Genomic DNA, 71,664 nt, shown 5'->3' with positions numbered 1-71,664 from the left:
CATGCAAACTGCTGTTTGTCAGCGTTTCTGATTTGAATTGTTGCGGCCTTCAAACATGAGAAGCAAGCGAGGAAAGTAAAATAAGCCAAATTATTATTATTATTATATTATTGCCAGTCGTCACAAAAGCCATTGAAATAGTTTTTAAGAAAAAAGTTCTCGACGTTATTACAGACAATAGATCAACACACAAACGTCAGTGTAATGCTGCCGACATCTAAAACTATTAAAAGAAAATACCTTAATATCTTAAATTGTTAAAGAACGTTGGAGCAAAAACGGAGCCTAAATCAATGAAATCCCTCAACATCGATATTGGCCTCTGTGTTAATCCTCCCTCCTCTCCATTGTCCCTCCATCAGGAGCCACTGGAGTGTAGCGATGCTGCTCGCTGCTCTTTGCCCCCTCCAGAGTGGATGGGGGGGGGGGGGGGGGCAGCTGCTGCCTGCTGCAAGAAACACTACCGAGCCCTCCAGTTCCCAGCGCTGGAATAACTTCTCCGTGACAGCTTTATTTGGACGAGCTAAATCCCCTAAATTCAACAGCCATAGGGTGAGGTTAACCGAATAATACAGAGAGATATAGAAGAGAGATCTAGATGATAGATGCAGAAATTCACAGCGGGGCCCCGGCTTTGAACGGCTGAAGGAACAACAAACGGCAGCGGAACCATTACAATCAAAACGACTTCCGCTATCACGCTACCAATCTGCACCAGTGTCACTTTTTTAACACTGCGCCGACTCTTTGAAGGCAGAAGCTGTGGAAAAATGCACAAACATACTCTAATGTCATCAGACAGCTGCATAAAGAGGAGGGAGGATTTGTTTTGGAGTTTTGTTTTTTTTCCAGCAGCATTATTTGTTTGTTTAGGGTGTGATTTCTTCCTCAGTGTTTTCCTCTGAAGGAAACACGTAACCTCGATAAGGCGTGCTAAAGCAAGTGTGGTTCTGGTGTCCCTGTGCCGGATCCCAATCGTGGTCAATGAGGGAGACTCCACTTAAACCCTTAAAGGCTCACTGTGACAAATCACTTTGAGTCTTCATGTCACATGCGTGTGACAGAGGTCAGCGGGTCAGCCGGCAGCCTCCACAGCAGCGTAAACAGCAGAAGTGTGTCACTGGTCACGATCCACTGACACATTCAGCTGACTGGGTCCGTACTCACAGCCTGACTGTCAGAATTCTGATTATTTTCCAGTGCATCTGTACAAATATGTTGTAAAAGTCAACGACACATGAGTCCGGATTCTTACTATATGGCATTTGAGGTTTTGTTCGTTCATGACAAAAACAAAAATAATAATGCAGAATCCATACCGTTCTTAAAGCTTTAACAGTTAACCGCTGCCGAGACCTTCAAACCGTCATATCTACCCTTTCATCCTCCACTGTTGACACCTGCCCCTTCTACCCTGGTGGAGTCTTGACATGCTGCACCAGGGGTATCAAACACAACGTCCTGGAGCCAAAAACCGCCCGCAAAGGGCTCTTGTAAAATTGTAAGGATTGCAAAGAAACCATCGACTTTTCAAAAAATCAAATAGAAGAGTTCGTGGACACAACACAAGTCCGAGATTTCAATGATGCTGCCATCAAAATGAGCCTCGAAGCCACGTTGTCTGGGTGAGTTGGTAAAAACGTGCATCATGCATTAGTTGTAGGAAACATTTGACTGTATTTCGCACCAGAAGGTTTTATTGTCTTTATGTTGAGACGAGAGTCAGCCGCCGCCGTTGTGTCCAGCCAGGTTTTAAAGCTGTTCTTGAACTAAATTTGTGAGCATATAGCAAGCATCCGCCAAGTCATCGCCATCATCAGCCCAGCTTTGTGGCACCTTAAGTCCATAGCGTCACTAAAATGCTTCACTTTGGGTTTTTTTAATTATTATTATGTCTTCGGTCAGTGGCCAACAAAATAAAAGTAGAGCAATTTTTCATAGGTTGACAATTTTACAGAGAAAAAGGGTTTAGGCTGACCTCATCAACAAATCAAACACAAGATGTAGCGAGACCGCAAGACATCACACTCTTATATTGAATTTATACAAGTATACACACCGTATTACAAATACACATGTATTACAAATAAAAAGAGATCAAAACATTGAGACTAACTCACAGTATTCTGTGGCTGATTTTCAGAAATTGGTGCTCCAAAGGCGACAAACGGATCATTGTTTGACAACTATTTTCACCAGTGGACTAACGTACATTTTGCGCACGACTCGCCAGATGGAGATTTGCACAAAGTTAACTATTGTGCTAATGTTAATCATACTGATGTGTTTTTAGGCAACAAACCAAAAATATTCCTCGTGTGGACAGCAATTAACATCCTGACCATGATCAAAAAGGTTCATCCTGTGCGTCACATTTTTTGGAAATTCCGCGTCTAAATGGCGAGAAGGCCATTTGTGGCATCAATCGTTAATACAATGCGCCATTAATAGATTTATTTGAACAATGTACATTGGTTTTCTCTCACAATCCACAGATTAAACACCTCAACCACACAAGAGGGATGTGGCCTCATGCAACAAAACACAGCTGTAATCCACTGGGCCACTAGTGGGTGCTGTTTGTTCGGCCATTGTTGTTATTGTGCATCTTCTTCGCACACGTGCAGAAGAACTATTTACTGAGGAAGTGGTTTGCATGCGCAGTAGCAGTGTTTTCGCCCTCCAAACAGAAGTTGGGCCCGAGGGTTTCCAGAAAGTAGCGTCCCGTTTACGCGATAGCGAAGTGGCAGCATTTTCAAAAAGTTGTGTTTTCAATGACTTCCAGCACCACAAAACGCGACAACATTTTGCATTTTCACTTGAAAGAATTGTAGTGTAAGCGGTGGCTAAACCAGGTTGACCCGAGGACAAATATCTCACTAAAGGACAAACCATAGAGAAGCACTGCCATACATCGGGACAACAATGGAAACCCGACGACTTAACGCTCGTATGTTCTCAACTCCTCCCGTCTGCTTCACGACAAAAGCCAGTGCTATTTAAGACGCCTCACTTACACACACACCCTCCACCTCCACCGCCGTTGTGGACGCCTCTATAAATACCCCTGGTTAGAGATGTATATCGCCACACTGACACGGTATGTGAAGCCCTGACCTCATCCTGGTGTTGACTTACACCAGGCCTCGATTGTTGCGGCGGCAGGTTGGAAGGCGATCCGACATCAGATTTCCTAAAGAAATCACTTCATGTGGCCCAAACGAAGGTCATTGGACGTGTATTTTCAAATGACTTCCTCCGGGTTTACGGGAGACGGCCCTCAGCCCTCAATCTTACTGATGAGCTTATCTTCCATGATCGCGTACAGAAATCATGGCTGGAGCTCGTGAGCTCACGACGAAACACTGAGCAAAGTGATTGTACGCGACTTCAAACGAAACGGGGGCAGATCATACGTCCTCTCAGAGAAATGGGAAGTTCAGGGAAGCTGATTAAGCCCGGCTGCATTGAGGTGCCGGGAAAAGGTTGGGAACCAGATTTGGGAATGTCCGACACGGTCGTGGAGACGTCACCTCCAACAAAAAGCCTCTTTTCTTCAATAAGCCACAAGACCGATGACGTTCTGATTGAAAACCCCCGACTCATCAGCTGAAGCCGTCTCGTTTACATGAACGCTGAATAAAGGCATCAGATTGATTTACGGGTTTAAATGAACCATGAATATCTTCTAATTCAGTCAGCGCATTGATCCCATCACAATCATCACATGATCCCACATCCAGCTTTACCCAAAAACAGTGAAGAAGAGGGATTTGTTAGCTTCTCATCGACTTTGCTAAACCAGTCACTGTTGGAAACTTTATGTTTGTAAATCTTTTCAACTATTCTAAAACCGTTTTATGTGTTCCAGTGCTGCATTTTCTCCCGAGTCAACCAATCATGACTGTCACGTGACGGAAACCCCACAATGCATCTCACCTTCTCTGTGCTGGTGCCAAAAAAAAAAAAAAGCGAGTCGCTTTGATAAAAACCGGACAAAGACTTATGAGCAGAAGAATTCTTCCACGGTTTCAGGAGAATTTTATGATCTCGCAGTAATCCGATGTTTTACTTGTGTCTGGTTCCTCACTAGAAAAGTAATCACTATCAATTGTTGGGCAATAATCTCGTTGTGTCTGAAAGCGGGTGGGGGGGCATTTCTGGCTTGACCTGAAGACTTAAACTGAACTGCATCACTTTCATACCGTCAATAAGCCTTTAAAATCCATCCTGCCGCTGAATCACAGTGGATGAATGGATGAATGGATGAATGAGGGCCCCTGTTCTTCCACATTTGGGACATGAAGTAAGCTTCATGAATACTGAATGAACTGCTAACGGCGGACCCGTGGTGGAGCGTCGCGGGGGGAAATGGGCCCAAGTGGCTCATATGATCACGTCATGGTATTGAAAGAGCAGCGACATCAGAAGGGAAACCAGATCCATGAAGCATCGGAGGAGGCTTCAAACGGATTTCAGGCTTTCATTCTCTATGAATTATTCAAGTAAATATCTCTTTCACAGCACCGCTAGCTGGCGATTACTGTTGTGATACTTATATGGAGGAGGGGGAAGAAAAAAAAAAGCCACCCTTCGCTCTCTCTCTTAATGCCATGACGTCTTCATCTGTCATACGTCTGAACAGCGGGAGTTGCTTTGGAGCTGCCGCCCCGGCGCTCTCCACTGCATTTGCCGGGCAGCTGCAGCTGTCAGAGCGATGTTTTCAGCTCTGCTCACCGGCGCTTCGCCGCTTACGTAATCACCGGAATGAAATGTTAATGTCAGCAAAGTTGACACGGCAATAAGGGACCAGTGACGGGATGACAGGAAGTGAGGAAAGGAGGTCACACAACCCCACTGCCACCCCCCCCCCCCCCCCCCCCCCACCCCCCTGGTTCCAGTGGCACTTTTTAAAAATAATGTGTCCAGTCATGCCTTTATCTCTTCCCCTTGACAATGCCACTGCTCTGGTATTTAATGGAGATTGCGACGGGTCCACAGACAGGCGGGGGTGGGGCCGCGCTGCTGAGGGCTTCTGGGCTCACGGACGGAGACCTTGGGGGCACTGGTGGTCTGGTCTGGTCTGGTCTGGTCTGGTCTGGTCAGGCTCAGGCCAAGCAGGTTATGACATGTCGAGTTTGAAACAACCACATTTCGCCTTCATCTGAAGTTGTGAGAACACGCGTCGGTTCCTGCTGCTCTAAGCTGAAGGAAGCTCTGATATTTTGGTGGAAAAGTTCTCGAGATGGTGGTCAAGCTTCACTCCTACGAGGCAGATATGATGGTAACTCATAAAACTATGTTGTACATTGATTCTTCTCACAAAAACATTCTTCTATTGACTTGAAAGGTCTTAAAAGACGTTGAATCACTGCTGTCGAGGACAGTTTATGTTCAGGGTGTTGACAAACTATAAACCTTCCAGCTCATCAGTCTGTTCTGATCAACAGCAGGTTGAGACGTGTCTAAATCTGGATTCTTTTTTTATCATCATTATTGTTTTTTTTGAGGGGTCCTGGCAGGTCCACAGGCCTGTTTTCCAAGGAATGAATGGGTGCAGGCCCTGGTTTCCCCATGTGTTTCTACGTATGATTGCAGCTTCCCGGCACGGTAAACCTGCACCGACGAGGTCTTACTGCTTGTTTATTCCATCATACTGAAGTCCCACGAATCTGCTCTCATCTCAGCTATTTCAATTCAAAACATTTGAGCTTGCTAAGCCGAGTTAAGTCTGCCAGAGTATTGTTTGTTTGATTACCCTACATGCATGCCGTGATCCAAAACAACCCGCCTAGTTTATGAGATCTGGTGATTTTGCAGCTCAATAAGCCTCCATGTAGAAATTAACACGATGATGGCTTTGACTGACCAAAATGCTCCAAAAAAAAAACACACACACACACACGAGTGAGGAAACTGCTAAACAAAGCTGTGTTTTTGTTTGTCTGGGGTCGTTTTGTTGTGTATCAACGGAATGTGGAGCAAGTGTCCAAATCAGGCCTGGTCTCGTTGTCTTCACCAGCGGCTAAACATCCGTTTGTCCCGCTGTGGAGACGGAGACAAACACCGCTCAGCCATGCTGGGAGAGAGAGCAGGGAGCAGAACGCAGCAGCAGCAGGGTGGATGTAAGGCAAGCACACATGACGAAAAATGTCACAACCCTTCGTCACAGCCCTCACCGCCGGGGGGGGGGGGGGACAAAAACAAAGCCTTGTGCTCGTCCACGACGTTGACCCATGAGCAGCGGGACCTTCCGGCCCTGCTGCAGAGGCAGCAGCAGACTCTGCAGGGACCTCGTCTATTTCCACCAGTGCGTCACGTTTACTGCTGCTGCTGCTGTGTCAGACTCACACACACGCACGCACACACACACACACACCTCAGATGTATGTGGCGTCCCTGACACTCGCATCTGCACATTTACGCATTCTCGTAAGGAAGCAGAGTGACATTTATCCGAGGTGTTGGTGGCGAGGATGAGGAGGGCGGGGGGTGCCTGCAGCCCTGGGTGCGCACGGGCAGCTGCTGGAAGGACATTTGGAGCGTGTGGCCTTAATTCAAGAATGAAAAAAAAAAAAGAAAAAAAAAATTGGAACTACGTGTTCTGCGCCCTGACGCGCAGTTTGAATGGAGATCTGCAGCAGCTGCTGATGGGCTGGACGAGAGGAGACACGCCGATCAGCGGGACGGAGCTGTGACATTCCCCACACCGACACCACACACTGACATGAGAGAGAGAGAAAAAAGGAGAGCGTCCTCTTACCTCCTCCTCCTCCTTCTCCTCCTCCTCCTTCTCCTCCTCCTCTGCGCCTTCAGTCCGCTGCTCCGTAAACCCTCTCCGCTTTTTAACCCTCTCTTGACGAGGAGAAGCGGGCGCACAAAAAAAAAAAGAAAGAGAGCTGCTTTTACCGCAGGGTGGGTGCTTATAAACGCTAAGCTGTCGTGCGTAAAACCGTCCGCTCCGCGTATCCGATCCGCGTCCGACCTCCGCAAAACGCGCCGCGCGTATGATCCACTTTCTCTCCTCTCCGTGTGGGAGTCCCGGGAGCTTCTGCTGGGAGTCCTGCCGTCACGCCGCCCTCCTCTCTCAGCTCCTCTCTCCTTTTTTTTTGCCTCCTCCTCCTCCTCCTCCGATACAAACGCCGCAAGTCACGGAGCCGCTGCCGCGCGTGTACCCGCCGTGTGCGCGTCCACGCGGAGCAGGGTGGGCGCCTCGCTGCAGTGACAGAGCGAGGAGGGAGGGAGGGAGGGAGGGAGGGAGGAGGACTGGAGGGTGGTGCGAGTCCAGAGGATCCTCCTGAGGAATAACTCGAAATTGATTATTCATGTGAAGGAGAGCTGCTCGGATTGTGTGCGAGTTTTATTTGTTTGTTTGTTTTTTTTATTTGTTTTGTTTGGTTTTTTTGAGAATGAAACACGCCGGGTCTGATAAGTGGGGGTGTCACTCAGCGCGTGACTGGCAGGAGGCGGGGCGTGGCCAGGGCGCAACACACACACACACACACACACACACACACACACACACACACACACACACACACACACACACACACACACACACACACACACACACACTTCCCTGAACAAGTGATTTATACGACGCACTACTAGATGTTTATCAGACCATCTTTTATTCATAACACACTGCAAAAACACTCCTGCATCAACTTAACATCCTTTACCTCGCCGACTTATAATACAAGACTTAAGTTATGATGGTTAAATAAATCAATTAACCATTGTATGTAGACTGAGGTTAAATAGATAGATAGATAGATAGATAGATAGATAGATAGATAGATAGATAGATAGATAGATAGAGAGGTTCATTCTTACTACCAGTTTGCAAACTTTATGACCAAATAAGGTATTTTCCTGTTAGTTTCCACCAGATGAAATTTGTTGGAGCCATAAACGAATCATCAACAATGCAGAAGCAACAACACATCTACAACAACCTTGCATTCCTGTTGAAAAGCCACAATTTAACAATATTTAAGACATTAGTATACATTTTGTAGCCTATTTTAGCATTGTTTTCCTTTTTTTTGTGTGGAATTTTCTCACTTTGGCCATTTCCTAATTGTTAAAACAGTTTTATCTATATATTCTAACCCTTTTTTGACTGTGAATTTACCATTATAGCTGTTTTCTCTGGTTTTTTGTTTTGGTTGTTGTTTATATATATATATAAACATACATATTATCCGTTTTTAGCAGTTTTGGCTCTTTTATTTTCTCTGGAGAGTAGACCAATGTTGAAAAACAGTGTTGTATTCATATTCATATTCAAAATGAAAGCAAAATGTTTATTCAGAATTTTCTGAAGGCTTTTCTGATGTAGACCTTAAAGAATGTTCATGAAAAGCTCATTCTGAATCTTCTGTCGGAAAAACAAATGTTCCAGTACTTTAAATGTACAAAAGGAAAACATCTTATCAGGTCAGCGAGGTGTTTTGGGATCAACTGATGGGTTGTTTAATAGAAAATGGCTCATTTTCAGTTATAAAAAAGGACTAAAAACAGTTTGCGAGAAGGAAAACACCTTGTTTTTTTTGGACAAATCTGTAAGTTACACTTTAGCTTTTGTAATGAACACGTTCTATCATCCCGTGCAGAAGCAGCTCACTGCACAGCCTCACTGTGTACACCACGGCTTGAACACAGAGACATGATTTACCCAGGAGGATCTAAACAGCGTCTCCAATCTTAAATCAGTTGATGTGGGTGGGCCTCGTCGCTCGAGACGCTCACGTTGTTCGGTCACATTTGCTTCAGCTGTTTGTAAACTGGCATCAAACGTGTTGTTTGTTGTGTGTTGTGCTTTTCATCTTGTTGTGTGGGACGGAGCAAATGCTGCCTGCGAAGCAGAAAGGAAAGCTGCAACGTGACTCTCCCCGGCGGTTGGGCTGCTGTGTTTGCAAGGAGACGTGAAATTATGTTCAAACATTCATATGCAACGTCAAGACGGATCGGCGTCTCCGTGCGCTGCCGCGTGACATCATCCGACACAACCCCGGCGGTCGTCGACGGGGGCGCTTCATCTGAGTCATGGCGGCGGCGGCGGCACGGGGGCCTCCGAGGGCCGTCACGTCTGCGGCCGTGACTCAGGCGGACGAGCGTGAAATTCAGTTTGATCCTCAGAGAGCGACGCCTCATGAAGGGGCTCAATTAAACACCTAATAAATGGATGGCTGTGATGTTCAGCGGCTCCACTATCAATGTAAGCAAGCAAGCGGATCATTGAAGTCGGTGCCTGAAAAGATGTGGGGATTGTTTTATTTTATTTTTTTTTTTTTTTTACAGCAACCAGCCTAAATGTTAAAACCACCTGAGAGTGGTAAAAATAGTGCCACAATACATTTTAAATGTAAAGTTTAAATCACTGCTCAGCTCTTGGGTCTGCTCGTCTTGAGAAATGTGTTTTTTAAACAGGATTTCTTTCATTGAAATTTGTCTTCTTGGTGGTTTGAAGCTTTCTGTGGGCCTTATGTTTGACACCCCGACTCTGGATCATCGGTTAGACTGGGCCTCAGAAGTTAGTTGTTTTTTTTACTTGTCCTCATCAATCCTTTACTCAAACTCACTCAGTTCTTTATACTCGCCCATTTTTCTGCTTCTAATGCAGGCTTGAGGTCAAAAAATTCCAGTGTATCTCTCATTAACAGCTACCATTCATTTTACAATTCTGTTTTGTTTTGTATTTTTTAGAACATGCTCAGATTCAAATATCAAAATCAACAGTGCACACCAATCAACCAGAGTTATTTCACCAATCAAAGTGAATAAGTAACAACAGGAAACTATAATGAGGCTGCATGTCTGAAAAGAAGAGGGGAGAAGTACAAGTTGACAATTCATATCAGTTGTCAACGGTCCGATAGTCCCTCCAATGATGGTTCTCCATTTGTACTTCCACAGAAATGTGACTTCTCCTTTTTCATTTCACAGTATTTCATTCTGGCTGCATGGTTGTCTATTCTGCTAAATGACGTATTATTATTAATACATTTCTTTACACTTTGTTGAACATCCACTCATGTGTTATTGCCACTCACATATTTACAATATCAGCTCAGCCAGGGTTGAATGAAGTACTGCCAAGATATCGTCTCAAGCTGTTAATAAAAACTGTTCATTTCCACAGGTGTAAACATAAAGCCGATAGTTAAATCATAATAATAATAATCTAAAACAGCTTCTGTGCTCTTCTGATCTCCATCTCAGAGACAATCATTTCTTCTACAAGTGTTTAATGCCTCATCGAACCATGACCGTTGCCCCTGGACCACTTCCAGGTAATGTTTGTTGTTTCCATAGCGACTAATCCCTTAATTCAAACCACAATAACGAAACATAACCCGTAAGTGCAACATGAACTACAACTTGTGGAGCAAAGCTATTTCAATTCAGTTTTTAGAGTTCTCTATACAACACGGTCCTCTCAACGCTATGATGAGCTGTGTTTTCTTCTTCTTGAAGAAATGGACAATAGAGGAAAGATACAAATTACCTGTAAATTTCAAATTTATAGTTTTCCTTTGTTGTGGTACACATTATACTTGATGAAAATATGTATATATATATATATATATATATATATATATATATATATATGCAACAGGCAACATGGACACATGTATCATCAGGAAGGTGTTACTTTGATAGTGCCGCAGAGGATTCATGGATTATTCTAAAGTGGTTGAAAGTCGTCAATATCATGAACCTTATTGAACCCAAAAATTACACATTGAGTACGGTAATCTCCACTTTAAGAAACAATGCCTTCACATGTTGTGAATGAATAGAAATGCACTTGTCAAAGCTTAACCACTTGCCTGTGTTTGATTTAAACGATGACAGAGTGACCCTGTGTGTCATCGCTGTGACCTGTCGGACCAGTTCCACCAAGACAGACTGAACTTTTCTGAACTTCCAGAGAATCATTAGTTGATTTACAAAGAAGAAAAAATACCCCGCAGCAGCACGAGTTCAGAGTGTATTTTCACTTAAATTGTCGGTTAAGTATTTGTGTGGCTGGATTACGGGAGTGTGTAGCAGCGATTCGAGGCGTGTCGTCACAACAGGCTCGCTGTGAGTCAACGCTGCCTCCACGCAGCACGCCGCCCCGTCGCACTGTGGAAAGGTCAGTGTCAGACTATTTCCCATGATCACCGTGCGTTGGGGGCGTCCAGAGAAACCCAACTCATCTGGAGGTGAAGAAAAGAAACAAACCAGAGGACGTACAGCCGCCAATCTTCGCTTAAATCTAATTAGGGGGAGATTAAGCTGCAGGTCTCAGATGAGCTGCTCCAGGGCTGCTCACTCTCGACAGACAATGCCTCTGCTGGAAGGAAACTCTCTCTCTCTCTCTCTCTCTTTTCCCTCAGGAGGGCATCGGTGTGTGAGGGAAGAGCGAGATCACACACACACACACACACGAAAACATCCCACCTGTTTTTCGCGAGATCGGTTTCCATCCCGGTGACATATTTACCAGGCAGACACGTTGAAAAGGAAATCCTCCCCGCGGCTCCTGGACGCTGGAATCCAACTCCACGTCGTGGGGCCCCTGGGCTCCGGGGCCCCGGTGACGGCGGCCTCACGTAACATAACAGAGACAGTCGCTGAGGGCAGAGGGTGGGCTGCTGGAGAATATTCAATTGTTGCAATGAGGAGCCAGGAGGACAGAAAACTGAGATGATCTCAGACACACACACACACGCACACACGCACACACGCACACACGCACACACGCACACACGCACACACACACACACACACACACACACACACACACACACACACACTCAAACTTTTTTCTCATACGTTTCGAGAAGAAATCAAAATAAAGCTTCAAGCAAACTAATATGTATTTCATTCTGAATTCAAATGAATGTAATCTAATTGCAATTTGAAGACAAATCGGACCAATATAATGTTTATTTTCTCACTGGTTTTTATCGTTCAAGATCAAATAATTTACGTAAAAAACGCAGGTAAAAGCATAAAATTTAACAAACTATACAGGACAGAGAAAATGGTGGGATTTGTTGGTGATCTCATCTATTTCTTAAGATAAAAATTTGTGAATCAGCCATTTAATATGCAGTCATTAAAGTCCTTAAAGTATGTATTCCCTCCAGGAACAGTGTGAGGGTTGCGTATGTGATCCACTTCAGTAGAAGTCAATGACATGATGATCATCCCCTGCTCATGTATGACGCTGCCGCTGGATAAATCCTGATATTGATACCAGGTCATGACGTCAAAATACAGTTTCAACATGCAATTGTTATGATATATACATGATATGATACAGTTTTTCTTTCAATCATAGCCTTGATATAAAGTCATACAGTGAGATGTAGAATACTAAATAAGGGACATGTTTGTGTTGCAGGCAGTGGTTTTTTTTATTTCAGAATGAATATATTATCCTATCTTCTAATGTTTCTGCAGATTCCCAATAGTGCAGAAATACACCTACATGCGATACCTGCATATCCCTCCTCGCTGTGCAGCTCAATAACAACAATTTCATTTCATATTTGGACTTGCACCAGGCTTCAACTATGTGAATTATTTTTGTTTCCATCGGTGAAATGTCAGCCGTCTTGCCATGTTGTCTCAGTAAGCTGAACCTGATCCAGCTCTTTCGGGCCTGACGAGGATCGCACAAACACTCCTGGCCTGAGGCGGGGCTTTGTGGGACACGTTCAAATGACCACGGATCCTCCTCACTTGTCAGGAAACAAGACAGCGTGACACAATCTTTTAAAGTTTCCTTCCACCTGACGATGGAAACCTCGTCAGACGCCGCGATTCACCGAAAGGAGGAAAGAGCAGAGCTGAGAAGGCTGCAGTCGCTCGCCCCCCGGGGTGGATTCTGGGAAATGGAGAGAATAACACACGCAGACAGACTGATACTTTGTTGGATCCAAAACACACCAGATGGATCAAGTGATGCATTAAAGTGCAGCCACTTTGTACAGGAGAGTGGGAAAGGGAGGAAAAATGTCCTGATTCAGCCTCAAATTTCATTTGAAAGCTGAGAAATATTCACTGATCATATTCATACTGTCATATTTCATCTCCTCCTGATGTGTGGTGGCCAGGATCATCCTTATAGTACTAAAACATGTAATTAGACTATTAGAATAGAATATTTGACAGCATTAAATTGATGAATTAATTTAAAAAGTAATGGTATCACATGATATCATGACTTGTTTGAAACCGTTTTTACAGTGACACCAACCGGACTAATGGATTTAAAACCACATTACTGGATCCACCTCACCAGATTCATGTTGACACGAACCCATAATGCTTTTGCAGAGTTTGTACTAATCCGACCCGGTCAATAGCACTCATATTGAGAAGGTTGTGGGTTTGAGTCCGAGCCTTTCTGTGAGGAGTTTGCACTCGTGTGTGCAGAGATTTTCTCCAAAATTTGAGTATTTGGCGATCAAATCCAGGGCAGAAACCCCGGGCGAGGCAGAGGAGCGCCGTGCCTCGTATCTGACTGATCCAACACAAACTGGGTCACATGACGCCGCCCGTTTCTGTTCCTCAACATATCAACAATATGAACTTTACTGAAATGTTGGTTATACAGCAGGACTCTCTACAGTCTCTGTAATGTCTTTAATGTGAGAGAATTGTTGATGCTGAAGTGCAGAGGAAAGTCAGAAGGTGAGGCAGGCAGTACTCTGCCTCACCTCAAGGGGGCGACCATGAACTGACAGGTGCTTTCTGGCGACAATGCAGGCATCAACAGAAGTAGTTGAAAGTCTGCGCCAAGTTAAAATCAGTAGGTTAAAAACAGCAGGTTTTTGTAAGGCTCTGCCTATTAAAAATAAGATGGGAGTAAGAAGAAAAAAAATTAAAGTATGTGAGAACTAAACTATTTTTTCCTATCATTTTTGATAGACCCTTATAAAAATTGATTAAAGCACCAGAATTTAGAGTTTGAAAAATAACTGAAATAGTTACTGAAGGTCAAAATGATATTTGTGCTGCACACATCTCTAGACTTTAACTTGTTTACAGCAAATGTGAATTGCAAGAAGGCTGTTCTATCTGTTTCTATAAAAGAAACTTTCTTTGTAGGACAAACATGTTCCTGTGTCTACGTTTGTGTTTACGTTTGTGTTGGTGTCAGTGTGATTGAAAGAGGAATGCTGATGGGATATGAAGCATTAGCAGTTGATGCTGTTGGATGAAAAGTGAAATAAGATGCTCTTTTCAGTTCTTGCAATGTAAATCTGACTCCAGAGCAGGCCCGCCCCTCCCTACACGCAGAACACGCGCTGTGCGTAGGACCCCGCGATCCATGGGGGGCCCATTTTGCGCAAGTGAATTGAATTTCCCTCGGGATCAATAAAGTATCATCATACTCTGCAAATGCGCAAAGGATGCGCGTGCATTTTGCCGAGAGGCGCGTAGAGCACCGCCACCATGTCAGCCTGAGTGCAGGAGAGAGAGAAAAAAAAAAGAGACGAAAGCGCGAAGCATCACCATCTGACCAATCAGCGGTCAGATGGGCCGGCAGGCAGTTGTTTACAGGTAGAGAGTAGAGAGAGAGAGATGGCTTCCAAACGTCAATGCAATAATACTAGTAATAATAATAATAAGATTTATTATTATGTTATTGGACGGGGGCCCCAAAAATAAAATCCTGCTTAGGGCCCCCACTTGGCCAGGGGCGGCCCTGCTCCAGAGGAGTCGGTGCCTCACCAGCCGGGAACCTCACTGCACGTCACTGGTCTCTTCATTACTTTTGGATTTCAGCCAATGTTAACTTAATCAAAATACAGTGCTTTTATAAACCACCTTCCAACAATCTTGCTTTTTTTTTTTTTTAGATCGAAAGAAGCCCCCAGTGATGAAACAAGTTCCTCTCTATTGACCAGCCACTACTGCTGCGAGGTTTCCCCCTGGTGGTTCAAAAAGGTTGTTACACACATGACTGTGATTATGAGGTGCAGATCTTGACCAAATAGTTTTAATGTTTCAACAATTATACATTTATGGTGTTTATTACTTTTGACATTTTCACAGTGGCTAAAAATGTCATTTTAAGATATAAATATTGGCAAAATTGACATATTATTTAATATTTTCAACAAATATTACGACAACTTAGTACTCCACAGCTGGATGGGTTTTGTTTTTCACACAATAAATGTGTCTCCAGAATATTAATTGTTGATTATGATGTCATCTGCTCAGTATTTGGTAAATATCCTGATGTTTAATCATCCCAACATGACCTGAAATGGTATTATTTAATTAGCTGGATGACGTCGCCCTTATAGATCAGTGTGTGTGGAATGATGAGGCATACAGGTTGTTGTGGCCGAGAGGTTAAGGCGATGGACTTGAAATCCATTGGGGTTTCCCCTCGCAGGTTCGAATCCTGCCAACAACGTACAAAAGTTTTAAGAGACAAAATAGTTGTTGTGAACATGATGAATGATTCAAAATGTCCATTCACTTCATGTGGCGGCTTTATTCAAAACAATTAAAGTTTAACACACAGGAAGACTCACTTAATGTTCTAATGACTTAATGACTTGGTCTCTGGAGGTGTAGTGGTTTGCACTGCCATGTCTCTTTGACAATCTCCAAAAAAATCCTGCAAAGATTTTGCCATTCAAGAGAATCAAGTGAAAAACATATAAACAATGTTTGTTTGTTTGCCAGCGACACTTCACCAAAGACTGCTTCCAGAACTACGGTACTTTGAAACTGGACTTACTCAGAAGCTCATCTTGAAACCTGCTGCTATTCCCACAATAAAAGACGCTGACGAGGCGCCGAGATCTGTAAGTACATTACTACAACTACGAGCGTGAGCTGCTGGCTACGTCACCGAGGGGGTGGGAGGAGGCGGCTGTGGGCTGGTCCGCAGTCTCCGTGTGGGCGGGGGAGGCAGAGGAGCTGAGAACCACCCTTTCATGAGAGATGACGTCAGCTCAATCCAAGAAAAAGCTATAATTTCACAGGTTTTGAGTGTTGTATACTGTATCACCCAAATTATCATCCCACATGAGCATAGGATGGACTGTGAAACATGAAATATAGCGAAATATGCATCCTTTAACTAATGGTTGAAGGTTAAAATAATAATCTACACCTCAAGATGCTCAACGTCACAAGATTTCACGATCACAGGAGTCACCACCCATCTCCCAACTTGAGGTCCAGCCACAGTGCCTGTCACACAGCTCAGGAGCTCACGCCAGTCAACTGGAGAGCATTGAAGATAGTTATGTTAAAAGACGGAATGGAAATAGACACCCCACCCATTAAACTTATTTTTATTTTATTTGTTTGTAATCATTTGGTTCAAATATGAGCTCTTTTGAGTAAAGTGTAATTCCTATGCTGTCCGTTAGATGGCGCATGTCGCGCAATGGTAGAGATGAGATGAGGCACTGCAGAGGAAGAAAACGTCCTCAAAACTTTAGTGCACGTGCTCTCTATTTTCTCTGTCACAGGTTGGTAAATACTTAAGATTCACAAATGTAAAGGATATTATCTGGGTTGTACTAGGTTAAAGGTAATATTGTGTGAGTAAGGAGTTGTTCAACTCAGTTTGTACCAGAGTTTTCAAGTGAAATGTGAACTAAGTTGATGCTAATGTGCTAAGCTAATAATTGACAGTATAAGGAACGTACAATGTGGATAAAAGTTCATCCAGACCAGTTTGGTAGAAAGAACCACTTGATCGCTACATTTTAAGACATTTTATGAAACGTTTTTCAAACAATATGGAATTTACTGGGCTTGGTGTGTAATTAAATGTGCATATTTTGTGGTTTATTACCAAATACCAGCATTGCTGTTGAAAACTATTGGATGCAGGACAGACATTTGAGGTTGAAGGCTATCACTGCGTCATGTGCTTAGTTAATCACATATTAAGCATAGTGACTTGGTTAAAAACAGATTTCATTGTAAAAAAAAAAAAATATATATATATATAATTACTGTACAAGTGAAAATCTTTTGTGCTTAAAAACAGAGTTTAAAAGGGTAATTCATTGATAAATGAATGATTAAAAGGCATATATAAGATAAATACAGTAAAACACATGGTGTAAAGGACAAGGTATATACATTTGTATTTTCTGTTATCTTATGGAATTGAAATGTAAGTTGATTGTGACTAAGTTTTATTAATTATGGCCTCCTGGACTTTTGGACTCTTTAAGGCCATTTAGCATGTTATGTTCTGGATTACTGTTGTTGATGTACACTCCAGGAAGAAAACTTCCTCTGTCGTGAAGTAAACGGCTTCAACGCATGTGCTCTCTCTTTTCTTTGTCACAGAGACAAGCTGGTTGCTTCACACATTCACACGTCTGCCCTCTGAACCCCAGAGGAGCAACGATTTTGGGGGCTCGCCCGGGGTTAGCGCCACCTTCGGTCTGGCACTAATCACTGCAGAACCACGGGAAGAGGATCACCTGTTCCTGAGCCGATGACAACAGCGACAGAATCCAGGTAACCAGAGATGGCAGCAGTACGTGACCTGAGCTGGGAGATCCAGGAAGCATTCACCCAGCTGACCCGTGGCCACAAAAGAGATCTTCTCTTCAAGCTGGTTGAGTCGTTCAAAGGCGAGGTGGAAGATGACTTCGCCTGATGCAGAATCGCCCGAAGTGGAACTCTTCGACTTCATTGTTGACTATCTAGGAAGTCCACAACTGGTCAAGTCTCGAGGACCAGGGGATGTCTCGATTGCTCGCTTTTCCACGATCTCGTCGGAGAACTTACAGTCCACCACAGCAGCTGAGGGAGAAGATCCTGCAAGTGTGCCAGACTTGGCAGAGGTTCCTGTTGCGCGTGAGACCAGAGAGGCTGCACCCGCTCTCGCAACAGTGAAGTCGTCCTCGCCATCAGAAGTTGCTGACTCAGCCACCGGGTTGGTCAAGTTGTCTGAGCTCAAGTCACTGTTACCACACGGGGAGTGCAAGATTCATGGTGGTCAAATCTCTGATTTCCATTCTAATTTAAGTACCAATGTTTTGTGTAAACAGATTGATGAACGGCTTACTGAAGGGCTCACAGAGGCTGAAGTTATCAGAACGGTGTTAAAGATTCAGCATTCTGTTGCACACAGGGCATGGTTTCTTCCTTGCCAGCAACCTCTCCGTCTGCGTCCATCTTAGTAACTTTTTACCCCCTTGCGCTGTCTTCTTAATTAACGTCCCTATCAATGTCATATTCCGTAGACCTACTTCTTGGCTTTTTTAATGGCGGGGGCATCAGCTTTCCGGATGAGTAAACGCCACAATGCACGGGTATTCCTGTCCAAATTACCGCCTGATCTCTTGGAACATACCATTCTGAACTTGGCGTTCGGGGGGAGCGGCATAGCGCAAGAACAGAGCGTTCTCCAGAATATTAATTGTTGATTCTGATGTCATCTGCTCAGTATTTGCTAAATATCCTGATGTTTAATCATCCCAACATGATCTGAAATGTTATCATCTAATTAGCTGGATGACTTCATCAGTGGAGCTTTAGTGGACGTGAAGCACGTCGTCCTTATAGATCAGTGTGTGTGGAGTGATGAGGCAGGTTGTTGTGGCCGAGAGGTTAAGGCGATGGACTCGAAATCCATTGGGGTTTCCCCTCGCAGGTTCGAATCCTGCCAACAACGTGCTACTTCCGCTGCTTGTTCTGCCCGTAACTATTCCGTTGGGAACACGGACACACTGAAGGTGTGATTGGGCGAACTGTTTCCAAAAAACTGCAAAGATTTTGTCATTCAAGTGAAAAACACACAAACAATCCTCCCGCTTCAGGTGACGTCACCATACTTTCAACTGGAGACTTGATTTTACTTTTAAAACATTGACAGGCCTGTCTTTGATTCAGATGTGAATTTCTTCACATCATTTTTAGCTGTGAGCCTTTAAGTTTGATGAAGTTCTCATCCATTTCTGGAGTTGAACATGTGGGTGAAGGAACCTTCTGGAGTGGAGAGATGTTTCATTAGAGCGGGACAAGGTGTCGAGTTAAATTAAAACAAGCCCATAAATTAGCCGTGTCATTTTATAAGCTGCAGGATTCAAAGCGTGTGAAAAAAGTAGCTTACAGTCCAGAAATGATGGTATTTATGTCCAAACTTGTGGAAAGAATGATTCACAAGAAAGAAATATGAGGATGATTCTTTTTTATTTTCCTTCCTGTCTGGACCACTTCTTTGGTCTTTCAGGTTCAGGATCTTCAGTCCTTTTCCTTTTCTGTGTGGAGGCTGAGAAACACATCCTCTTTCATGTGGCAGAGCAGGGAGGGAGTTGAGTCTCCTGACTGCCTGGTGGCAGAAACTGTCTTTGAGCCTGCTGGTTTTGGCTCGGAGACTCTAAAGTCTCCTCCCCGACGGCAGCCGGCTGAAGAGGATGTGGGAGGGGTGGGTGGGGTCACCTGCGATCCTGATGGCTCGGCGGGTGAGGCGGGTGTTGTATATGTCCCGCAGGGGGGGGGGGGAGACACCAATGATCCTCTCGGCTGCCCTCACGATGCGCTGCAGAGTCTTGCGGCAGGATACGGTGCAGGCGCCGTACCACACGGTGATGCAGCTGGAGAGGATGCTCTCGATGGTGCCTCTCCACATCTGCCTCTCCAGATGTGACACAGGTGAGCGTGGTGACGGAGCACCGGGTACCAGCCCGACTGCTGTGGCTGCTGGATGTGGCACTGAAAGATGAAGGAATCCTTCTATTAGCCACATTCATCTTCCATGTTAATGTAAAATTAATATTCACTTGACTTTATTCAAAACTTGAAAACACTAACTGCTTTAACGGGGCGGTGTTTACTTACTGGGCCCTGGGGTTCCGCACAGCACAGCGCCACCTGGTGAGGAAAGGATGCTGCAGCACCTCATGAGGCATCAACCTCTCTGCAGCATGGAGGTGGAGCGTCCCCTTCAGCAGGTCCACCAACATGGTGGCCTTCTCCCTGCTGCTCTGGCTGCTGGGGTGTTTGGGCCTGAGCTGGAATGGGAAGCAACAACAATGAAGGTCAGCTTGTATCTCGAGTGATGGAGAACTTCACCTTCAAGGTTTTACAGTGAAACAAAAAATCCACTTACATGCAGAAGGTCATCCAGGGATCTAAAGACGGTCCCCCTTTTGTCTTTAAAAAGACACGCTTGCCACCCGAAGTACTCCACGAGGTTCTGAACACACAGCAAACAGACCAAACAAAGAGATTTATGCAAAGTCAGAATTAAACAGGAAATATCACGTAGAAGATTAATCACGGGGCTGGAAATGTGACGTACTTTCAGCCTCCAGCAGTGAGACCTGCTGTCCTTAATCAAATATTGGTGAGTCGCCTGTCCCATGTCCAGCAGTATGTCTGGGGGCTGGCCCTGCGTCTGTACGATGTATCTCAGCTGGAGAAACGGCAGAACATTACGTGAGAAACCCACATTGTTTTCTATGTCTTCTCATATACCATGTACAATAATAAGGTAAAAATCCAACGAGGCTTAAAAGAGAAAAAGTTGGTCCAAATTACCATTTCGTAGTGACAGCAGCCGGGGTACAGGAATGCTCCCAGGTAGAGAAATGCTGCAATGCAGCCCAGGGACCACACATCCACAGCTGTGCTGTACGGGAGGGCCAACATGACCTCCGGAGCTCTGATGGAAATCAAACAACCAGTGATAGATTAGCTCTCTGCGCTCTCTCCCAACACTGTCTCCACATTCCTGACAGCACACCCAACTTACTCAACGTCAGAATCACAACAACGAAAACGACTCCATGAAAACCTCACAGAGATCTGAAGGTTCATGTTAGTGTGAATGTGATGAGTTCACCACCAGTGGAGCAGGAACTCACCTGAATGGAAGCGTCTGGATACAGCAGCCTTGTCTGGCAGTCGACCTTTTCTGTGCCAGACCAAAGTCGATCACCTTGACTTTGTACGGCTGCAGTTTCTGGTCCACCAACATGATGTTTTCCAGCTTTAAGTCGTCGTGGATGATGTCCAGACTCTTGAGGTGAACGAGTGCTGTTGAGGTCTGAAAACAGGTTGTGTCATAATTATTACCTTTGTGTGTGTGAGACACTGCTCAGTGTTTCACACAGTGATGTGGCGACATGACCTGCCGAGTTAGCATCGATACCAGCTCATAACGTTCTTGTACCATGCTAACGATGCTAACTGGGTTCCTTGGTGAAGGTATGAACTCTACCGAGCGCCGTTCTAGTTAATAATGTGAACTACATTCCATCAATATCACCTCTGACCCAGTTTATGTGGAGAAGAATGAAAGTGAACGTACCTGTTGGACGATGGAGCTGATGGCCTCGACCTCGAGCGGCGGGAACCCCCTCTCTTTCATGAAGTCCAGTAGACTTTTGTCCAAGCACTCAAACTCCAGAAAGGAAAGACTTGGTATTTCAAAGGCTCCGTACCACCGAACCAGGTTGCACTTGTTGGGGTCGAGCCGTCGCACCTCTTCCAGTATGGAAATCTGAGAATACATGATGAACACATTCATTCCATCATGTGGGTTCATATTTCCAGATGTGATTTTGAATTGAATCAGTAAATCAAGGAGTAGAAATAAAATTCTTGTAGTTCTTACTTCCTGCTCAATTTCTCTGATGCTGTTAGCCGTTCTCTTGAGCATCTTGACGGCCACGTGTCTGGAGTCACTTGCCCTCCAGCACTTCACAACCACACCAAAGGTTCCTCGTCCCAGAATAGACTCCATGGACTCTATGAAGCTGTTGATGTTTGGCCTCGGGACGTTCATTGACGTTCCCTCCCGAGGCAAGGCCCACGATGCTGGTGCAGCCATTGTCTGAGAGCTCCAAAGAGGAAGAGTGTTCAAAGCTGACAATACGGAGGAGATGAGAAAATTAGGCTCCATCTAACACGACCATTAAAGGTCGACTTCAGCAAATCATCATGAACCTCAGTCAGACCTTAATATATTACACTTTTAACGTTAAGGTTGTCTACAGTGAAAACACAGTGTGAAATGTCACTTTTCCTACTCTGCTTGTTAAACTACATTGTAGATTTGGAGTTTCAGTATTGTTACTGTGTTAAACAATCAAAACACATCAGACATGTAAACTGGACTGATAAATGTCTAAGTGTAATTTACAATAAACATAATTTGAACATTTCTGAATTGATTTTGAGTGTGGCTGGCGCTCGGTGCTGGCGAGCATCCTTCTATACTGACACTGCTTAATCAGTTAAAATAGCAACACCTCTTTAATTGTTTTGCATGAATGTGTGTCTGAGAGAGATTTGATATATATATGTGTGTGTGTAATAATAACAATAATAGTGGAAAAAGTACCAATAACGTACCAGTAATAGTGAGAAAGTAAAACTGCAGGTTTGTGTACGTGCGTTGTCACGACCTCCAGTTCATCACAACTCAGGCATTGATAGCATTTTTAGGCTTCAAACAAATGATTATTATGGTTATAATGGTTATTCCATAGCCAAGTGACCATTTTGAAGGATTTTTGAACTTACAGCATCAGTTTTACAGTGTAAAATGTTACTTTTCCCACTCTCTTGGTCAAAACCTGGAAAACTCGTGATGTACTTGGAGTTTTTCCAGCATTTTTAAACTAAAAGAGTTCTCATCAGACTTGTTACTGTGTTAAACATCAAAACATCTCACAAATGTAACCTGGAGTCCCTAAAGCAACTGAAATTATACAGCATAATTCAAGAACAACACGATCGCATGTGAATGTGTAGCCACATTAGCATAATTACCATTACGTGACGAGAGTTGATCACAAGTAAAAAAGTGTGTAAAGCTTGTTTACCGTGATTATTGACGCCGCTGTGTGTGATCGCTCTTTGCACTCTGGATTCGCTCTAAATTGTCCAACAGGGTCTCTGGCGACGGACAGCTGCTCACACTGGAGCTCCGGAGACACTGACGCCTGCAGGGCTTGACGGGCCAGCGCCACCTTTACACGTCAATTACTTCTAACTGTCCCTTCACCAGCTTCCTGCTGGCCTCCGCCTTCATGTATTTATTGATAATTACATTAATTGTTTTAATTCATAATTACGTAATTATTATAAATAATTATATATATATAGCTGAAGATTAAAAAAAAAAATCCGGCCATATTTTGTTGGACTGAGGTCAGAGGTCATCCAGGGTCAGGCAACGATCAGCATCCAGTGCCTCATGTGTATTCAGTAATACACTCTTGTATTTGAGTTTTGTACATATATTGAAATACTGGCGTTTTGCAGTTTTACAAGTTTAAATGAATGGTCTTCGCACATAAAACCACTCCTCTGTCGTTTCTGGAGCCATTTCTTTTGTGTCTTAAGTTGAGTGAGGAAACACTTAACTAATGGCTGAAGGGTAAAATGATAATCTACACGTCAAGATGCTCAGCGTCACAAGATGCCACGATCACAGGAGTCACGATCACAGGAGTCACGATCACAGGAGTCACCACCCATCTCCCAGCTCCAGGTCCGGTCACAGTGCCTGTCACACAGCTCACGCCAGTCAACCACCAATGAAGTTGCAGTAAAAGCATGAGTGGATGCAGAAGCTGCCCCCACCAGAGCTCCGGTGAGTAAACAAACACACACACACACACACACACACACGCACGCACGCACGCACGCACGCATAAATACTGTTGGTGATAATCCTTTTGCAGATTGAGTGCAGTGATCAGTCACCATAAAGGCGAGGTGTCCCCCTAGTGGTTCAAAAACGTTATTACACACATGACTGTGTTTATGAGAGGTACAGATCTTGATCAAATATATATATATATTTATAGTATTTATTACTTTTGACATTTTCACCGTGACTAAGGATCTGACTTTAAGATAGAAATATGAGCAAAATTGAACAGATTTGAGTTTCAGACGATACATAATGAAAATAAAAATGTCAACAAATATTAGTCCAACTTAGTACTCTACTGCTGGATTGATGGAATGAGGAGGCAGACAGGTTGTTGTGGCCGAGAGGTTAAGGCGATGGACTTGAAATCCATTGGGGTTTCCCCTCGCAGGTTCGAATCCTGCCAACAACGTGCCAACGTTTTAAGAGACTAAATAGTTGTGAACATGATGAATGATTCAAAATGTTCATTCACTTCTTATGGAGGCTTGACAGTTGGCACACAAAACACAGTGTGTGTGTATCTATAAATGTAACTAACACTCTAATATGCTTCCTAAAACAGTGGAAATAACTGATAAAGTGAAATCCCCTTAACTTGGCGAGGTCACTACGTGGACTGGACCAGCAGATCATGCACTATCTTGTATTTTATCTTTATTCAACCAGGAGGAAAACCGTTTTAAACCTCTTTTACGAGGGTGATATTAAACAAACCAACTGATTTGACCATGTACAACAGTTACAATGATCAAATGCAGATTGCTTTAGTGATCTGTGAACGTTTGTTGAGATTACGTTAAGTGTTGACGTTGCACAGTTGTGCCTGTGTTGTACTTGTGTGTGTGTGTGTGTGTGTGTGTGTGTGTGTGTGTGTGTGTGTGTGTGTGTGTGTGTGTGTGTGTGTGTGTGTGTGTGTGTGTGTGTGTGTGTGTGTGTGTGTGTGTGTGTGTGTGTGTGTGTGTGTGTGTGTGTGTGTGTGTGTGTGAACGAGCAGCAGGTGAAAACAGCTACAAAAGTGACACACGGAACTGAAGAATGCGTCGACGACCTCGCTTATTCTGGATGACGGCACTTTCCTTCACTGGCACAGCGGCTGGGACGCGTCGTCCTCGCATTCCTGGCCAAAGCACAAGAGGAAGAAGTGAAGGAAACACTTTGCACGCATGAAACCTTTTGCTTCTTTACAACACATCATCCAGTTCAGTGCTTTAGGTGAATGGAAAAAAAACTAGGCGCCGGTACTTCCCCTTTACTGACATGATGCCTGTCAGTCTCTCATACAAATATGGGACAGAAACATAATATTCAGTGGCGTGTACAGACATTTTGTATGGCAGTTGGTCTGTCAGTCCACCGGCTGCTTTATTGTAGGAGTGTGAGAATGATTAAAACACACACACACACAAAAGTAATTGCATATTTATTTAAGTATGGGCAGGTTTTAAAAAATTCCCTTAAAAAAAAATCAAAAGATAGAACGAGATAGAGAAAGAGAGAGAGATGAGTGGATGTCCCAGTGGGGTTTTTTTTTTCTTTTATTATTATTATTATTGTTTACCAGCCTGTACAACGTCCCATGTATTGATTGTAATTTAAGCGTTCATCTGTGGGAAAAAAAAGCTTCAGTGAATCCATTTGAAAAGTGACCCTGAAAAGAGAACATCTTGTACTTTTGTTTGTTCCTGAAAGCATGATAAACACCGTACGGAGAAACGGATTCCACCCTTTTGTTTTTCTCGGAGCCCCAGAAAGATCGCTTCGACTGACACTGTGTGTTGCGATATTATATATCACCTTCTGTGATGGTTTATTTACACCAGAATCAATCGTGGCGTCAAGTTTTTACCGTTTTCTCCAACACAGATGGCCCTTGTGTGAAAATAACTGAATCCTGGCTGCAGCGTCACGGCGTCATTCTCTCTTGTTCCAGCCGCGATTTGTCAAATCTGCTGACGCCATGAAGGAATCCGATGCTGTGACAACCTCGTTTCTCCTCTGAGGGATCCACGAAGTATATTTATTTTAATATTCAACAACATTTTGTGCTGCAGCACATTCGTGTTTGCACGAAGAGTGTAAAGCAGTAGCTGTTGGAGACGTTTATTGGGACATTTCACTATATTTTACATTAGAAGCTTTCATTAAACTCATGTTGACATTGTAGTAGTTCTTGGTAGTAAATGTTTGTTGTTGAAAATACAGAAAAACCCCTTTATAGTTTAAATTTGAAAGTTAGCGTGGCACTGCAGTGAAACCTTTTGGTACGAAAAAAACCCTTTTCTGATGTTTTGAGTTCAACTGAGTGTTTCTATTAGCGACACGGAGGCGACACCGACTTCCTCTCTGTTGATGTGCACCGTATCTGCCGACGCTGACTTCAGACAAAGACTCTCAGGAGCCGTAGTAAAACGCAAGTGACGGTTATATTTTTACCCCGCCGTGATCCGTGACTCCATAAGGTCACGTATGTCCTCGTATATATGCTGCCCTCAGCCCTTCCTCGCAGGCTCAAACTGAAAACACAGTGGGCAACAGCAGGAAGGGGAAGATATAAATCCCATGACGACGGCTCACAGACGGGGCATGTGACTCTGGGTCAGAAAAAATCCTGAAAATCTGTGTGTGTGTGTGTGTGTGTGTGTGTGTGTGTGTGTGTGTGTGTGTGTGTGTGTGTGTGTGTGTGTGTGTGTGTGTGTGTGTGTGTGTGTGTGTGTGTGTGTGTGTGTGTGTGTGTGTGCTGGGAAGACAAAAAGGAAAATTGGGTGAGTCGGATAATGGGAAACGCAGCGTCAGCCGGGTCGTTGTGTTTCTCACTTGTTCCTGTCTGACGGTCTGAAATGTGGCCGTGGCCCTCAGAGGATGTGAGTAGAGACGTGTGCCGACCGGTCCGAGGCTACATCCCTTTATTTACGTTGTGTCTCCGGCTCAGTAAATGGAAGTGAACCTGGATTTGAAAGTGCGTTGTGAAGGTTGGTCACTTTAAAACTCAGTGCCAGTAAATTATCACTCACAGTCGCTGTTTTGCTTGCTGTAGGTTGGTTTCAATATTAGTTTTTAAATCCTACCCTATATATATATATATTTATTTTTTTTATTTTATTTTTTTATTTTTCCCCGTATATGAATATTGAACATGAATAGAATTCTGGCTGAAAGTTTATTTTGGACAAGTGAGCGACACATGAAAATATTCAAAACAACAAAACAAAATGAAACACAACACAACCCAACGGACACACAACAAAACAAAACAAGCAACGCAAAAAAAACCAACTATTAGTGACCCAGCATATCCAAAAAGTAATAGGATGACACGTAAGCTTATTTACGCCAACTCCTCCACTATCAGTCACTCTGTACCTCCGTCCCATAGTTTTTTGTGTACATATTTACAAATGTAACATGAACTGTGGATTGTGTATGTAAATATGTTCTTTCTTTTTTTTTCTAAGGCTCTGATTAATACTTTATGTCTAAAATCCATGAAATAGATAATCATTGTCCATGCTTGGCATGTTGATATGGTCTTTGTAATTCTTCTATATTCCAAAGACTTCTTCAGAATTCTTCACAGATTTAATGCTTCAATAATAAATAGTGCAAATACTGTCGTCTTTTTAAAGGTGTGTGTTTGGGTGTTATGCATTTACGCAGTTTGCATAGTGACATGAGGTTACCTAGAGTCGACCTCATATAGTTGTGTACATAAACTGCAGGTAAGCAGTTCAAGGACACTCGTGCGTTATATATTTATGTAAGACTGCAGGAAAGTATTAAAAGGTATCGAGTGTTTCATTTGGATCCAAAAAAAAGAAGCTGATGTGGTTAAATACGACCCGAACCCACTTATTGGGGTTAGGTTATTAATCATGGACTGATTATTTATCTACTTTTTGTCAATGTACAGAACAAAGAAACAGAAATACAATTAGAACAGTGAGTGTGAGAGCAGACTTATAATGATCCCATGTTTTCAAATGTTTTGATAAGTTGCACTTACAACATAAAACTTATCAAACATATTGAAACGCTACAACAAAGGCTTCTTTCTATGAGTGTGTGTGTTCATTTACACACCCATCGGCCTCAAAGTGTGTTTTCAGGCCCCGTCGGTCTTGCTTTGCGCCACAAGAGCTGCGTCAGATCCTCTTGAACTTCGAGAAGCAGATGTTGAAAAGCACGACGTAACCAAAGATCATGTGCAGTCATTATTTGACTGTGTGGGAGGAAACAGGAGTCGATACCTGGAGAATAAACACACATGCACAGGGAGAAAATGCAACTCAGGACATTCTGAAGCTGATGTTTTATTGTTGAACAGAAGGAGTCTGGAGTAGCCTGCTTCTGGAACCAAAGACCAACTCAGCCCAGAAATGATAGAAAATAAAAATAAAGAAAATACACTAAACTTCTTAAAGTGAGGCGCTTCAGGGGAGACACAGCAGAGAAATCTGTGGATCATGGAATTGCCCCCAATTAAATTAAATTAAATTAAATTAACTTAATTTTAAAATTGAATATAATTAAATAAACATTTTAAAATAAAATAAAATAAACATTTTAAAATTAAACTAAACATTTTAAAATTAAATTAAACATTTTAAAATTAAACATTTTTAAATTAAATTAAATTAAATTAAATTAAATTAAATTAAATTAAAATTACTTTTATTAAAACACACACTTATTCAACTCTGATTTTATTGTGGATGCAATAAAGCTGAATTAAAAAGAACACAACAGTATCAGACTATCTTTAGACTTGCTGGACATTTATGGTTCGAACAATTGTTAAAACCCTTTTTTTGGGGGGGGTGGGGGGGGGGTCGTAGGTTTATGTCACAATGTGAGTCTACATATTAAAGAGAAACGTCAGTATTTTTGGCTTTAACTCAAATTGGACTCAGAGTCTTCCTCTTTGAGAAAACAAATCACGCTGTGTTGATGCAAAGCAATGTTTTTATCTGTGATTGTGACGAGCAGACGACCAGATACAACCTGTTGACGTCTGCAGAAGAATGTCGCTCCACACGTCCAGGGAGACGAGCGTCCCAACAGGGAGAGACAGCGGCTGCGCATGACGATCGCGTGACGCTCCACAGTGTCCCCTGCTCCTTTAAATGTTGAACCGCACCTTTCGGAGAGGCTCGAGCTCTCCTAACGTCCAATTAGTGTGTAGGTGGAGCGGAGTGCGCGCGGCGGAGCGCACAAGGAAGCGCGCGCGGTGTCAGGTAGTTTTTCAGCTTATCGGTGCAGAGGAACCGTGTGTTTGTGTTTTTGCTGTAAACAACAGCAACAATCTGAAAGTTAAAAAAAAAACAAAAAATAACTCCCATGACAAGCGTGAGATCATGATTGAAGTGTCGATACCGTGCATGGAGAAGGAAGAGGACGATTCCGGGAAAAGCAAAAAGGTGAGGACTCTTCTGTTTAATTCTCGTTTCTTCTACATGACATGGAAATGAAAACGCGACCAGACACGGTGACATCATCCTACTTTGTATTATTCGCCACTGCGACGTGTCCCGCTGGAGCTTCCGTCACCAGGTGTGTCCGTTTACCTGCAGAGAGAAAGTGATCCGAACCGGATCCTCCGCCGACACTTTACTTCCAGTGGAAGCACAACCGGCTGGAAATAAAGAGAAATAATTCCAATTTTCTAATGAGGTTGCTTTAATTAAAACTGTAAATACGCTGTAGTAGTGAACAGGGGCGTGTCTAGAGACTTGTGGGGAAGAAACACCTTGGAGGTCTGAAATGAAGCGTCATGTACAGATACCAACACACAGCTTAAATTATACCAATAAGATAATAAACCCTCATTGTGAATATTGAGACAATATTTCCCAGCTTAAAAAGTTGCAATCTAACAACTAAACTGGACAAGCCTCTAAACAGACAGGGGTGGGGGTGGGGAGGGCAATTAAGACAACAACTTCCGCTAACACAACAATTTTGCCACTGAAAATGCAACTCCGTTGTTGTGTAAACGGAGGAAAACACAACTTTCTAGAAATGCTCAGGCTACATAGATGGTGGAAATGCTGCCACTGCTTAAGCCACCACTGCTGTAGTAACTAGTTCTTCTGCACATGCTCGAGTCGATGGATGACAACAACAACAACAACAATGGCGGTATCCGGAGGGGCAGGACTCCCAGCTTTATTTATTCCCAATGCAGCAGTTGCTCTCCTCTGCAGGTCGCCCATCAAAGCAACAGATAAAAGAAGCTGTTCAGATTTCCACTCAAGGATTGATAGAAACAGAGAACTTATGGCAACAAACTGTAGGGGGCAGTACTGAGCACAAAATCACACAGGCAAGCCAATTTGAAAAATAGTGAAATATTTTTAAATGATTATAGAATTCAGTGTGTTTTTGTAGCTGAAAAAAATGGCCACCACACACACACACACACACACACACATACACACGAGTTAATACAGAGGATTAGACAACTCGGGAAACTTGAATCCACAACCACTGATCTTATATTGGTACTTTTAAGTATCAGTGATGTGAACTTCAGATCAAATTACTGTGAGTGAAAGATTTTACAGAGGCCACCATGTTCCACCAAGATGACCTCCTCCTCCTCCTCCTCCTCCTCCTCCTCATACTATTTAACCGCTGTCCCATTAAGCTGCTGGACACATCCTGTTTTTTGTATTTTTTTTTTATAAAAAATTTTCATTCATTATAATTTCTCCCTTCTAGAACCTGTTTGGGTCATCCAGAGAGCGAATCAGTACTATCTATCAATACTATCAACATGTGACTGACACAATAGCAGTCTAAAGTAATTGTTAAAATAAAATCTATTCTACGTTTAGCGCCATGTTTTGATCCTCCGGTGAAGCTGAATTGCTCTTTACCAACCTGTTTTAAGTGTTTTTCCTTTGTTTTTTTGTCCTGCAGCTTTTCAGGGTTGAGGTGCTGTTTAATGAGCGGAAACACTTTGTGCTCAGAAGAAACAGTGAATTCTACAGTCTCCACAGAAAGGTGCGTACAGTGGACCTGCGAGGGGAAACTATTATATGCTCTGTTGTTGGGATTCACCCATACTGATACCGGTGTGGTATCCGATACAACACTGAATACTTGTACTCAGAAAAAGATCCCCGACACAACCGACGGGCTGGTACCCAACCGAGACCATGCGATGGAAGCGGCTTTGAGATTAATATTGATGACAATGACTATAAAGACACTGTAGATTTATTGTGTTCTGCAAACCTATCAAGAGGAGGAGAACGTGAGTTCATAGAACTCCGGCAACTTAATCACCTTCAGAGTTGCTCTTCACTTCAACAGCTCCATGGATCCAGGGGGATTTTACCGCGAACCATGCTACATGCTACATACTAACTGGTTTTGGGCCTCACACGCCAGCAATGCTACATGCTAGACACGGGTAAAGTATGTGAGCCAGAGCGTGTGGCGGCCACAGCGAGCCCTGTGGGTGTAGGGTCTGTAGTACACATGGGACGGTGCGTAGACGGACGCTAGGCACTGCGCTACGCGTACGGTAGACGCAGTAGCACACTGGAGCCTTCGAGGCTGTTGGAGACGTACGTGGGAGGTGATTCACGCCCACTCATAGCCTTTGCAAGTCGTTCGTGTAGCGAGTAAATTTAACCATATTGGCATTTAATAAGTATTTATGTCGGCACTCGGTATCAGCAAGTAACTAAAGGTACTTGTATTTGTCCTCTATTCGTCATCCTGACTTCCTCTGGTCCTCTGTGTAACCCCACCCCCAATATTACATCTTCTGTCACCCTCTCCGCCAATTCCTGCTGCTGAAAATCCCCCTCCCCCCAGCATGATGCTGCCTCCACCGTGATTCACTGTCAGAAGGACTTTGGTCAGTTGACGATTGGCACCTGTTTGTTTTCAGGCTAGAAAGTCCAACATTGTGGTGCTTTCACAGCAGTTGGTGTCGACCAGGGTGACGCTTTGCAGACGAGACCAGAACTTTCCGGCAAGAATTTTTTCTTGCCGGAGAGGCGAAAACACGTCTACTTCAGGAGCTGGCTCTTCCTGCTCATGCTCCAGGAAAGAAAAAAAAAACAAAACCTGGTCTCGGTCGTGTGCAGACAGTTCTGTGGACCGTAAGGCTTGGCTTGGAAAGACTGTAGGGACGCGGCTGACGGGAAGATAGACGTCTCGAACCCCAAAACTAACAGAGTGGTGATCCGTGATTGCTGCCCGACGTGCCTGATGGCCTTCATGGGCATAAGTATGGCTTGTTTTGCTCTGTGCTCTGATATGCACAGTTAAGTATGGTGCCTTTTTATGACGGCAGACGTGACCACTTCTCTAAATCGTGTCCACACAAGTGAATTCACCACAAATGAGCTGTGGGAACGTCAGAGGATGATCAGCAGAACCAGGAGGAATCCTTTGACTTGGCTGCTATTGTGTAGATTATTCAGGATCATTCAGAAACGAATGAATTGAATCCATTGTGGAATTAAGCTGCGGCATCATAAAATGTGGATTCAGTGAAGCACTATGGGGACTTTGCAGATAACTGTACTTCAGTCACCCGTGACGCCGTCATGCCACACTTCCTCTCTGGGCACGCCGTCATATGCTTTCGCCAAATCTCCCTCCTTCTGGCCTCGTCTGTACTTCTCCGTCATCATTCTCACAGCAAAAAATCACTTCTGTACCTCTTTTTCCTCTTATTAATCATTCATAGTCACCTTTTCTATTGAGAGAGCCTTTAACTTCAAGCAGAAAAACTAGAAAATGGATGTAAGAAACAGACAGAAATGTGCTTCAGGTGTCAGCTGTTATTAGTTTTCATTCAGATATGGAGAAATGAGTTTTAACAAAGTGAATTCTCAAGTTTTTCTATTGATTGGCTGGTTTGACCACAATTGTCCTGAACGATTGAGCAAAACATTCCTAACATAGGAAATCTTGAACGCCGACACTAAACAACACACTAATAAAACTTTGTGCAACAGCGACTCAGTCTGTCCATATGGATGTCCCTGTACTTCCATAGATCTGTGTATGAGTGTGTGGTTTCATTACAAAAACAAACGGAACCCACTAGTGGTGTAACATCTAAGATATGTGACGACTTTCTTTTACATAAAATGAAGAATAAGTAAATTAACCAGCTCCAGTTGAGCATAAATGCAAATGTTCTTTTTTTTTTTTTGTAAGTTTGAATTTGTTAGATTGAGAAGAAAGCAGAGAACGGGCAAATGAAAGTGACTGAAGTTGTGAAGAAATGAAAATCAACTACATACAAATTCAACCGGCTGAGACTTGTGACTTTTCTTCTGTTATTATGACTTAAAGAAATAAACAATTTATGGCATTATCTCTGAAATGTTCATGAGTGGTGCTCTTTAGACAATGACAACACACATTATGTGACACTTCCATTCACATAAAGTATGTCACATAATGGTTTGTTTGGATAACACAGCTCGATAGAAAAGCAACATTAAGCGCCATCTACTGGAAACAAACTGTAACCTCACCTCTGATGGGGTTACACGTCACTTAGTCCCTGCTTATGTTTCTCTAGGAGTTTAAATGACGCCATCAATGACTATAAATGACTGTCGTCACATGAGGACATTTTAAGAAACTAATGACATTTGATGTGATTTAACAACAAATAGCAAGTTAGTAGATCCAAATTAAACTCAAATGATGTAAATGGCCATATAAGTGCAAACGATTAAAATGTATTGTTTGTATTCATCAAAGATGCTGTGAAACTTTTTAAATGTATTTAAAATTTGTTGGAAAGTGTCCAGCTGACTGAAATGGCACTATATTTTACAACTTCGAGTTTAAAAACATCTCTTAAGAGGCTAAAGTTCTCACTGGATGTCTTCAAAAAGCTTTCATGGTCCTGTTATGTCATCCTTATCATCATGTGGGGTTAATATCCTGCAAAAAGTGACGTGTTCTGTAACTTTAATGGACTTAAAGTGGCATCGTGGTTAGTTTTAACAAGAAAAAGCAGGAAGGAACCTACTATGGTGACTTGTCCCATAAAGGGTTAATGTGGCTGCAGTGTGTGGGATTCTTTGACTAAACTTGTTGCAGGTTCTGACATATCCTAGAAATCCCTTCAAGTTGAAATAATAAGATATTCCTTTGAAGATGAAGCTTTAACTTTAACAGACTTTGTTTTTGCTGAATCGGCGGTTTCTTGATGTGTCCCACCCACAGCTCAGGAAAATCATCCAGACTCCGGATTTCCCGAGCAAAAGAAACCCCCACCTGAGGACCAAGCCTCTGGAGCAGAGGAGGCAGGAGCTGGAAGATTATCTCCAGGTACACTCGTGTAAAAACAGTGAAACGTAATCGTGTTTTTTACCCAGAAGTCTTTGACCAAAACGCCAGAATTGAGGCAAGCGAGTCATATTTTCCTCCATGGTACCATGGCGAATGAAAAGGTTGACGAGAATGGATCCCTGTTCATCAATAATGACGGTGATCTGACAAAATTGATTCCTTCAAAAAAACAAAAAAAAATGGCCGCCGGTTTCGTTTTATCACTAAGGGCTCATTTACACGGCAATGAGTTCAAAGTGAAAGTGCAAAACTTTCATTGTGCTTTTGGGGGTCTGTTTACACGACAACGTTGCTCAGAGCCACTGAAAAGGAACTTTTTGAAAAACGGCTCCCAAGGCGGTTTTTCGAAACCACTTGGACTCCGTCTCCGTGGAAACAAGAGGAAACAAGAATTTCTAGACATGCTGCTACTACTGTGCACCACGGCCGTCGTAAATACTGTAATTTCCGGACTATTGAACACACCTAGATATAAGCCGCACCGTCAATGTTTAAAAAGAAAGAAAAAAAAAAAAGTACATATACAGGCCGCACTTGACGATAAGCAGCAGGTGTCCCTGCTGTAACGGGAGGAATTTCACGGCGGGAATGTGAGGATTGCTCGTGTCTTCATAGATTCCTACAACTCCGTCTTTCACAATGCGGGAAAACTAAAATGTGTTTGACACCGCTGCTCTAATGTGCAGTGAGAAATCTTTTCATTTATATTCCTTGAAGAGCAACTTGTCAAAAAAAAACCCAATTTTTTTTTTCTCCCCAAAATACAAATCGAAATGAATTCACAAAGTCTCTCGTCTCCTGGATTGTGGTTTCCCAGGAAACAAGCCGGCTTGATCTCTTGTTTCCCCAGTGGGAACACCCGCCATGAAACGAGCAGAAACCTGGACTCGGAATCACTTTACGTCTGTGACCAATGAATTGGATGTGATGTACGTCTACGTGTTTCCACCTTCTCGTCAGGTCACCTGAAGAATACGTTTGTCTTGCAGGACGTCATCTATCAGAATGAGGACGTTCCGCAGGTGCTGCTGGACTTCCTCCACCTCAAACACTTTCACACGGGGAACAAGGTCGGCAGCATGGAGTGAGTCTCTCTGTCTGTCTCTGTCTCTGTCTGTCTGTCTCTGTCTCTCTCTCTCTCTGTCTCACTCTGTCTCTCTGTCTGTCGCTGTCTGTCTGTCTCTCTCTGTCTGTCTGTCTCTGTCTGTCTGTCTCTGTCTCTCTCTCCCCCCACCCCCCACCCAGAGATGTTGGGTTTTATCCAGAGCTTCTATTTTGGGATCGGGGCAATGCAGCAGCGTGATAAAACTTCAGAAACATTGCCGACAGCGATGAGGAGCAGCAGCTCTTCGTCACCGAGGACATTGACAAGTTGATTTTAGTTCGATGATCAGGTTTAATTCTCATTCCGAGCATTTTCTCATTCGAAAACTAAATCAAACAGGGTTTAAAGGTGTGAGTGCTTGTCTGCAGCCCAGCAAACCACCACCATTGATTTTATTTATTTATTTATTTATTTATTTATTAAGAGTAGTGGACACAGCACTGTGAAACCTGACAAATCGGTGATGCTGTCATGAAAGATGCTCGACGAGCATTAGTAAAAACACCCATAATGCAACAGCTGTAGAAGTTTTTTGTACATCTCACTGTGTTTTGAAGGCTTCATTCAAAATGGCTTCTTGTTGAGATTGTAGTCGTTTTTCCACTCTGAATCGTTTGGTCGTTGTGTAAATGTCCACATTTTCATCACGTACGTTCTGCACCACAACAAAGGAAACCATTAAAGTTGAACTCTCAAGGTTATTGTGACCGATCCGTCCCAGTCCGGATGAAACTGGGCTGGATGTGGTTCCCGACGCCACCCATCTAACAGTTTTCTGCTCTAATTCCAGATCACTTGATGACTTGGACAGCCAGGACTACAAGTAAGGTCTTTTTCTTGAATTTGTCATACTTCTGCAGTTTTGTGCAAAAAAACTAAATCTACAGATGAATATATTATGTTGACATTGACTGGAAAGCTCTGCACATGTGCGACGAGAAGGACAATAACAACGATGGCGGCCTCCAGAGTGTCATGACTCCCAGTCCACATTCCCCTGAGACTTGGTTTTATAGTTAGGAGTCAGTAAGTAATCCAATATAATATAACAATAACGATCCAACTTCGTCAAAAGCCTTTGTGCTCGCCATAGTTAAGGTTTCTCGCTCATTGTTCTCTGCGTGTGTGGTTTCATTACGAAAAACCAAATCGCACCCACTCGTCATTAAAACAGCGTTTTCAGCATTTCTGTGGAAACGAACATTGTTTTCAAAACGTTGCCCTGTAAACATGGAACTTTTCTGAAACAAAGACGCAAATGCAACGCGTTTTAACTGGAAACACTGTGGCGTGTCGGAGTTAAAGTCCTAGTGAAATGTAAAACACTACTTTGCAAAAACTGATAGTTGGGGTACTGCTTCTAAGGTTTCTCCGACTCTGCCCCACCTCTGTTGTCGCATAACAAAGTTATTTGAATTTTGAATCTCCAGCCGAGGAAGTCGGGGGAATCCTTCTTCGTGGGCGTGACGTCAAGAGATGTGCAGATCTCCATCTGTTGTGTTTATATCGGCTTGTTTCCCTCTTAAATATCCAAGTTTTAACAGTGTTCTGAAGTTATAGTCGGCGTTTTATGAGCCTTGACGAAAGATTGAGCCTGGAGGAGACCGAGAGAGGAGAAAAGGAGCACAGGCGGCGGATCAAGTAATACCTGGACTCTTCGGTGATTCCGCGCAGTTGGAAAAGCGCTTCAACGTGATCCAGGAAGCCGGGTTGTTCTGCCAAAAGTCAGGACGCCTCAAAGCCGCGGTGAAAACTGGCGGCTGCTGAGGCTGAGGAGACGAGGAGACGAGGACGAAGCGTCTTCTGCTTCCTCAAACATGTTCCAGACGGGGTCACCGATGGCAGAACGACACATTCTGTGTCTTCTTCATCAATCACTGGGTTTGAAATGCCCGATGACGATGAAATATCGTTAAATTGAGCCTCTTCGTCATCAAAACTCTGATCCTCCATAATATAAACACAACTTGGGCGTGTGCACAACCAGTGACATCACTCTATTATTGTCAGAAGCTCCGCCCAGCAGCGAAAATACCGCTGTTTATCGGCTATTTTCTCGCAGATTGCCGTGTTTTAACATTTTACCCTTCGGCCAGTTGGTATAAAAAATGTCCCTAGAAGCGACAGCCAGAGTGTTTTGGAGGTCGAATTTTCATTTCACTAGGACTTTAAGAACACACAATGGAGAGAGAAGTCGGGTTCATTGACTGGCAAAGACTGAAAACTGAATTCTATCTCATTCACCCTGACACACACACACACACACACACACACACACACACACACCACAATCTGAAAGCGAGGTTGCTTGTCCGGTGCAGATCAGCTTTCTCATCTTGCATAAACTCTAAACCTTAGTGTGAAAACCTCCTCAGTCTTGTCTCTGCTTCCTCTCCCAGCTATCAGACGCCGTATCAGCGAGTGGTGGGATTCTTCCACGATCCTTATCTCTCCGATGGCACGTCAGGTGGGAAAAGAACATCTTCGACCGATACGTCATGATGCACAGTTGTACAATATTCAGTTGTGGGGAATGGCAGGTTTAAACCCTGAGCGGTGTCTTGCAGGTCTGCCGGACGTTGTGGTCGACGGGGTTCTGCAGGGTTTTTACACGCCGGACGTCAGCTTCACTGCGCCCCGTCCACTTCCTCCTGTCGAGGCCTGAACATCAGCCCCTCAACAACACGATGCAGTCCGAGCTATCAGGGAACGCGTCAGCCGGTGGAAAATAACATATACGTGTAAAAAGTATGCCTGAGGCCCGTGGGAGTGAAAGCCAGCACCTCTCTGCTCAGTGTGCAGCAGTTTGACAGTAACGTGTTCAGGATGAAGTCCGTTTGAAGACAACTTAAAAGAAAATGACATATTTGGACCAAAATCGGACTTCATATTAGCAAAAATAGTTTTTTTCAATGTCTCTTTAGCTCTGATGACTTTAAAGTGTTTTTAATGAGTCTTTTTATATTACTTTTGTCAGTTTTGGGCTTATAGGGTTTCTGATTCTGAAGCATGAGTGTACAATTTCCCATTTTAGCTTTAAAATCATGTAAATATGAAGTCTTTTTTTAATACCACACAATGCTTTTATACATTTGTATTTTAATAAAGTTATAATATGAATTATAGAAAAGAATGAAGTGTGTGTTTCTTAATAAATGGAGAAAATGACAATCATACTAAGATGCGATATTGATAAGGTTATCCTGGAACGGTTTCCTCTGTGATTTCCAGTGGAAAATCTCTGCTGGAGGCTACGAGACATTTGATCACCGTGAGCCTACGGGTGTGGGATGACATGACTGTCATGTAACTTTACAGGCACACGAACTGTAGATCCAGTTTTAGCCCCCCCTCTTAACCCTAAACCCCCCCTCAGGTGCCACTCCTTGTGTCGACCGGGAGCAAAATACTTGACGTGCAGGAACAAGCGCTGGAGCCGGGACACTCACACACTCTCTTCTTACTAAAAGACATGAAGTGGAGTTTTGCTGCCATTAGATCAGCCGACTTCACGCTCGGTTCACTCTGAATTCTCCAGCGCCTCTCGAGTCCTCAGACTTCTTCTTACAGGTCAAAGAGTTCCCATCACACAGCGTCGGATGATTTAATAGCAGCTGGTTGTACTCCTTGAATATGAGCTCTTTCATTGAACTAATGAAGGAGTACTAACAAACGAGTAGTATTATCAACTGGGCTCATTTCTCCTAAATTATTGGATCCGATTATCACGCGAGATGATTTTTCCGTGTGTGTGAAAAGTGTGTCAAAGTGTATGTAAAGGAATAAAAATGGGCACTTGAAATGTTCACTGTACAATATAGACACTAATATGTGGGGACATTTAAAAAAAAAAAAGTAAAACATTTTTATTTAAATTTAAACTCAAAACATTTATACCATATACGCTGTAGACTCTGCACATTATCATCCAGACAATTATTTCACTCGTTGCTTACTTTCGTCTAGTAATTTATACATCTGAGCAAAGAAATATGACTAATTCACATGGATGAGAAGCCACAGGATCATTTTAATGTAATTCAAGCATTTGCACGATCAGAAAGAATCCTGTGCCCCTATGTGCAGAAGAACATAGAACAGTAGAATATACATAAAGAACTGCACTGTTGTACCGCCCAACAGATTGATTAATATTTCAGATGACACTCGGAGAACACTTGAGAGGAGGTGAAGGTGGAAAATCATACAAAAGCCGAGTTTGATCTTCAAAATACTGAACAGGAAAGAAAGTTACAATAACTTCTTGGTTGACCTAAATATATGTCAGCGATGTGACACTTTCTACAGAAATCTTTAACAGTGAAACGTATTCCCAGATTTTCCTGTGAAGCTACCGTCTACGGTGAAGATAATTTAAATGTGACGCACTCAGGAGGCTCGGTACACCTTTTTTTTTAAAATGCGGTTTCCCAAACAAAGCAGATGGGATTTTGATGTAAAACACAAAATAATCTTCCCTCTTTAATGCCACAAGGCTTCATCGTGATACTTTCTAACTTTCACGAGTACTTTTCTTTTTTCTTTTTCACTATTCCTGTTATTATTGCACATATATTGCCCTCTATTATTTATTTTTGTAGAAAATAATACTCTTTTTTTGTATTTTATGAGGATTGCAGATAATGGTCACTTGTGAAGTGGCAATAGCATCATAATAGTGTTACAACGAATTTGTGAGGGGACAAATGCATGCATAGGGTGCAGAAAATTCCATTATCTGAGGATGAAATCAAAGAATTTCAGTTCTTTCAGCAGATCTGGCAACATGATTAAAGATAGAACTTAAGGATATAATTCTGGACATTTCAGGGTTTTGTAGGAAGTCCATTTTAAAAATGCTTCAATAATAAAATTGCTCAGAGTCTGGATTTATTTGAACTTGTTTAGATTAGTGTTGTGGTTAAAAACTCTTGCATCACAACAAGAAGGCTGTGGGTATAGAGTCCAGGCCTGGCATCTTCTCCAGGCACTCGTGTCTCCTTCCAATCTATTTGGAGAATTTTGAATTTCTCATAGCTGGGAGTACCCTGACTTTCTCTATTGTTCCTGCTCGAAATAAAGTGAGTATTTATTCAAATATGTTGAATTGCATCAACATGTTTATAGACTCCTTATTTGCACTAAGAAATGGCTTGTATCTGGAGTTGTTAAAAATAGTTTTTCTTGACGTGTTAATGGCCTGAGTTTGACACTGTTCAAAACGTCGTGTACTATGATGGTGCGACCTTTACGTGTCATGGTGAAAATCAGTGTTCACCTCAGCCTGCACTCGGTACATACAAATAGCCTACATTGGTCCAAGTTAAGCTTTTAGAAGTGCTTCTAATCGTAGTTAAATCACATACAAATGAATTTACTCACATTACTACAGTGAATGTTACTCATTTCAAAAGCTCTGATTTTTCGTTTAATTTGCTGATGCTCATAAACAACAGATACAAACAGCTAATGTACATTTTAGTGAAGTGTGACTGCACAGTTTACATCAGGATGGTCATAATCTAATACATGCACAAGGATGAATATGCTTGGTTGAAATAGCAGCTGAGATTAAGTTTCCTGTCCTGTCAATCACAAGCTTTACTTGAACGCAGCACGCAGCCCGGAGCGGCGCATGCGCAAAAAGCGGCGGACGGAAGCCGCTGCTCTGTGCTGGCGGTGCTGATCCTCCGGTGTTCCTCCGCCCTCCTCCTCCACCGCCCCTCCTCCACCTCCTCCTCCTCCTCCTCCTCCTGCTCCTCCAATGACTGGTACCTACTGACGCTCACTTCTTCACCGAGCTGTCCTTCCACCGGCGGGATCCACCGGACTGGGTGCCCACAGAGTGCCTGCGCCGGACCCCGGTTCCTCTTCCGGAGTAAAACTAACTTGAAGCCCGCACGGTGTCGGTACGTGCCGCTAACTACTCACAACTGTGCGTCGGCTTTTGGCTGCTTCCCTCCCCCCCGAACCCCCCCCCCAAAAAAAAACCTGAGGTCGACTTAAGGTGCCTGCGTGTCGGATTACGTCGCTAAATTGGCTGAACCTGTCTGGCTCGCGTCAGCTTATCTGGAAGAAAGTAGCAAAGAGACCGCTGCTGCTGTTAGCCTGTTAGCTTAGCAGACCGAACGTGTCCACGTTAGCAGTAACTTAACCCGGTGAGCCCTCCCTCTTACCGGGGACAGGAGCTGCAGGTCTGCCCCCGGTGAGCCCTCCCTCTTACCGGGGACAGGAGCTGCAGGTCTGCCCCCGGTGAGCCCTCCCTCTTACCGGGGACAGGAGCTGCAGGTCTGCCCCCGGTGAACCCTTCCTCCTGTAACATATCTGGAGCTCTGCCTCTCCACACGTTTGCTTCAAACTGCGAACGATCCACTAAACTTTTCTTAAATTCAGCCATTGGAAGGGCCTGATTGTTCAGTTGGAAGTGTCCACTCCAAGAATTAAAGTTCACTTGAAACTAAATCGAAGCGGTGGAGTTTAAAAGATCTCGTGTCTGATTTTTCACAAGTCCATTAAATGTTTAATCTGCTTCTAGAACTCGATTTCTATTTAAAGAGACTTGATCAGGTCTAAAAAAAACCTTCAGGGGACCATACATTGCATATAGTCACTGTCATATCAACACGCGCAATGTACACGTCACAAAACACTGGCAATGATTTGTTTCATTGCTCTGAAAATAAAAAAAAATTACAATTTAAATGCAAAAAAATAAGTGCAATCAATTCACCACATGAGGTGGTTCGCTCATTTTTAAGTTTTCATGAATTGACAGTATTAAGTGTTTAATATCTCGTGGCCACAAAGCAAAGGTCAAAAGCAAATTATGGAAAAATGTACAACAAAAACATGAACAAGATGTTTACATTTCTGAGAAGCTGCGGGTGAACATGTGATGGAGGGGTAAAATAAACTGCTGGTGCAATTTAGGAGCGAGAGAAAGAGCACTGTGATAAACACACCCAGGATATCTGTCCTTTACCTGGTTAACTCACCCAGACATACCCGATCACGATAAGTGTTCATGTTCACATGGGAGGGGTGGAGTTTGCAGCGTCTGTCCAACAGCAAATGTCGAGAAATCCTGAAGAGCAGCGATGGAAGACAAAGTATTTCCAGAAAATGTAAAGAATTCAAAGACATCCACCCGGCTCCAAGCAACCACAGCCAGAAAGTCCCCGATATGTTATTGTGTAACCCCGTGAGATTATACGACAATATAAATGGACGTCACGACACCGATCACTCAATTTCATTTTATTATGGCACAAACGTGTCCTATATTTTCCATTGAGGAATTTTGTTTTAATTCCTCTCCGATATGTGTGCGTGTGTGTGTTTTATTTACAAAAAACAACCAACAGCGCCAACTTGTGGCCTGGCAGGTGAACTACAGTAAATGTTTCGTCTGGATGCGTCTGTCGGTCACTTTCTGGTTTGTTTTGTTTGTTCAGGCTTGGCATCACTGACTTTCTCTCTGGAAGCTCTTGCTGTCGGTGTTTCGCCACACTGCCACCTAGTGGCCAAAAGGAGGAAGCAGCTATTGTTTCTTTAGTTTCTTTCGATGCTGTGTTTTGTTTCTGTTGAGGGTCGACTGTGGAATCGGAGAAATCTATTCTTCAACCTGTCGTGTGCAGTTCGTCCGGCGAGTGTCTTCCGGCTCCTGAGAAAGCGGCGGCAACACAAAGCGATGAGTGTGATGTGACGGGAAGGACTGACCGGCCCTTGTGTTGTGTGTGTGTGTGTGTGTGTGTGTGTGTGTGTGTGTGTGTGTGTGTGTGTGTGTGTGTGTGTGTGTGTGTGTGTGTGTGTGTGTGTGTGTGTGTGTGTGTGTGTGTGTGTGTGTGTGTGCACAGGAGTGTGTGTGGGAGCATCATGTGGAGGAAGGCTTCAGCAGCGGCCCTGCTGGCGTTGGCCGTTGGATATTTCTACTACGGCAGCCCGGAGCTGCCGGAGCACATCCTGCGCTACGTCAGCCTGCCAGGCCTCCAGACGTCCGCGCCGCCGCCGAGCAGCCTGGAGGAGGTGATCTCCTCCGCCTGGGAGGCGCTCATAACCCTACCCAGCCGGCAGTGGAGCAAAGTGGCAGTGGGGTGAGTCACTGGGCGGCGACGCTTCATGTCTCTGTTTTTGTTCCCGTCGTGGTGTGGAGAGAGAGAGAGAGAGAGAGAGCGAGCGTCTGTCACGGTTCAGGGTAAATCTATATCCCCCACATTGCATCGTCAAACAGAGAGCGATGATCAGACAGAAACAGGATTTTATTGCACGGGGGGGAAAAGCTGAAGTTGAAGAAGTGATAGGGTGAATGAAGGCGGGGCCACAGTGACAGGAGGGAATGAAGGTGGGGCTACAGTGACAGGAGGGAATGAAGGCGGGGCTACAGTGACAGGAGGGAATGAAGGCGGGGCCACAGTGACGGGGTGACTGTGTCTGCAGGGTGAACGCCTGCGTGGACGTGGTGGTGTCGGGCGTGGGCCTCCTGCAGGCGCTGGCTGTGGACCCCGGCGCCGGCTCAGACCACGAAGTGCTGCACTCCAAAGAGGACCTGAAGGAGGCCTTCATCCACTACATGGGCCGCGGGGCGGCGGCCGAGCGCTTCTTCAGCGACCAGGAGGTCTTCCACAGGATCGCCCGCGCCGCCGCGGAGTACCCCGGTGCGAAGGCAAGGCTCGCCCCCCCCACCCAGAGCTTCGCCGATGCCATCAGGTCTGTGGTCGCTTGTCTGACGGTTCTGTTGTGCTCCTGCAGCTGTACGTGGGAGGAAACGCCGCCCTCATCGGCCAGAAGTTCGCCACCTACCCCGACCTGATGGTGCCCGTCTCAAATCCCTTCTCTTAAGTTCTTCATAGAACCTACAGAACCTTCCCTCAGCGTGACTGTCTCCCGCCCACAGGTGCTGCTGTGCGGCCCGGTCGGTCCGAAACTCCACGAGATGCTGGACGAGCAGATCGTCGTCCCCCCGGAGTCCCTGCAGGAGACGGACGAGTACCACCTCATCCTGGAATACAAAGCAGGTGAGCCGCCCGGCGGGTGTCCGTCTCCTCTGTGAGATTGGGCAGGTGACAGAGCGATGTGTTCCCCCCCCCCCCCGCAGGTGAACAGTGGGGCTCCACGCAGGCGCCGCAAGCCAACCGCTTCATCTTCTCCCACGACGTGTCCAACGGTGGCATGAGCTCGCTGGAGACCTTCGTGGCCAGTCTGGAGGAGTTCCAGCCCGACCTGGTGGTCCTGTCGGGGCTGCACATGATGGAGGGGCAGGGCCGGGCGCTGTGGGAGCAGCGGCTGAAGGAGGTCCCCCTCTTTATTCCAAAGTCTCGTCGCTTCCTTTTCAGTCGTTTACACATGAAGAAAGAGTTAATCACCTCTCAACCAACCAGACACCAGCAATTTCTCATTTCTACTACTACTCAGGGCTGCATGTTATTTTATCACTTTCAGATTAGAGACTTTTTTTTTTTTCAAACATTTGCCAGCTGCACATTTTGTGTATTTAAAATCCAGCTGCCGACATCAAGTTTACTTTGTATGTATGTTCACAGTTCAATTTTGCTGAAACGTCTGCTGTATCGGGACGTCGGCAGTAAACCTTCCGTTAAAAACACTATTAATTCAGTTCAAATTGCAGCATTTTGACATCTTGATCTCAACATTTAATATTTCACAAACGCATTTCTAGCACATGTCTATAAATTGCAGTAGTTTCTGAGGGAACAAACTAAAAAAAAACCATCCAAACATGAATCAGAAAAAGCAGCGTGGTCATTGGACGCGGGGGTTTGCGTTGACCGTCACTTTGTCTCGTCCGCAGGCGGTGGCGGCCATAGCTGACATCCCCAGAGACATCCCCATCCACCTGGAGCTGGCGAGCCTGACCGACAAAGACTTCATGAACAGCATCATGCAGGAGGTACATGTGGCGAAAGGAAGACGTGCCCCTCCCCCCTCCCCCCCTCCCCCCACCGCCACCCGGAGCTCCACCGATGTGACTAAAGCCTTCCTCTCTCTGCTTCTCGTTAGCAGGTTATGCCCCTCGTCAGCTCCATCGGGCTGAACGAGCAGGAGCTGCTCTTCCTGTCCCAGGCGGGGGCGGGGCCGCACGCCGAGCTGCCCGCCTGGAAGGGCGTCCCCGACGTGGGGCGCGTCAGCGACATCCTGCTGTGGATCCTGGAGCGGCACGGCCGCAGCGACCCGTCGTCGGAGGCCGACCTCACGCGCGTCCACTTCCACACGCTGGCCTACCACATCCTGGCCACGGTGGAGGGCCACTGGGGCAACCAGGCGGCGGCGGTGATGGCGGGGGCCCGCGTGGCCAGCAGCCAGGCGTGCGGCCTGCGCTCGGTGGACGTCGGCAAGGTGGAGCTCAGGGCGCCGCTGGAGTTCTCCAGCTCCCACGGCGAGCCGCGGGAGGCGCTGAGCCTCGACCCCGCCGAGCCCGTCACCGTGTGGCGCCGCGGGAACGTCACCTTCCACTTCACGCCGGTGCTGGTGTGCAGGCACCCGCTTCGGACGGTCGGGCTCGGGGACGCCATCTCGGCGGAGGGACTAGTTTACTCCGAGGCGAGGGGCCCGCAGCCGTTCTGAGGCCGCTGTGCCGGAGAGGGGCCGGGAGCCACGTGACTCGGCCCGCCGCCTCCTCCTCCTCCTCCTCCTCCTCCTCCTCCTCCTCCTCCCCCCAGGCTGGGCCTGAGCCAGCGGCGAGGAGAAGCGACTCTATGCACGGCGCAGAGCTCCTCGAAGCCATCGACACAAAACTCCAAAGAATTCCCCGGGCTCAGCTAATTGACCTTGACCTGCATATCTCCAGTATGCCGTGCCTTGAGAGAACAACACTTTGTCATCATCGAGTCGTGGGACGAACTGGAAGTGCTCCGGTCGCCGCGGTAACCGCCGTGTCGTCGGCTTCTCGTCGGGAGAAAACCTCCAGAAGTCATCCCACCACAGTATTTCTCAGCGTCTGACTCGGAACACGTGTCGTAACTCCTCTCTCTATACTTGATGTTGTTTCTTATTTGTCCCGAGAGGATGTGATGACTGCTTTTTTTTTTTTTTTTTTTATGTTTTTTGACCAAAAACACTCCCAAAACTTAAAGATGTTTGGAAACGCAACATCTTTCCTTTCTTCTTTAATCACACTTAAAAACTCTCAGATTATGGAGCGGATCCTCGTATGTGTACGTAGTGACACTCGGCGAGCTAATTAACATAGATCTGCTCGATTAAAGCAGCCGTAAGCCACATTTTATCAGGGTTACTGTACTTTTGCTCCTATCTGTTCTTAATTGTACAGCCTCAGCGTCTTACCGTTTCTCTCTTCATGCAAAGTTGATGGGATCAAAAAGCCTATTAACAGTCAACAGATCCAAAAACCTGCTCTGTTCTGGATCTGCTGACTTTTTACCCTCATTCAAAGAAATTCTATTTTACGTTTTGGGGTTTTGTTTGTGGATACTGGCCCCGACATCGTCTTCGGTCTCTCTGTGTGTTTACATGACATTTTCAAGTGAAAATTCTAAGCTTTTGTTGAGTTTTGCGTGTCCGTTTTCGTATGGGACCTGGGCGTTTCCACCCGGAAATAGTAACCCTGCTTCGTCTGTCCATACAGACGTCCACCACCATTGTTGTTGTTTATAGCGTATTGTTCTCTGCACAAGTGTGTGTGGTTTCATGACAGAAATAACCCACGGCACCCGCGAGTGGCCCAACATGAAAGTGATATTTTCAGGGTTTGTGTCATTTCTGTGTCAACTGACATTGCCATGAAGACGCTAAACTTCTCCGAAATGAAAACTTGAAACTTGTGTAAACGGGGCCTTTATCCACTTGTCAGCACTCTTTTTTTTTTTTTTTTAAGAGAAATCCAAACTTGAGAAATCCTGACATGCTAACGCATCCTGTGTTGTCGGACGAAATGCAAAGCCCTACTGAGCCTTTATTAACGTACATCTTATCCGATACCCTTTAAAAACATACAGACCAGAAATTAACTACCGTATTTTCCAGACTATAGGTCACACGGCTGCTTATTTTGCTGGTCATGTGGCTCAATATTTACGATAAGAAGGGATTTACTTATCAGTGACCACTCGATAGCAACCACTAGGTGGTACTGTGACAACAGAATGCTGCTAAACTAACTACGACCTCCAAGATTACCGTATTTCACTGATATCGCAAGAAAAATATCGAAAAGAAATAGCTACAGATCTCAATTTAAGCAAAGATTTATAGACAGCTTGTTTGCCGAAGATTATTTATGCAGAAATGGATATCTTGTACACTAGTGCAAATTATAGGTGTGTTTTATTGTCCAGAAAGTATGGTCATCCTGTTACGGCAAAACCCAACTGTCATTTTCTAGCAACTTACTGGAGGAACAGTTGTTAGAGTCCGGGAAAACGACCACGAATCTCAAGTTCTTCAAATTCATCAGCCAGAAGTGCTCAAAATGATCTTGGAGTTGCCCCGTGACGACACTGCCCATCGATCCACCGTGAGCCTCCTCAGCTCAGAAAGCCACCCCGCCTCCTGACCAGTTGTTAGTTGACGCACCTGCATTGTGGTAGTCGTACAGTACTTAAGTGTCAGAACTGTGTTTGTATACCTCAAAACTGCCTCAAAAAGGCATGCAATAACAATAATAATGGAGTCTTAATGCAAACGTACAAGGAAAAGGAACTCTGCATTTTGTCAAAACAGAAGTGTTTTTTGTTTTTTTTTTTTGCACTAGTAGACGTTGCAGGTGAATGTAACCTTAACTGCGAAGCCCGATGTTTAGCAAGTACAATCTGTTTCTCATTACACACTCCGTGTCTCATGTTATGATGTAACTGTTGACAAGTCTCATTTATTTGTAGTTTGTCATTAAAAAAAAAAAAAAAAAGTGTACACAGTCTTGTTTGGTTGTGTTTGTGTGGATTATTTACCTGTTTGTCCCCATTTAAACATTTAAAATGAACAATTTTCAATAGAAATCATCTCCAATTTTTTTGTTTTTCATGCCTCCATAAATCAGGTACACCTTTTTTTGTTCCTTCTTGGATTCTCATTAGCATTATTTTCCAAATACCATACATGTACAATATTGCTGTAAGGCAGAGGCTCTCAAATAGAAAAATATGAGTCAAGGGGAAACCTTTTCCTAATTTTTTTTTTCATGATTCAAAATAAATAAGGGGGGAAGGATCTACTCCTTCAAACAAAGTTTTCTATATGAATTTGTTGAAAGTGCAACAGAGACAACAGTGGTATATAGACATAATGACCAGCAGGATTTCACGATTTTCTCTTCCCACTTATCAAGGCTCATGTTAGGGGGGGAAAAAAGACATTTTATTTTGTGAAGTCATGAATTAACGACGTTGAATCACACAGCTCTTCCTCCGTCCGTTGCGTGTCAGAACAAGTTGGATTTCCTGGATAACTGCGCACATTCCTGAGCGCTCTCACGCGTCTGCCTCTGATTGGCTGAATGGCCTCCCGCTTGCTGAGCCAATCGGAGCTCTGTGCGTCCCTAAGCCCCGCCCCCGGTGCTGTCGTGGAGACCGCGAAGCTTGGCAGCTCGGAGCCACAGCGCGGAGGAGAAGCGGCCGCGGCAGCAGTCTCCTCCCCGGATACGGCTCTCCGTCCCCCGGATACACGGCCCCGGCACTCCCGCCCCCCGCCCCCCGCCCCCCGGCCTATAAAGAGGTAGCAGGACTGGCAGGCCGTCCCCTCCGGGTCGTTTGGCTCCTTTGTTGATGGTTAGACTGTGCGAGAGGAGGATGAAGTTCCTTGTTGCTGTCACGGTCATCGTGGGATCCCTGATCTTCTTCACCTTCCCCGGAGGATCGTCCGCGGAGAAGAAGGGCCCCAAAGTAACGGCCAAGGTAGGGGGCGTTAGCCGGCCGCTAGCTCCCGGTCCTGGAGGGAGGAATCGGTTCATCCCGGCCGCTAGCTCGCAGCTAGCCCGCCGTGCTAACCGGGTGCTGCAGAGCCACGTCACTAAGATGGCCCTCGGTTTTTAACCCTCACTTCTTCCTCCAAAGCACAAACACGATCCTCGATAACTGAACCGATCCTCTGGCTGGACGCCGGGATTTCCAGCTTGTATTCATGCACATCGTTATTCGACGCTCCTCTGCCTCTAGCTGTTCACGTGAAGCTGCTCGGGCCTAAAATCCTCCCTCATAAGAAAATCACTGCGTCCTATCAAGACGGGTTTAATCTGACCTGTGCGTCTAACCCCTAATCTAACCCCAAAGCAAACGGACATGTAATCCAGGGTGACAGGGCAAATTTGACTAAGCAGAATGTCCTGCAGGCATTTTTTTTTTTTTCTACTCGAGGAATGACGAACAGGATATTCACTTATTGTGCTGTTTTGTTTTAATTCCTCCAAGGGTCCTGGTTTCATTCACGTGAAACTTTTGGGCATTTATGCTTTCCTTGAATTCCCCCCCCTTTTTTTTTTAAGATAAAATCATCTGTCTCTCTGTTTGATTCTGATTGGCTATTGTGTGCATGCAATTTTACACCAGCCTCCAGGTACGGCTGCAGAAATGTAGTGTTTTCTCTTAAAACATGAGTTTCACAAACCATTAAGTAATTTTATGTAGAGGGAAATGAACATGGTTCCTCTTGACCATGACTAGAACAAGAGGGCGACTTGGGGAACTAAACTGCACTTTTTAAAGGGGTCATATGATGCAAAATTCACTCCCCAACAGTTTTCCAACAGTAATCCTCCCCCCATACCTGGAACGACGCCCCAGAAGTGAAGAACGTGTGTCCTCTCTCTCCCCTGGCCTGTTCCAGGTTTTAAAAAGTGTGTTGCTCCAACCAGCCAATCAGAAATCAAACCCTATATAGCGTCATCTCGGGGTTTAGCCAATCACAATCGATGTACGCTCCTCCCTTTGACCCTCCCACAATCTGCCCTGGCACATGGCACCACGAGGGGAAGTACTTCCTCCTCTTCCCACAGATGGGCATGTGTGGGCGGAGCCAGTCCAGCTCACACAGACACAGCAGATTCTGAATGCAGCTCCTATGATCCAATATTCAAATGGATGAAAATCACGGAAAATAAACTTTGGGGTAATAAAATTTGACTAACGTTTTTGGACCAGCGAGACCATGTGAAAGTGTTGATATGACCCCTTTAATGAAGCTACTGATTTTCAAATGTAAAATATCATTTATAAATGTGGTATATATATATATATATATATATATGCCACATTTATATGGTATATATATGAGTGCCTTGTTGACTGTGTTGCTTTTCCTTGGTAGGTTTTCTTTAAGATTAAGGTCGGAGATGAAGAACTTGGAACGGTGGTGATCGGGCTCTTCGGGAAAACTGTTCCCAAAACGGTTGAAAACTTTGTCGCCCTGGCAACAGGAGAGGTGAGAAACCTGTGTCCTACAAGCTGCTGCCATGTCCCCAGTTCATGGAGTCTAAAGTATAAAATGCAAGCGGCACGTCACCATAGACTCTTTTCAGTGGCGTCTTTTTTTTTTTTTCTTCTCCTCCTGTTTGATCTGAACAGAAAGGATTTGGCTACAAGGGCAGCAAATTCCATCGAGTCATCAAAGACTTCATGATCCAGGGTGGAGACTTCACCAGAGGAGACGGCACCGGAGGTGAGATCTGTGTTTTTTGACCCCCCCCCCCGACAATGTGGGTATTTGCGTAGCGGATATTCATCCAATTTCGTTTAGCCTCGACGTTGTGCTGTCAAACTGGGCGTCATATCAAGGACTATTAGTTCTGTGTCGCACTGCGTAGCCTGTAATAAAATGTTAGTCCGAGTTGTTTTACGTCAGAGTGACACCAGCTGCTGGTCTGGGGGCGCCGTCGCCCCACACAAACACTGACCAGAGAGGAACGTAAAGAAGAAACACGGCTCGTCGATTAGTCCGGCCCAAAAGCGGAGCTTGCGCTGCTTTAGCCTGTGGTGGCTAGGCTAGTTAGCTCGTGGCTAACGGGTAGCCAAAAACAATCGAGATGTGTGTGTGTATATAGTCTTCAGACCAGATAACAATGAGTCTTCCTCACTACTCCGCGTCCGCCCGTAAGATAGTTTCCAACTTTTTAATTTTTGCGGCTTAATTCTTCTGATTCGCGCGGTTAGCTTTTGTTTGCTTGCTACCCAGGTTGCATTGCGCGCTACGTCACGTCCTCCAACCCCGCCTGCCGGAAACATCGTTCGTAATTTGTAAAACCGATGTTCCCCCCCCCCTGAAGAGACTCTGGTCCGGATCAAACAGGGGAATGTGAACGATTCATTTATTTATTCATTTCCCGTTTGGTTTTGTGCGCGAAGGTAAGAGCATCTACGGAGACCGTTTCCCCGACGAGAACTTCAAGCTGAAGCACTACGGCCCCGGCTGGCTCAGCATGGCCAACGCCGGCAAGGACACCAACGGCTCCCAGTTCTTCATCACCACCGTCCAGACGACTTGGCTCGACGGGAAGCACGTCGTCTTCGGCAAAATCCTGGAGGGCATGGTGAGCGTCGGTTCCATTACTTCACTTGGGGTTTGCTGCTCCCTGAAGCTCCTCTCCGTTAGTTTCACTTCCACTTCACTGCAGAGAACATAAGGCCTCCAACCTGGTCCCACCAAGCAAGGAGCTTATAGAGGATTTATACAGGTTTTTTTTTTTTGACATTTCATTGTATTTTGCACCAGAATGTTTCAGTAAATTTGACTTGTATGTTGAGATTGTAATCATTTTCAGTACCGACTGTTTGATCTTGTAATAATATCGACAATTTGATTCCATACACTGCAAAACAACAAAGAAAAACTTGTAAAAAAGTGTAAATTTAAAGTTTATTATAGCAATGTTTTACCAGTCTGGTTACTCAGGATGAAACTCTGGTCCCTGTGGTGCATTAAATCTTATTTAATCATTATTTTGCATACATCTTTTATACATGTGGGTGTGTGTGTGTGTATATATATATACACATCTCTGCATGAGTTCAGTTATGTGCTTTTAAATCAATATCGTTCATTCAATATCAACTGGTCCTACAATTAGAATTGTTTTTTTAACCAATTAATCGATAAAAAAAATAATTGACAGATTAATCGATTATTAAAATAACCGTTGGCTGCAGCCCTCGTCTCCAGCATCCATCTGAAATGTAGATTATACAAAACAAAAAAGGCTGTCCGGATGCCGTTTATTTGACATTCTGATGGCCGTTTCCTTCCTCCAGGACGTGGTGCGCGCCATCGAGCAGACGAAGACGGACGGCCGCGACAAACCTCTCAAAGACGTCACCATCGCCGACAGCGGCAAAATCGAGGTGGACAAACCGTTCGCCGTCCCCAAAGAGTAAATTGATTTAAAGAAAAAAAAAAAAATGGACTGGTGGGAGGGATGGGTCGCTGGTGGGGGGAGGGGGGGGGGGGGGGGGCACTTTGGGGCAGGAGTCTTGGGTCATCACTCGGCGTCAAGCGGCTGCTGTCTTAACACACCGGAAGAACAGACGACGACACTCTGGGTCCATTCAAAGAAACCGAGGAGCATTCCAAAGTGCACTGAGCTGTTCGTTGTTTTGTAAAAAAGAGAGGGAGAGAGTGACATCTGAAATAAAGGTTTCACATTTTGTTAAAATGGCGTGTGAATTGTTTTTTTAACGCGACTTTCTGGATTGAATTGGGAGTTCAGCTCGACGTCCACGACAACGTGTGACGATTCATCTTGTGACCACTAGAGGTGCTATAACCTGGAATCTGCGATGGTCATCATGCAGCCTTGAAGACTTCTACAGGCCAACAGATTGGAGGTGTGTGTGTGTGTGTGTGTGTGGGGGGGGACAAATTACAAATGCACATTACAGTCCAAGTAACTATAGAACTGGAATATTACCTGTTCATATTTGCAACTGTGGATGGTTGCATGTCTGATAATTGTAGAGAAAAATAAACTGATTTCACGCCAACAACCTCTGACAAACGCCAACATTCATGCATCATTCATACGAGGCAAGAATACAACAAAAATGACAAGAGTGGGATTCAAACCGCCAACCCTCTGGGTATTGGGCGACCGACTCAACCCTTGAGCCACCCAACATGTACTTCATCACACAATTTGTTGGACCAAGTGGATGTATTATGTCGACGTTCTCATCAACTCTGTCCAAGTGAAATAAAATTTTAAAAAAAAGCTATAACTTGAGATACATTTTTGATGTGAAAAAGAGGTCAACTGGCTTTGCGCTCATTTCACATGCTCTGCTACAATCAATGTTTTAGTGATGTTACAGGCCAAAGTAATCAGATTACAGTAATTACAAAAAACGTTTTGATAGCTAAATTGTATGTTGTCAAACATAAAATATCACTTCACTCATAAATACACGTTTTTACACAATACTCGCCTTTTGTGGGTTTTTTTTTTTTTTTTTGGTAAAATAGAAAAAGCATGACGAGATGTGGAGAACACACCATATTTAGATGATTATGAACATTAAATTTTAATTGTACATTTAACCTGATGTATTTTTTTCTATTTATAGGAAATATAAAGAGTATGCATAACATTTTTTGAGGAAAAAAAACAAAAGTGTTGTACATTCTTCGAGCGGAGTGCAGTAGAACAGGTTCTGTCCTGCAACAGCTGAAGCTCTCTTCATGACCTGCAGAGGGCGCCCTTCCGTCACAAATATCCCATCCACGCTGTCCCTGGCAGCATTTCTTTGGCCCTGTTCATCCACACGCTTCTATTTTTTTGTTTGTTTGTTTGTGAGTTGCTGTTTTTCACAGTAATAGAAGTAGATAACCTTCTTCTTCAGACGGTCCTGACCTGCTGCGATCCAAACGCGTGAAAACAAACACTTCTTCTGCTTCTTTATTGTCTGAGTCACACTGAGATAGTTTCTACGGTGGCCCTGAAGTGCAAACCACAACAACAAATTACTAAACACGACAACAAATTGAAAAACACAACTGCAAATTCAAAAACACAACAGCAAATCATTAAACACAGCAAAAAATTCAAAAACATAACTGGAAATTCAAAAAGTTTGGTGACTCCTCTACCAACTCTTTCTCGCAGCTTGGACAAAACATTGTTCCTCCTTCCTTCCCGATATTTTCTCCTCTTGAAACTAAACGCGCCACAAGCGAAATGACCTCCGGTTCATAAGCGGTACTGTCCCATCGTCCAATCAGCGAGACCTCTCGCTGTCAACTGGTACCAACCTTTTCTGTTTAAGTTACCGTCTTTGTGTTTTTTCATTTGTGTTGTGTTTTTGAATTTGCAGTTGTGTTTTTGAATTTGCAGTTGTGTTTTTGAATTTGTTGTGTTTTTGAATTTGCAGTTGTGTTTTTCAATTTGCAGTTGTGTTTTTTCATTTGTGTTGTGTTTTTGAATTTGCAGTTGTGTTTTTCCATTTGCAGTTCTGTTTTTTCATTTGTTGTTGTGTTTTTGAATTTGTTGTTGTGTTTTTCCAATTTGCAGTTGTGTTTTTCCATTTGTTGTTGTGTTTAGTGATTTGTTGTTGTGGTTTGCACTTCAGCGCCACCGTAAGTTTCTCTCTTCAGAGCACATCAAATGGCGTTCGACCTTCCACTCAAGAGTAATCTGTTTTTCTTCTCCTTGACTCATTTGAAAGTTATGTGACAATGTGGTGTGAATAAAGCAAGCATAATAATGAAAGAAACAAACATGAGTGACATTTATTGATGATTCATGGAGAGTGAGAGTGTCGGTCTCCCAGCAGACTAAACCTACAGCAGCTTACCAAGAAACTGTTCCAGGGTGGCCTGAACCAGCCCTAACTGTAAGCTTTACTATTGAAAAAACTCAACGTCTGACTTGTGACTCTAAATCTTTTCCATCTAATCTCCTGAATCTCACTGAAATGCCTTGACTTTTTTTATAACCTTTTAAAACTTTTGTAACTTTTTTTTTTAAAAGCACATAAACACCATTATTCTGCACGACACACTGTAGACTATAAATGTACAAAGTCAACTAAACTGACCAAAATATTTCGCCACTCAGAGCTTCAGGGATTCTTCAAATGCAAACGGGGGACAAATCTCTGATACACTTTCTGAGGAGAGCAGTGAACCCTTGTTGCCAGATCCTTCGCATCTTTCGGTACCAAGGTGGAGGTACAACAAATGTGGCTGAGCGGATGAATTATTAGAATAAAACCTCCACGCTGCTGCGTTACGTTTGCCAGCGTTGGGAAAGAGGATCTGACCCCACTTTGTGGCTCACGATGGTCTTCTCTGTGACGTTCTGACGTGGATCCTGCCAGGAGGAGCTCACTTCGCCGAGCTCTTCCGGCCTCGCCGGCTCTTGTTTTGCCCAGGTCCACTCAGGCGTGGAATGACTCACCAGGAGCAAAATATGGAAAGAATTCCCTGGAGTCGGCACAACCGTGCTCTCCGTTAAACCCTCTGTTGTTCGGTTCGGCCCCGTTGGTGGCGATCGGGGATTGTCCAGTGAAACTGTGTTATTCTTCCCTTAGCGGCCTTGCTGGAAAGGCCGTGACGGGCCGGACATATCTGGCATAGCTTCCTGCAAGAGGCTTTTGTCAGAGAGATTAAAAGAGGATCACAACAAGGAGCGGAGAGGCATGGGGGTCAGAGCCGAGGACCAAACGTCCACATCCTGCCCTGCAGCCATCCCATGGAAAGAAACCAAACACATCTGCCACTATCTTACATAGAAACCTTTCAGGCCTTTCAATAATATGGGCATCAGGTGCACAAAATCAGTTGTTACCATTAAATCCAAACATGCTTCATTCAATATTTGGGAAATTAAATGCTTAAGTCAAGTATCGTCAACCAATAACTTCATCATTTTGTCCATTCTGGATGTAACAAAGCCAATACCTTTAATACAGTTTGTTTATGAGACAGACTATTTTATCCACGATGCCTATTTTTGATGAGGAAACTGCACGAAAACAGCAAATAAAGAAAAAGAAAAGGAATTTCCAAGATATTCTTAGTTTTATATGCATATTATTACATTATTGGCTTCACTTATAACATTTCGAAATTATTCTTTTTAATTCTACTTCATCCAGTACTGTATTGGCCGTTATTAATTCATTGGTTATTATAGAGATGCGATAACATGTTAGTAAATGAGCACTACGATAAAATTACCATTACAGTTTCTATTACTGATGTTTCAGTCACCTTGATTCTTTTGCTAAATATGAAAAAGAGCCATTGAGTTTCAAAGCAACTGGCATTAATCAAAGAGCTGTGACCATTTCACTAAATTTACTCAGGCCGTGTTCACGCGGTAAAAACAATAGAACTGGATATGTGAGCTTTTTTACCTTTTCTTTTTTGAGAAAACTTTGCATATTCATGGTCAGAAACATTGAAAATGTTTTAATTTGTATGTCGAGCCAGTACAAACACACTGCCATCTTTGTGCAGAACAGCTGTTGAATACGTCACATGACTTTGTTGTATGTGGTGCCGTATAAACAAAGTTGAATTAAATTTAATTGAATTGAATTGAATTGAATTTCAGGTTCAGAAAAGTCATATTTTCCTGTTCCCATCTGGAAGCTGTTTAAAAAAATAGATTTTTAAAATAATCTGTTTTCACCGCTCATGTTAACAGGACTTAGTCATATTAAAGCTACATCAACACCAGCGTTAAGTCAGACCATAACATTTGGTCCTCGTACCTTGCGTACATAAGCGTCAGCCTGGTTGTATTCATGAAAAATACAAGCAAAATCTCAAGGAAAATAGTTTTACCGTCATGTTAAATTTCGGATGTCTCATTCGCAATGTATAGTTCTTTTCTTTTCTTCAATTCTTTTCAGTTTTATTCATTAAGCATCGGTTCCAACTTTTACAGAGAACAACACAAAAAATCCACATAATCAAGCACAAGCAGCAGTGGAAAGGAAAGAGAGAGAACGGACTACAGACTGGAGACTAAATGTCAGTTACCCGTAACGGTGGGAATATATCAAACAGGCAAAGTCTAGATGAAAATGTTCCCAGTGAAACCTTTTAGTTTTTGCCTTTTTGTTTCAGAAAAGTCTCCTGTTGACATGGCAACGTGTTGAAAATTGTGTCTATTTCCACGGGAAACGCTGAAAACAATGTCACTTCTATCCTGGGCCACTAGTGGGTGCTGTTTTTTTTTGTTTTAGTAAAACCACACGCAGAGAACAACACGCTGTGACCATGGACGATGGGGAGAACACAGACTTCAGTATGGACAGACGACCAAGTTGCAGTGTTATGACAGAGACTGTCAACTGAGCGTAAAGTTTGTTTTCAGTTGGCTGATGCTGTTGTCGTCCATTTATTCTCCGTTTTATCATCCGTTTTCCCCGGTTTACAAGGAGACAAAGTCAAAATGTTTTTTGTTTTTTTTAATTCAACCTCGGGAGCAGTTTTCAAAAAGTTGTCGGGGGCGTCAAGCACCGTTGTCGTGTAAACAGACACCAACGACGCATTTGAAAACGTATAAACGGATATAAACCTATAGCAGCTTCACTGGAGAATCACCGCGACTTGAAGCAGCCTTAACTTTCGCTTTATCATTTATCACCTCATATATCTTCAGCTTTCTGGAGTTCCTGCAGATCTATCAGGCTGCTTTGTGAAACTTTGATTGCAAACACTGTTATTTTTCAGTGTTTATATCCTGTGGCTGTGAACAGATGCTGTTCCCCTCCGAACGCCGAGAGATTATTCCTGGAGCCCCTCTGGTGTCGCCTTTCTTTGCATTTTCTGTCATTGTTTTGCAGGAATATGAATCTGCTCTCTGAGGTCACGTGTCCCAGTTTCTATAAGCTGCTCTCGGTATCAAATACTGAGGGAGGCTTCAACACGCCAGTCGTCTCTGAAGTTGCACACATGCATGTAAAAAGAGCTAAAAACGACGACGAGATAACGTGACTTGATCGTAGAGTGCCAGTGCGGTAGCCTGGTGGTGGAGGTCAATGCTGGATTTGTATTGTTGCGAAACGCCTGCTGTTATGAAGGAAGCGATTCTTTACAAAAGACTTTTCCACTCCATTGCTTTTTTCCCTGCGACCGCCGGGACGGTCGCCAGCTCCGATAGAGACGACTTCATAGAAATCCCGGCAGCGGAGAGAGAGAGAGAGAGAGAGAGAGAGAGAGAGAGAGAGAGAGAGAGAGAGAGAGAGAGAGAGAGAGAGAGAGAGAGAGCGAGCCTGAATAAAAGCCCAGATCAAGTTCAAAACAACAACAGCCGAGGCACGTCCACAAAGATAAGGAAAGACAAACACGCAGTGTACGAGTCAGAGGGGAAACGGCCCAACAAGAGGAGTATAAATATACAATCTGCGCCACAGCGTGGGAAAGGTCACCGTGGGAACTGGGCCTTGTTTTTTTGTCAATGAGTTTCAGAGAGAGAGCGAGCGGCTCGGACTGCAGCGCCGCAGACTTCGGGCTTCCCCACCCAGACCTGCCGTCGAGCAGCGGCAGTGTCACGTCCATTTCTTCATTGTTCTCGGGCTTCCTTACCCCCCCCCCCCACCTCCTCCTACCTCCTCCCCGGCTGAGTTTTGTCATGTCGCAGGAGAGCTCGCTCCGCGGTGACTCGCCGGTTCCCACGATCCCCTGCCCTTCCTCCAGAGTTACTGCTTGCTCACCTCTCTGGGCAGGAAGACGGAGCGACCAGGCCGCAGAGAGTGCGTGCTAATTGAAGCGGGGGCTCTGCTCTCGACCCCCCCCCCCCCCCCCCGTTGTCTCACGTGGGAATTACATGGAAGACCGTGAGCCTCCGTTTCATCTGAAGCTCAGAGCCAGTAAGCCCAAGTAAAGCACATGCGTCGAATGACTCAGCAAGTGTAGTAGGGGGGGGGGGGGGGGGGGGGTCTTGTAAGCTAGTGAGAACGTTTCTAGTGGAGGGGTAAGGTCAGACAACACAGCGTTTCCTCTTTAACTTTATCCCACGAAACAGAGATTCTCAACCCTTGGAGGTCAGGACACTGAAGAGGTTCTCAAGATGAAACATATTTAGAAGCAAACATTATTTATTTTTAAATCCCCAACAGTGAATTTTCATTTCAGTTCTATTCAGAGGAATACAAACAACTAACTCCATCCTGTGTAGCCTCATCTTTGTTTTTATGGGGATGGTTCTGCATTGACAGGGACTGGCAGTTTGTTCATCGTGACATAATCATAAATAAGTGGTTGATCCTTTGACTTATTTGTAAAGTCAAACTTTAAAAGAGAGCTCGTCTTCTTTGGTGTTTGGATTTTCTGTACAGAATAACCATTATTTCTATTATAAATGACTTTATTTTAGGAATTACAATGTGGCAACTGTGTTACCATTGATGAAAACACATTTCTCCAATGGTAACAGCAAAGTGGTCAAACACAGATGAAGGATCAAACAACCAAGACGACACACTTGATCACTTGTATCTCTCCTATCATTGGCTGCTGTGCCTCCATGTGGCCATTGTGTTTGAAATCGTCCATTTTCTTTGGTTTCTTTCTCTTTCTTTAGACCAGAGCCAGTGCAAATGAAAGCTTTATCACACCACCTTTTCCCTCAACACGTCCTTCTGCCGCGAGGCTTTACAAATCCCTGTTAGTCTCCACATCACCTCCATCTCAGCCTCAGGATTAAAAATAAAGTGGAGTTAATTGTGTCCTCACTCCTCTGCATGCTCTGTGGCTAATTGGAGTGACCCCCCCCCCGCAGCTGCGGTGACGGCTTATGCTGACTGGCTAATTTTGAGAGATTGTGTAACGACATGAAACATTGATCTCACTGTACTTCCTCGGGCCTCGGCGCCAGATTCCCAGAGTCTGATATGAGGCCATGAAAGAGTAACAAGGGGAAGAGGAGTGCACGTCGCCTCTTTGAATTCAGTATTTATGAGCAGAGCTGCAGACGTGAGCCACTGCAACTTGTGATATTGGCACTAAAAGAAAGTCCTCTCTCTCAGCCCTTCCGGGGGCCTTCGCCTGCTCGTGTATATACGAGGGGCGGGCGGGAGGAAATGGGACAGCGGTACTTACGTAATGAAGCACGGAGCCTGAAGGAGCGAGATGGGCTTCTTTTAGAAAGAGCAGCTCTGCCGGCACTTCAGACTCCGGCTTACCCAGCCGACATGCAGCGTGTGGAGAGATTAGCCACTTTACACAGTTCCTGCAGAGACACGACCCAAACACTGCAGTTGAGTCCGCTGCTGCCAGACTGGAGCACGAAAAAACATGTCGAATAACCATGTGGAGATTTCATCTTGCTTTTTGTTTTGAAAGTCAGTTTTTCAAACACTGTCATAGTATTTCCGCTACTTTCGGTTCCACGGTCGTTTCCCTTCAACGGCAATGTTTTCTGGTCTTTTGTTCGTCTCTTCTCTGGTGGGGGACATAAGCAGAGGAAACTAAAGTCTCTCTGAAGTCATCTGGATGCATTATAACTTAATTTGACGAGATAGACTTTATGAAAGCACATGATGATTTTTGATATGTATGCTACTGGAGGCTGGATTTGTCATTTGTATAATAATGTTGTGTTCCTACCGGCAACGGCTAAATCTGGTACAAAGCATCTTTTCTTGAGGGTTATTGTTATTTGTACATGGTCCCTGAATAATAAATAAACTAAATAAGCCTTGAATTGTTCCGTCAGTTTAGCAAAAAATTTGCAATTCTTGCTTTTCTTGTTGAATTCAATTCATCATGCAAACACAGGAAGAACCTGCAAATGTGTTCTAACGTCGCTGTCTTCTGCTTGACACTAAAAGCACAAATACTTTAATGCAATTTTCTTGCACGGACGATTGTTCCAGAAAAGATTCGCCTCCCACGTGGAGCCAAAGTTTAAAGTCCTCTCGTCTCTGATCACCAGCACGCTGACACAGAACGAAATCACATCTTTCACCCTTACATCCACATGCATTCTAATTCTTATTCTTTTATTTTGATCCTCTTTCAAGGCCACTTTAATTCTCTCACTTTTGATCAAATAAAAGAGGGATTAGCGTGTGTTAACTCGGGGGACGTCCACATTTTTGTTTCAAATATTTGGGAAAAGAGCAACAACCAAATGTTGGATGGTGGTTGATTTCCAACAATCCTTTTAGCGTGTGTCTGTGGTGGTGCTGCGTGGTGCCAGCAGTGCCTCTCGGCCCCGAGGTGGCCTCCCGCAGTCATCCATCTTTAATATGCTCCTGTGATCGCCGCCACAGCTGACTGTGAGGGACAACCAGGGTTACAGTCTCTTGTGCAGGCAGTCCATCACGCCTGCCGCCAAATTTTAGACCGGCCCATTAAAATCCCAGGGAAAACCAAAAGGCAGCAACAACATGCAGATCTGTGACAGAAAAGTCATGATGTGGATTTTAATTCAGTTAAAATCCACATCATGACAGGGAATGAAAATCCCTCTCTTCTGCCTTGCCTCCAGTCCAGGTTGTTTTACTTTAATCATCAGACAACCATAAACTACTTTGCTGACCACAGGTCTGCTCTGCTTATCCGACCGGAAATAGCTCTTGACCTCAAACACCGTTCACAAAGTATTTTCCGGTGAATAACCGGCAGTCGGCCGGAGCGACGGTTACAAGCGCTCCGTGCAGCCGACAAGCCCTTCCTAATTCATCACGGTTATTATAATTGACGCGTCCCGACTGAGATTACACGTGTCCGCCGATCAGATCAGCCGCGCGGCACGCTGACGGATCTAACCTGGAAACGTTGAGACGCTCCTGCGGGGCTGCAGCACCCAGACTCAATCAGCTTATGAAGCTGCTGAGTGTGAGCGGGCCGCCTCTCCTCCTCCTCTCCGGGAACTCAGCTCAACGTGACGGCCGGGAGGAGCCGCGACTCAAAACTTCACTTCAAACAAAGCTCTTGCGTGATCATGTGATTGTTTTTCCGCGCTATACGTTCCCACCCCAGGTTGGACAGCAGTTCGGCGCTCTCGCCTCACAGTCCTGAGGAACCAGTTTTGTTTCGAGAGTTAAAGTGACAAGGTGAATTCTTGTACCTCAATCCATTCAGGACAACCGTGGCTAGACGTTCTCATGCCGTGTAACAACATTTTAAATCTAGAAATCAGAAATATAGACATCGAATTTGTGTGATTTGATCATTTTTAAGCCTTTCTGTGGAACCTTTGCATGATCTTTCTCGAGTCGCCGTGGCTTTAGCCACAGTCCAAAAACATGCTTGTTGGATCAAACCAGTGGTCGCATGAGCAGCTCGGTGGTGCAGTGGGTCGTGCCTCACAAATATGGCCCGGCGCCTTTCTTTCGAGTCTGCATGTATCTCCCCGTGTGTGCGTGTATTCATACAGGCACTCTGGTCCTTAACACAGTGCTATAAAAACGATTAGAAATGGAGCTGGAGCAGATGCCAGCTAACAAGGACTCCAACCTAGACCTCCAACCACACACATTGAGCATGGGTGTTTTAATTGGAATGGATCGTGTGATTAAATCGAAGAACCTGGAGCAAATCCACACGCGTAAACTCCACGTGGCGTCTTGACGTTATCTGCCAGTGGGTCCTAAAATCAATTGAAAAACTTCTGCTGTTACTTTTATTCAGTTTTATTTAGTTGCTTTTATTTTGTTCGGCATGCCAAAGGAGAACGAACAAAGACCAACACAGTGAGGATGGTATACGGTAAAGGGAAGGCAGATTCAGGTAAAAACAGAACTTGCTGATTGATTTAACGTTTCAAAGTATTTTCACCATCAAGCTCAGAGGAAACATTGTCTGCAAAAGTGGCCTTAAAAGTGTAACGTTTAGTTTAAAAATAGTGCTTAAAATCTCAATCAGATTAATCGCAGGGCTGTTGTGGATCAATTTCTATTAATCATGATTAAATATCATTCATTTTGACTCTGTATTAACTGTGTTTCAGTTTTGCAGGAGCAAACAGACTCAAGGACAGAGGGACTATATCTGCGTTTATTAAACACCTCTAACAGTCCAGGCTACCAAACAACTTCGCTCTTTCTCAAATCAAACAATTTATCGACATTAATGTGGCTCCTGGAGTTCAAACCAGACCAAGATGGCGGCTCAGTCGGGAGAAACCAGCTGTGCAGATGTTGACTTTCTCCTCGTTTTGGCTCCCCTACAGCGAGTTTAGATGGTTCATCAGGGTTTCGCCACGTTTCCGCCGTTTCCCGTGCCTCATTTGCATCAAGTTGGCCGGATTTCTCTTTGTGCAAATGAGCTCCAGGCCACTCCGAGGCAACACGACTCGAAACGCGACGCACACACATGCAGCGCAGCGCATTTCACATAATCAGTGAGTGGGAAGCGATACATTGACGAATACTGTGGCCTCGTACCGTCTTTCTGCACTGTGAAGGTGCAGGCGGCTCATTGTAAATGAAATTATTCATCAGATCAATCACGGTGATGGATTAATCCACGTTAGTAGATTCATTTTACCAGTGCCAGTTGACGAGAGTGCTCCATACTGTACATCAGCAGCAGGCGGTGAGTAATCTGAGTCCGGGCTGAATCTCAGGTGAACACTGAACCTCTTAGTTTTCAGGACAAACTGTCACTGACCCCCCCCCCCCCCCCCCCCCCCCCCCCCCCCCCCCCCCCCCCACACACACACACACACATGAGACAGTGGTTGAAAAACCGAATGGCTCTCGGGTTTCAAGCCGTCGCCCCGATTCGGTGTGAGACCAACACCGCTGAGCTGGGATTTCGCCCCGCACACTGAAGACAAAGGCCATGAAGGCGTGGACAGGGTGAGACACTCTATCTCTGCTGTGAGGACGAAATATGCAGCAGGAGAAGGGTTCGGCTTTAATAATGGAGAAAAATATGTAAGATATCAGAATTAACCCGTCTCCAAAACGACGAGAAATCAAAGTGTCAGTTCAATAGTAACAGATACGTTACATAGGTTAAATATGTAAGTAGTTTTCTATCTGTTTTTTTTATTTTTTTTTTATCCTTTTTGCAGAAAACATATAAAGAACATGTTGGTGCAGAGCCAAATTATCACAAAATGACTCCGACAGACTGCGGAACTACGATCGTGACGGGCTTTTTACAGTGTGTGTGAGTGTAAACTTCTCCAGCCACAAAGTCTGTATTAGCTGCCTTGGAAAGGTAGAGATGGCCGAGGTCCCTGATGTGATTTCCTTCATACTTTTAGAAAGTTTTAAGGTTCATGTGGTCATCTTATGAGTTTAGCCTACCAGTAAACTTGTTTTTCTTTTCCATTCTGATCCTGTACCACTCCTTCTCTTCGCGGCAGACAATGCAAAATACTGTATAGTTTACCTATTTTGGGAATTTATTGTTTTGTCTCTGGTGTCATTTCTGTTGCAGCATCACCTTCTGCTGCGTTTCTATAGACTGTGAGCGGTTTGTAACACTTGACGAGAGCACATGCATATTAAATACTTTATAAGTGCTTTGGACTGATGTGCCTTGCATGGTCACTGCCTCCATTGGTGTGTGAATGTGTGTGTGAATAGGTGACTGGGATTACCCATGTAAAAACACTCTGGGGACTTCTTCTGTGGTGGAAAAGTGCACTATACTATAAGTGTGCATGCCGTTGCAGTTTGAAGGGGTTTTCAGGTTGTGTGGACACTGATAGGAACCTTTGCTCATTTTCAGACATTCAATCACCTCAAAGAACTTTTCAACAAGTTGACATCGGGGTCTAAATATTCTCGCTCATTTCTTTGAAACCGTTTGTGAACGACGCGCATTCAAAGCTTGATATTTAATGGGTTTAGTTTTATGAAGCGGAATCTCATATGTTCATAGTGTCATTTCCCGTGAAAGTTTAGATCTAATTATGAAACATAAACTGGCATAGGAAATGGTGAAAACTTGCAAAAGGGAAGAAACAGATATACATTTAAAAATACGAACAAGATAAAAAGTTGTAAGGCGTTAAGAAGGAATCGTAACTGTGTCTATTTTATTATTTATTATTTATTATTTTTCTGGTGTTAAAGTTGAGTTGTATCTGTTTGATATTCAAGCTAACATGCTATCTTGTGTGTGTGTGGGGGTGTTCCAGTGATCTGATGCTAACCAGGTCAACTCTCACAATACAGTACACAAACAACAGAGCTTCAATAAAGGGCATTAGATCATCTACGTCTTTCAAATACATGTACATTCCATACATGGTTGACAGCCCTCGGTTCAAGTCAGGTCAGATTGTGGAACGCACCCTACCTTCTGACACAAAGATCACCTGTCACTGTGAAAAACAGAAGAACTGGGACACTCGCGTGAATCCATTTTCAGGTTTCATGCCTGCAGCAACACGTTTCTGTATAAGACACAGAGAAACAGAATAAAGACCAGGGCTGTTGTATCTGCCCTCTTTGTTTCGACTGCGTATCTCGACACTCAGGCGTGGACGTATGGTGTGACAATCCCCCAAAAAACAAACAAACCATCAAGTTTAAGTCGCCATTGTTCTTCTCTGGCAGCCTCCCACTTCGTGTTTGCACGGGGAAATGTTGATTTACTTGTTCAGGTAAAGTCACACGACTGAGGTGACGCGCTGAAGTTTCCACCTTCATCTGCTGTCCCATACGTACGCCAGCAGAGGTACGGCAACAACCGAGCCTCGTAGTTTCTTCGTGTTTGATTTTTTTTTTTTGTTTCTCTTTGCCAAATCTCCAGTGGAAGTTGAGATGACAGTGATTGTTGTGGGCGAGGTCCTCCCCAACAATGGAGCCGAGCATGTGGGCGTACGCAGGAAGCTCAATTTGTCAGCTTTTGTTCCACAGAAGACGTCTTCAAGCTGGACCTGGTGCAAGCCGCATACAAAGCGGATGCTGCCGCGCAGATGAATCAGGGTCCGCGGAGATTGCGAAAGAAGGTGAAGAGGGGATGCCAAATTGTTCAAATGCACCCCCCCCCCCCCCCCCCCCCCCCTGCTGTGAACCCGGAGTTCCTCTTCTCCACCTATTGTTCCCTCTGAAATTTATGACAGGACCTTGGCTCCGGAGTGTTGGGAGCCAAACTGTGTTGATGAAATACAATGAACTGATGAATGCAACCACTGAGCGATCCTTCCATGTTAAAACAATGGCCGTCAGGTCACCTTATGCTCAGCCGTGTTTTACACCTTTTACACTTGGTCGGCAGTCGATCACAGGAGACAATCACACCCTATATCAGTGTAAGGTACCTCTGAAAGTGGCCAAATTCCCCCCGCTTCATCCATATTTTGAACCTGCTTCATTCAATCCCACCTCAAGTCTTAAAAATCAACGTCCCGACCGACTGTGCATTGTGGATTTCATGAACTTGGGTGCAACAACATGTTTCCCAGCATGACGTCGACCTGACCTGAATTGGAGGTGACGTCCATAGACGTGTGAGGAGGACAGCTCTAGGATAATGACGTTGCGACCTCCTCACCACGTCGCGCTCATGGTCCAGTCTGGACGATACGGTTATAGTTCCGTTGTTTCGTGCCTTGTCCTGTCTTCATGTCTTTTATCCCCTCCCCCGATGTCTGGTGTAACTCTCTCTGTGTTTTCTGTCCTCTGCGTTTCCTCTCCTCCCCTGATATGTCCTTGATTGTTGTCTGTTGTGTCTCGTCAAGCCTCGCCTTCCAGGGTCTTTAATGAAGGGGTCCAGTCCTGGTCCTGGAGGGTCACCGTCTGGCATGTTCTGGGTCCCTCCCAGCTGCGACGCCCTCAGGCCACGTTTACACGACAAGACAAAACTTCCGTTGGCCTTTTGGGTGGCGTTTACACGACAACTGTGCTCAAGGCCACTGAAATGCAACTTTTTAGAAACAGTCCATCTCCATGGGAATGGGGGAACATTTTTCTTACGTGCTGCTACAATACCGCTGTAGTAAATATTTCTTTTGCACATGCGCGTGTAGGTGGACACCAACAACAATGTTTGCCTCTCGAGTTTTGTGACATCCAGTCCATAATTTCCATACAAATGGACATTGTTTTCAAAACATTAGATGGAAATGTGAACCTTTCTGAAACTAAAACAAAAAAAGTTTCCACTTGAAGTGTCAGGTCAACGAGGTCTGAGGCCACGTTTACACGTACCCGGGTTTTTAAAAAAACAGTGATATATTTCTCTACCTTTGAGCTTTGCATTTCCACATACATTTTCAAGGATTCTGATTGGCTATTATGGCTTCATGCTTCTCATTACACTGCCCCCTACAGGTATGGCATGCTCATAGTAGCTCTGAACCCCACTGTATATGCAGGTCCCTGTCAATGAAAACTTTTTTTGTAAATGTAAATATACTCTGTTTGTAAAAATGTGGCCTGAGGCTTTTATACACACAGGTAGGGCATGGGCAAGACACAGGTGGAAACCATCAAGGTGAACACTCAAGTGAGACACATGAGGGGGCGCACACAGAGAGATGATGAAAACATGAAGCAGAAACTAGACATCAACATCGACCACAGCTTGAAACTTAACCTGAAACAATAACAAGTATCATAAACACCAGCATGGCAGTTTCAGAGGGAATATAAATAAACCTAATAAGTGCTGACTTCACTGTAACCTGCCCTCATCTCAACTCTGACTGATTCAACAACTTCAAATGTACTTCATTTGCATGGGTTGGTAATGGTTTTTTTTCCAGTTTGACTCATTTCCCATGTTAACATAAGCTCAGTACAGCATCCATCCACCAGGGGGCCACTAACACAATTATTAATTTTTTTGCTTTGTACTAGCATTAATGAAATTTCTAACTTCATATTTACAACAATGTAACCATATTTGTAGTTGTATGTTATCATGTGATGTTTACATGAAATATATTACATGATATTTCCAGACAACAGAACGTGTGACACAGTTTTGAGCTCGGCATGTTAGAAACCAGGGCAATCCACCAGGGGGAAAACAACACAAATAGGGCAACGGGGACGACTCAGCATATTTCTTTGAGTAGCGAAAAATGAGGTCAAGAATTTAACCTCCATCACAGTAGTTGTTCTCAGTCTCAGTGTGGCTGGAATGAAAATGTCTGATAGACTCTGTTCCGCAGCAGAAATAGGTCATCAGTCTGATTTTTGTTCATATTTGTTCATGAATGACGACTTGTGTGTTTGTGATGTTATCCTGATATGCATGTGGTTTTGATGTAAATAAACATTAAATGCAGTTATATTAAAATCTAAGAATGTAGATTCATTATGTATACATGTTCAGTAAAAAAAGCTTTTCTGTTGTTTTAATTTGATTCAGGTTAATAAATGTGTTCTTGAACAGCACCCTGGTTTCATCTAGTAATTCATGCCATTTCATCCTAATGTGCATTCCAGTCGTTTGGGAGCTTGGAATTTCTTTTTTCCAAGTCATTGCACTTCCTTGGAAAAGGCGAGTTGTCGTCACCTGTTCTAAACCCAGATGTGCATTGAAAGTTATTCAAATTTTTAAATCAATTCTAAAATCAACATTGCCACCTAAATGCTATAAAAATGACTATAAAATGATGCGATGATGCAACCAAGTTGACAGCTGAAAGCGAGGTTACACTCATGATACTAATCTAAAGTCAAGTGTTTGATTGTGTTTTACTCCACAACACTGAAAACAGCTCACAACTGGAATTAGCACATGTATTACTGTTTCATGAAACTCATGTTTCCTGTGACATAAATCCTGAAAACATGTTGGGAAAAATTACAAATATGCTGCCTGAGTTTTTGGTTTCTCGTCATCTCAATGTATCAAGCTGTAACAAGAAGAGCTACCATCCAGATTATAGAGCATGTTCCCCCCAGTCACTGATGTAACTTCAGCTAACGTCCACATTTTAGAGCATCTTCCTCCCAATAACTTCACCTGAACTGAATCAGAAGTTTTCACGTTTCCCAATCTACGTCAATTCCCCAATCTAGGCTGCTATGATCCAAAAGTAATAAAAAACAAATCATGTCTGTTGTCATACTAGCGGGAGGTTTTTCATTTGAAATTTCTGCTAAGAAGTTAGAATGAAACAAAACAATACAAATAAATAAATAAAAAGCAAGCAAAATATATATTTGACATCAAAATTCATTAGTTTCCGGCCAGAAGTGACACAAACGTATTTCCAGATTATCGATGACTTGCTTAACACTGTGACTGACGCATTTTCTACCACACAATCCAATCTGTACGTTGCTTTTGTCGGCCTTTGGATCTGAGTGAGACCGTTTTTGGACGAGGCCTGTCGTCGTGACGAAAACTGAGGTGACGATTCCTGGAAGCACACCTGAGCTCCATCAACACAGAGGAGGAGATGCGGGTCAAGAGATGAATTCCAGTGTTTGAGATGCACCGTGCAGTCATTGAGATCCATTAAAAATCACGTGACGTGATATGTGAGTGAGTGAGTGAGCGAGTGAGTGAGTGGAAGCATCTCGGCCTGCAGGACTGAGCCCCCCCCCCCCCCCCCTCTGTGTGTTTTCCACTGCGTTACATCACGAAGGTGCTGTTGCATGTCGGCAGGCGGGTGGCATTGACCCCCGTGTCCTCTGCTTGGCCAGGCGAGCTGGACCGCTGCGATGTGCCAGGATCAAGTAGCCCGGCCGCTATCTTGTTACTAATCTGATAATCTGTTTGGCAAAGGGGCTCCTTTCCATTCCTCCTTACATAACTGGGTTTATGTTCAGATACGCGCCGGCCCACCACTGTCAGGGTCACTTCTGAGAGTCAGAACAGGAGTCTGGTCTTCAGGTTTCAGGCTCTCGGTCTGCAGACGGGGTCAGAGGTCAAAGTCAGCCAAAATGTGGAGCTCTGGACTAAATTTAAAGGTGTCAGTTTCAGCCGCTGACAGGTGAGTGTTGCTCCAAAATAAGAGTCACAATCGATCAGGGTCCCTTCATTAAAATACCACGCAGTCTCAAGCAGCCTGGGTGTAAACATCTAACTCAGAAAGTGGTTTTCTTGCAATGTTCATAATTTCAGACTGTAGTTTATAATCATATTTTGCCCTTTCTGGATTCCACACCTGGAAAAATCAACAGTTTAATCACTGAAATGTTGCTACGGTACCAACACCATTTAGAAGTTATACAAAATACGATGCTTTAATGACACAAGTAAGGCAGTCATCTGGATGGTGCATTAGGTGGTAGAAAACACCCCCAAGTAGATTAATTCCCAGGAATTAATCCACTGATTAAAAGGGGTGAAGGGGGATTAAAAAGTAGATCTGTTGAATAACATTTAAACTAAAGCAGTAAAGATGCTCTACAAAGTAAGTGATGGCGTTTGAGTTGAGGACTTGGAACATATTGCAGCATAACTCACAGCGAGTTGTGACATGTTTTAGAATGAGATGTTCTGGGTCACAGAGAATATAATATATGATACTGTGGAGACTTTGTAAACGACACTCTATTTCAATGACATGTTGTGTGAAATTGCTTTATTAAAAAAATGTCATAGAATGGTTATTTGATTTTTTATTTTTATTTTTATTGTCAAGGGGAAACCAGAGTATCCTGAGAAAACACATGCACAGGGACAACATGCAAACTCCACAAAACAAGACTTTGCCTCCACTTGAACCAAAGATCTTCGTATCACACAGACACATTGATCTGTGAAAGGATGGGCTTCAAAATCTTAATTCTTGTCAAGCTTCGAATGGTCTCAGGCCTGAGGACATCTCAGATTTACTTGTAGAATATGAAACATCCAAACGCCATTATTTGTTCAGGCTTTCCATTAAACCTGAGCTTAGGCTTATGTTTATTGCCTTTGTCTTCATAAGTGGTGCAGTGGTTAGCGCTCTCGCCTCACAGTGAGGTAATAGGCTCCTTTCTGTGTGGAATTTGCATGTTCTCCCCCTATTTGTTTGTGGGTTTCCTCCCACGGTCCAAAAACATGAAGATAATTGGTGACCCTCAAATTGCTCTTGGTGGGAATATGAGTGTGTGTGTGTGTGTGTGTGTGTGTGTGTGTGTGTGTGTGTGTGTGTGTGTGTGTGTGTGTGTGTGTGTGTGTGTGTGTGTGTGCCTTGTGATGGATGGATGGATGGATGGATGAATACTAACCATCATTGTCATAATAATAATGTTATCCAACAGTGCCTCATAGTTCAAACAAGTACAAACCTCATATTAACCAAGCCCATTTCTACTTTATTCTATTCACATTATAATGCTCACTCAACAATGTGGGAGGTCAATTAAAGCTGTAGTTACACGTTATAATACTTTGCTTGTATATAAATAGCTCTCAATCACTGTGCTTATGTGACTTTTTGTTATGTTTTTATCAGTGTGTTTTGTTTACATTCTGTTCACATCCTGTACAAAGAAGCTGGGTCTGTGTTACCCACAATGCCTTGCTGCGGGTATAAAAGCCGCGTCCTGTCTCCGGGCAGCGCAGTCTCTGCCGATCAGAGACGAGTTCAAGGCAAAGCTGTTCTCCACGCAACACAGCCGCTGTAGAATCCACCACAACCCGGCTCTCCGTATCATTTACGGATGCTCAACACGTCTGTGGAGGTTTTGCTGAACAGTAACTCGTTTGGTTGTAAAAAAAGGACGTCCGTTTCCGCGCTTCCCCGAAGCTATCATGCTCAACACGGAGGAAAGGT

General features: G+C 44.2%; 3 protein-coding genes across 4 annotated transcripts; all 3 read left to right on the top strand.

Moving 5' to 3' along the window:
• The first annotated feature begins 28,884 nt into the window (after nt 1-28,884).
• snx22 (sorting nexin 22) lies at nt 28,885-38,186 on the top strand. Its single transcript, XM_080505369.1, has 7 exons — nt 28,885-29,091; nt 30,596-30,679; nt 33,887-33,991; nt 35,002-35,096; nt 35,908-35,940; nt 37,517-37,584; nt 37,685-38,186. The coding sequence occupies exons 1-7, from the start codon at nt 29,029-29,031 to the stop codon at nt 37,780-37,782; spliced, it is 546 nt and encodes a 181-aa protein (XP_080361495.1). The 5' UTR covers nt 28,885-29,028; the 3' UTR covers nt 37,783-38,186.
• A 2,733-nt stretch (nt 38,187-40,919) lies between these two features.
• Nucleotides 40,920-48,000, top strand: adpgk (ADP-dependent glucokinase). Of its 2 annotated transcripts, none has more exons than XM_080505218.1 (8): nt 40,920-41,026; nt 42,974-43,210; nt 43,554-43,779; nt 43,866-43,928; nt 44,011-44,131; nt 44,212-44,408; nt 44,926-45,024; nt 45,138-48,000. In XM_080505218.1, exons 2-8 carry the CDS (start codon nt 42,993-42,995, stop codon nt 45,696-45,698), a joined length of 1,485 nt encoding a protein of 494 aa, XP_080361344.1. In that variant the 5' UTR covers nt 40,920-41,026; nt 42,974-42,992; the 3' UTR covers nt 45,699-48,000. The 2 variants fall into 2 exon arrangements, with proteins under 2 accessions (XP_080361344.1, XP_080361343.1); XM_080505217.1 differs by having other exon boundaries at nt 45,135-48,000.
• Nucleotides 48,001-48,783: 783 nt separating this feature from the next.
• Nucleotides 48,784-52,475, top strand: ppib (peptidylprolyl isomerase B (cyclophilin B)). The gene is made up of 5 exons (XM_080505382.1): nt 48,784-48,982; nt 50,391-50,504; nt 50,648-50,741; nt 51,425-51,609; nt 52,328-52,475. The coding sequence occupies exons 1-5, from the start codon at nt 48,854-48,856 to the stop codon at nt 52,448-52,450; spliced, it is 645 nt and encodes a 214-aa protein (XP_080361508.1). The 5' UTR covers nt 48,784-48,853; the 3' UTR covers nt 52,451-52,475.
• Nucleotides 52,476-71,664: the final 19,189 nt, after the last annotated feature.

Source organism: Blennius ocellaris (genome assembly GCF_963422515.1).
Source record: "Blennius ocellaris genome assembly, chromosome: 11".
In the NCBI taxonomy this organism is placed as follows: domain Eukaryota; kingdom Metazoa; phylum Chordata; class Actinopteri; order Blenniiformes; family Blenniidae; genus Blennius; species Blennius ocellaris.
This window is presented reverse-complemented; position numbering and strand designations above follow the sequence as displayed.

Bases quoted from the DNA above. Each gene is read 5' to 3' on its own strand.
- ppib (XM_080505382.1), top strand. From the start codon at position 48,854: ATGGTTAGACTGTGCGAGAGGAGGATGAAGTTCCTTGTTGCTGTCACG. The intron at 50,742-51,424 runs GTGAGATCTGTG...TTGTGCGCGAAG, and splicing joins CAGAGGAGACGGCACCGGAG to GTAAGAGCATCTACGGAGAC. The intron at 51,610-52,327 runs GTGAGCGTCGGT...TCCTTCCTCCAG, and splicing joins GCAAAATCCTGGAGGGCATG to GACGTGGTGCGCGCCATCGA.
- snx22 (XM_080505369.1), top strand. From the start codon at position 29,029: ATGATTGAAGTGTCGATACCGTGCATGGAGAAGGAAGAGGACGATTCC. The intron at 30,680-33,886 runs GTGCGTACAGTG...TCCCACCCACAG, and splicing joins TCTACAGTCTCCACAGAAAG to CTCAGGAAAATCATCCAGAC. The intron at 35,941-37,516 runs GTAAGGTCTTTT...TTCCTCTCCCAG, and splicing joins TTGGACAGCCAGGACTACAA to CTATCAGACGCCGTATCAGC.
- adpgk (XM_080505217.1), top strand. From the start codon at position 42,993: ATGTGGAGGAAGGCTTCAGCAGCGGCCCTGCTGGCGTTGGCCGTTGGA. The intron at 43,929-44,010 runs GTGCCCGTCTCA...TCCCGCCCACAG, and splicing joins CCACCTACCCCGACCTGATG to GTGCTGCTGTGCGGCCCGGT. The intron at 44,132-44,211 runs GTGAGCCGCCCG...CCCCCCCCGCAG, and splicing joins CATCCTGGAATACAAAGCAG to GTGAACAGTGGGGCTCCACG.